Genomic DNA, 69,484 nt, shown 5'->3' with positions numbered 1-69,484 from the left:
CATAGTATCATTCTTCTTCTTTACCAATAAAGTGGTAGATACCAATGTGTAGCTACTTGGTTGAACTTGAGCTTTTCTAGGATATATTAGCTAGTTGTTTTTATACCTCACATTCTTGCATTTGAATAAGTCTATAAGGGGGTTTACAAATAGGGATAGATTTAGGAAATATATATATTTTATGATCTACTTCTCTCTCTAGGGGGCAAGTTAGATGAGGATCTTTGAATTGCTTCAGTTCTTGTTTCAAATGAATCATTGATTGAATCCAACTAAGTTTCATATTAAGAATATAGTTTTGTAGTTTTTGAATAAGGAATTCCATAATCACCATTATCTACTTCCTTCAAATCCATGGATTCCTCATGGGTATCTTCTTAATATGCTTTTCCTTTCCTCGCTCTTTTCTCACTTTTTGTAGTTGGCCTTTGAAATTCTCACTTCAGACTCTTACGTAATATGTTTTGGTAAAAAACATATAAAAAGGTTTATCTAAGAAGGAAAATGGAGTATCTACTTTGTATTATTTGTTCATGGTCTTATAATTTAAATTTGGACTCAAATTGACCTCTTTCCCTTTGATCCATCTCTGATAAGTCAATCCTGTTGATCTCAATCTTGATCTCTAAAGTCAATCTTCTAATCTCAATCTTGATCTCTGAAGTCAATCTTCTAGATCTAAAAATATCATGTCCTTGATCTTTAGTTTGGAATAGAATGAGATCAAGATACAAGACATATTTACTTTTTGCAAAGGAAAGAAATAAGGTGGAAATGATTTTATGGCATGGATTTAATTTTTTGGGGGAACAAGGTCTCAAATTTTGGTATGATGTGGCTTTCATTGCTTTTTTACTTTCTTTGTGTAGGTCGTCAACCAAAGTGGCTAGCACAACTTCAAGATTTTCCAATCCTTGTAAGTACTCATACAATTCTACTCATAGTGTTTCACCCATCGAAAGGTTTAAGCTCGGACATATCTACAATTAGACTAACATTCTTCGCATGGGCTATCGTGAGCTTTGTTCTGCGAATTAATTCCCTCTTTTCTCTAGGACAAAGTATTTATTGCAATTCAATGTTGTGCAGATGCTTCCCAAACATTACATCTGCTACTTTGCTTGGCTAATTTTGCATTATAGATTTGCTTTAGAGAGAGAAAAATGATGATGGTGTTCCTTTAACGAATCAGGTGCCTGAACAATCTACAAAATTTTGTTACATCCATTAAGCCACTGGATTGATCACCTGCCCAATCAATCAGAGGCATCTAGCATCCTTGTCAATTTGCTTCTAGCCCTATAATTTGCTTTAGCCAAATCTCGTGTGTGGCTTGAATGGTTGATGGTCGTCAGGCCACCCTTTTTCCAACTCTCACGGTGTGGCTAGACAAGCACTGCATTTGGTCCCCATGCAAGCAAGCCCTTAGAAGCCCCTCTTTGAGAGATATCCATGACTGGAGAAGTCTTATTTATCCAAACTAAGATTTGGAAGCATCTCTTGTGTGAGGTATTCATCACTAGAGATGCCTTCATAATTTAGACACACCCGTTCACTCTTACTTAGAACTCTTTGGAATCCTCCCTCATTGCTTTTAATTGCAATAGCAAGTCACTTAGAACTCTCTCCAATCCTTAGTCTTGTATCAAATCACTCTCAAATCTGTCTCTAATACTCTGTCGTTGCTCCCATATCAATAGGTATAGTTTCGATTGCAAACAATATGAAACAAAAGGCACCACCTAGCCTCGCGCGTTCCACATTTACCTCTATGTTGCTGGTCTTCTTCGCTATCTCATTGATTTTCTCCCGTAGTCCAACCTCTTTTGGAAGTATGTAGAACTCTTCCCCTGAAACTAGTGCTTGCTAATTGGGGCCATATTTGAGTGTCACATGTCCTTAATGGACCTATTAACTCTATTTGGCCTCAACATTGCACCCCATACTATTGCATGGGCCTTGGACTACCCCTAGACCCCAACTGTTTTAATAAAATGGCATTGTACCATTAAATGGTCAAGGCCATTAATGTCCCATTCATGCAAAACACTATAGAGTATCACGGTCTTGGTATTATAGTTGACATTAAAAATCATGATTGCTTTTTTTCTTTCAAGAGTAAAGATTGTAGAGAACAAAAAATGAAATAAAATGTTAAAGATAGATATTGTCTATGAGTTGAGAAGTATCAATTGCCATTGTCAAAGAAAGGTTTGAATGGGTCATTGATTTGGGTTGTAAGCACAATGTTCCATTAGTTGGTAGTGTGTCATATATACAGAGCAAATAATCTATAAGGAACCAAACACATGCATACATGCCATGTCATACACACATATACTCACCTTGAAATGAGGATTGGCTCATTGTACTTCAATTTTAGAACAAAATGAGGCTAACATAATTGATCTAACATCTAACAAATACTCGTTATTAGATGGGCACACAATGGCATATTTGGGGAGATTTAAACCACTCATATTGAGGATTAAAAATACATAAACAGACCAAAATGAGGCTAGCATAAGTGATCTAACAAATACTCGTTATTGTATGGGCACACAATAGTGTATTTGGGGTGATTTAAACCACTCATAGTGAGGATAAAAAATACATAAATAGAGTATAATTTTGTTGAAAGGGAGTTTTGTAGAGAAAGGGGGGTAACATCCATATAGAAAATGTTCATATTTTAGTAGAGTTCTATAGTAGCCAATGAAACTTCATGTATAGGTATATGGATGCTAACACATAGATTTAATCATGTTTGTCTTTCACCATTTCTCATGAATAATGTTTGGCTTTTGCCATTTTTAATGAAGTTTTATTTCATGAATAAGGTTATTTGTGTAGACTCTAATGGAGCTTCTATCCATGGTCATTGCATCTCCTAAAAAAAGTAGATGAAGATATTAGAGCAAACAGTGTTGTCCTTGACAAGCATCCTATAGAAGAGAGTATATTTAGGAACAATTTTGTAGGCAAAATTCTTTTGTATGTGAGGATTTTACATTAATTTATCAATTATTATGATGAGCCAAGATAGTCTCTATGTAGCATGTGTCAAGCAGAGGCCTACATAAGAAATCTATTGCCACCCTTTCCTTAGATATACTATTTTCTTCATGACACTATCACATAGGAAGAATTAAAGAGAACTTCAGCATACAATTCTTCCAATATTTGATCTCACATAAATTTATTGAAGCACGGAAGAGAGAGACAGAGACAGAGACAGAGACAGAGAGAGAGACAGAGAGAGAGAGAGAGAGCTCTTAATACCCGTGAAATAACTCACGGGTCTATGAGACAGAACACAAAAACAAAAAAGTAGCTTACTAACTCTGGATAGCCAAAGAATCAGGGGAGTGCAAAAGGCTCAGCTCCTCCCAAATTATTATAATAAGGAATAGCTACATTCTAATACTAGAATAAGGTGGCCTTTGCAACATCAATTTAAAATTAAGAGTCTTTGGACTTGGATTTGAAGTCCTGCTTGCCCATATCGATAAGCTACCCATTTTCCTGCCCTATGTACTGTCAAATAATGGAGTGTGTAATAGAGAGGAAATGCTCACAAGGGGTTAGGAGAGAGATGGAGGACCACAAGAGAGATAGAGTCAATACATGAACTCGTATTGACTATCAACCTCATCAACAAGGAGGCTAAAGTGATCCACACAATACAAGGGCATGTCCACCCACTAAATAGGACCAAGTCTCCATCCAAATCCCATCCAATTTCCACTTTCACCAAGCATGTGAAGGTGGAGTTTAAACCCCTCTAATAATCTTGATGTACTAATCTCAACAAACTAGGTAGAGTATTTCTCTAACATTAGGTGATAAAATGGGATAGCCTTTATCAGCACAGCTAGATTTCACAAGGTTTTGGATATAATGAAGACATGGTGTTAACTAGCAACACACTACATAATGCGGGTAGTGCATTGATTACAATATGACTCTATAGTGTTGCTTAATCTACCCAACATCCGTATGCATTGAACCTAGGTATTCTCACACAATGACCAACACGAGTCTCTCACCCTCACTGAAGTAATATGCACATGGATATGAACAACTACTGTGAATATGCACGAGATTTCTCTACATATAGAAGGAGGATCTTACCGCTTGCCTATTTGCAAAGGTCAAGGGCAATGTCTACTTCTTTAATAAAATGTAAGAAATAAAAAACCCATGTCGCATGAAGATACAAGCAAAAATAGAGTCAAAAAATTACACGTTACTATAAAAGTGACCTCTCCATATCCCATAAAAATTTGCTATTGAGATGTTGCCATAATGATGGGCAACACTATGAATAAAGGTGAAAATGTGAGCTTGAATTGCACTTTGTGGATCATTCTTCTCCCACGAAAGTATGGAAAAAATGCGCTCTTGACCAACAAGAGATAAATAAAAAATTTCCATCCTAAATATGCTTGCCCATGAAAAATTGAGCTATGGAGACCCAAAAGCGAAAGAAAGATACTACCAACGGAATGCACCCAAACAACCAGTTCCCTTTCACTATCTAGTTCCCAAAAAGTGTATGAAAAATAGCCAATCAACCATATAGTTGACCAACAAAGGGATCTTTGCAAAGGGGCAAAAATTTAACTCTTCCACATGTCATTCGTTGGCAACCTTAGCATTTGAACTTTGCAAAGGAAAAGGAAATAGAGGAGCAGGATTGTCAATGTAGTGTAGATGAGGAGCAAGATCATAGAGTAGGATCATTGCCACGATGTAGTAGGATCCCCATCCAAGCTGTCTTCGATGACAATTCCAACTCTCCATAGAAAAAAATGTCCAAAAACTACATAGAAGGGAGCTTCTACAAGCTCACAGTAGTGAAGGAGACAACATATTTTTTGAGAGAAGCCTCTAACACATAGTACAGCAAGAGGAGCAACTTGATTAACAGCAACAGAATGAAACAATCCTTTGATAAATATTCGAGCAATAGAGATCTCAGAAGCTAAATCCTCAAAAAATCAATTCTGAAGAATGACATCACTCTCAAAAGATCCATCGTAGAGTGTTACTTCACAAATTACTATTGTTTTAAGAAATATAGGGGCACTACAACCGAATCTTGTTGCTTCTTTGGTAGCCGGTGACAAATGAAACCTCTGAGAATCAGCATCAATGAACAACACGAACTGTTGCTTATGGCTTATATCTCTATAGTAACAACAATATAAGGCATATGTGATGAAGACCTTATATATATCCCTTGTAGTAATTCATAGATAGAAGCACCTTCTATAGCATTGCGACAACAAAAGAGGATTGATATGCCAAAATTGGTAGCCGATGATAAAGAAGTGAGAGTGCTCTCAACGGAAGCAAGAACGGAAGAAGGAGAGAGAGAGACAGAGAGCCACACGCGTTTGGTGGGTGCAGAACCACCCTAATCTTCTTTTTCATTCATTTATATATGTGTTTGAGTATTGTACATAACTGGGGTAAAGGCACAGTGACCTTTAACCCCCACAACCTCCCACTTAAAGGACAATGTGCCTTTAAGGGAGAACAACCAGTGAGCATACTATCCAATGCCCATCAATACACGACAATACTCAAACCGCTGACTAGGTAGACTCTTCGTCAGCATATCTGCAGGGTTATCATCTGTATGAACCTTGACAAGCTCTATGCGCTTGTCCTCAAGTACCTCCCTGATAAAATGGTACCTGACCTCAATGTGTTTGGTCTTTGCATGAAAGACCGGATTCCGTGCTAGCTGAATAGCACTCATGGAATCACTATGCAATGTCGGTACACCTGTATGAATCCCCAAATCTCCCACTAGCCGATCAAGCCATATAGCCTCCTTGCAACCCTCTGTGGCTGCAACACATGCTCAGCCTCTGTGGTAGACAAAGCAACGCACTTCTGTGCACGAGACATCCACGACACTGCACCACTTGCAAAGGTGAACACATAACCAGAAGTGGATCTCCTACTATCCACATGCCCTGCATAGTCTGAATCTGTGTACCCAAGTACACGCATGTCTCCTTTACCAAAGCAGATGCACATCTCCTTGGTACCCTTCATGTACCTCATGATGCACTTAACTGCCTCCCAATGCCTCTTTCCTGGATTAGCCATATACTTGCTAACAACTCCCACTGCAAATGCAATGTCTGGTCTAGTAGCTATCATAGCATACATAAGACTCCCAACCGCTGATGCATAAGGAACCTTAGCCATCATGGCCCTCTCCTCTTCTGATTTGGGACTATCTGTATGACTCAGTTTCACATATGGAGGCAATGGAGTACTCACTGCCTTCCCCCCCTCCATATTGAAACGCTGCAATACTTTTGTAACATACTCTTTTTGTGAAAGCCAAAGGAGTTTCCTACTCCGATCACGCGTGATGCGCATACCAAGAATATGACCTGCAAATCCCAAATCCTTCATATCAAAGGCCTCATGCAACTTGGCCTTTAATGCATCTAGCTCATAAGTATTCTTGCTAGCCAATAGCATATCATCCACATATAGTGCCAAGATTATCAGGCTATTATCCTTAGCCCTTTTAGTGTAGAGGCAGTGATCAATTTCACTCCTTCTAAAACCCTGGGACCGAATGAAAGCATCAAACTTCTGATACCATTCTCTAGGTGCTTGCTTAAGACCATAGAGACTCTTTTTCAGCTTGCAAACTAAATGCTCTTTGCCCTTTTCTTCAAAGCCTTCCGGTTGAACCATGTAAATTTCCCCATGCAAAGAAAGCTGTCTTGACATCCATCTGCATAAGCTCCATATCCTCTATTGCCACTAGTCTAAGCATGCATCTAAGTGTGGTCATCTTCACAACCGGAGAGAATATCTCATCAAAGTCCACACCCTTCTCTTGCTTGAACCCTTTAGCAACCAAACGGGCCTTGTACCTAGGCACATCATCACCTGTGACCTTCATTTTGTAGACCCATTTACATGGCAATGTTTTCGTTCCATGTGGCAAAGAAACCAAGTCCCAAGTCTTATTCTTCATAAGTGAACTCATCTCTGATTGCATAGCATACTCCCACTTGCGTTGATCCTCACGCATCATAGCCTCTCTATAGCAAGAAGGCTCCCTGCAATCAGTAAGCATCACATAGTCTACCCCTGGAACAAACCTATCAGGCAGTCTAGACACTCTAGATGATCTTCTCAAGGGCATTTCAGCTTGCTGTCCCACTTGCATATCAGCCACATTTGGCTCATCATTTCCACCAATAGATGATCCATCATCTACCCCTGATTGTATACCTGTGGGAGTACTTGGTGGTACCATTTCTTGCACATTTGGTGCATGGACAGCTTGCTGTCTATCAACATAGGTAGGTGGATTCACATCTTGGAAAGTGATTCTCCTCATTTCCACATCCCTCATGGGTGCCTTATGCATCTTCTTCTCATTGAAGACCACATCATGGCTGCGTATGATCTTCTTTGCTTCTGGATCCCAGAGACGATAGCCCATCTCTCCACTTTCACCATAACCCAGAAAGATGCATTTCCTAGACTTAGGATCTAGCTTCTTTCGAAGCTCTTTTGGCACATGTGCATATGCCTCACACCCAAATATATGCAAATGAGAGTAAGAGGGCTTCTTTCCACTCCATGCCTCTTCAGGAATACCACCATCCAAACTCTTACTAGGTGATCTATTGATCACATGCACTACAGTCTTCATTGCCTCAGCCCAAAAACCACCAGAAAGACTTGCATTGGAAAGCATGCATTGCAACCTTTCTTGAATGGTACGGTTCATCTTTTCTGCAACTGGATTTTGCTCTGGAGTACGAGGGGATGTAAGCTCCCTCTTAATCCCACGAGTATCACAGAAATGCTGAAAGTCATGAGAGAGATACTCTCCACCATTGTCAGTCCGTAGGCATTTAAGCGTTCTACCTGACTGATTCTCAACCAAGGCCAGCCACTTCTGAAATACCTGGAACACATCACTCTTTTGAGCTATAGCATAAGCCCACACTTTCCTAGTTGCATCATCAATGAATGTCACATAGTATTCAGCCCCGCCTAATGATCATGTAGGCATGGGACCGCATACATCTGAATGCACCAAATCAAGCTTTTCAAACTCTTTCTTTCCCCTTCTTTTATGGGCTGATTTAGTTTGCTTCCCATAGAGATAGTGCTCACAAAATTCAAAATCAGAGAAACTCAAATGCGGTACATAACCCAAACGGCATAAGAGTTTCATTCCATTCTGGCTCATGTGCCCCAACCTGCAATGCCACAAAGAAGTGCTTGGCTGCTCGGTTATTGCAACAACATGATCAAATACCCCTGATACATGTAAGGGATACAAAGTCCCACACTTGGCACCCCTGGCCAAAAGCATAGAGCCCTTCTGAATTTTCCAACTCTGAAAGCCAAAAGTGGTGTGAAAACCAGCATCATCTAGTTGACCCACTGAAATAAGACTCTTGGTCAACTTAGGCACATGTCTCACATGTTTCAAAATAAATGCAGACTCATTTGCAAAAGAAAACTTTATGTCACCTACTCCCACTATGTCACATGCATAGTCATTTCCAAGATGCACACAACCTGTCTTTCCACTATCATAAGTGGAGAACCATTCCCTATGGGGAGTAACATGGAATGAAGCACCAGAATCCAAAATCCAATCCTGGGAATATGCATCATCTGAAGTGGTAAGCAACTCTACAGATAAAGTAGACATGAAGAGAACATCATTGTCACTATCATGTGTGACTGCATTGATCTCCTCGATCTTCACTTTTCCTTTGTCCTCCCTTGGACTCTCTTCCTTTTGATTTGCACCCCAATTTGCATTCTTTTTCTTATACTTTTGCTCTCTTTTCAGCTTGTAGCAATCCTTTTTCATATGGCCCTTCTTGCCACAGTGGTAACACTCAATGTTTCATGCCCTGGATTTGCTACGAGACTTCCCTCTTTCTTGGGACTTCCCCCTGAACTGTGATCTGCCCCTTTGCACATTTAAGGCTGCATCCTGCTTGTTGCCATCCATAGACTTCCGTCTAATCTCCTCGGCCAACAAGCTACCCACAACATCATCAAATTTTAGTACTCCACTAGGTGCAGAGTTACTGACAGCTGTACGGAAGGTATCCCATGAGGATGGCAATGAACATAAAAGAAATATTGCCTTAGTCTCCACATCAAAATTCATTTTCTGAGCCTGAAGCTGGCTGAAAATAATATTGAATTCATTCAAGTGAGAAGCAATGGAGACCCCTTCCTTCATCTGTAGCTCAAACAACCTCTTCATGAGGTAAACTTTATTAGAGGCAGTTTCCTTCTCATAAGTGGCACACAGTTTCTTCCACAAATATTTCGTAGTCTGCTCATTTACTACTGTGAAATAAACTGACTCTGCAAGATGAAGTCTAATAGTAGACTTTGCTAATGCATCCAACTCATTCCAATCATGCCAATCGCGAAACTATTTTCGGAGCCATTTTGGGGCCGCGACGCGATGCGCTTTTAGGTGAATATTTAAACTTTGTGCGAACCTGTGCTCTCATTGAAAATTTTTCCCACATCATGAACGCACACTGGCGTAATAATGAGACACAATCTTATCATGGTCAATAGTGCAGAGTTTGACACATGGCACTATATGCATTTACTCATGAGCACAAAGACTTGCTCTGCCTCTGGCCTGACTACATCACACAAACTTTGCCTTGCCATGTTTGCTTGTGCAGCTTCGCCCTCTGTCACTGTGCAATACAATCTTTTGCTGCACTGACCACCGTGCTGGTTTCGAGCACAACCACGTTGGCCTGAATACAACACAAAACTTTTGCCTTGCCACCTGTTATTACACAACTTCGCCATCTATCACTGTGCAACACAATCTTTTGCTGTGCTGACCACCGTGCTGGTTCAAGCAATGATGGCATGGAGAGACTACCACATTGGCATGAAAACCACCGTGGCAAACCACCATGGCATGTTAATCTCTAACTGGACCCCTCAAGGTCCATATTCACAACCACCGTGCTGGATGTTGAAGCTGTTTTAGTTGTAAACTAAGGAAAATAGTGTTATTTAGAGATATTTTAGTCGTATTACTCCTTGTACAACAATTTCTCAACCACCGCACATGTTCTTGGAGCTATTTTAGTTCCAAGCTAAGGAAAATGTAGTCATTTGCAATTTAGTATAGTATCATAGTTCTAAAGAACCGTGCTGGTTATTGGAACCATTTTCACTATAGTAAGAATAATTTTTTCAACAATATCTTGTGCAACTATCCCTATGGTTGTAGTAAAACGTAAACGAGGGTAGAAATAGGCCATTTGTTCTTCTTTAGAGCCACTTTCACTACCGAAGTAACAACCAACAATAGTTTTGGCGATAATGGTACTACATTGAAATTGAAACAAAAGAAATTACATTAAGAAATTACATCCGATAGTTTTTGCAATAATAGTATTACATCAAAATTGAAACAAAATAAATTACATCCGAAGCAAACATTTAACAAAACAGATTACATACAAAGATGCTAGCACTTTGTTTTTGTGACACTTCTTTAAGCACTTATCAACACCACCACTGTGATAGGACTGGGTGTCACTTTTTGCTCTTGTTAGCACTTTCTTACACTTTTGACTTGGTGCCTTGTATGCAAGGGACAATACGAGCACCTTGTAGTGCTATCGTATAGGTAGGACTTTCTTACAATTTTGACCTAGAACTCCTCGTATGCAGGGGACAATACGAGCACCTCGTAATTGAAATAACCTTTTTCATAGTAACTTTAGAAGTCAAGGCACTGGAAGAGGGAACTCAACTTGGAGGTGAGGTCAAATCGAGCACAACATTCGACAGCAGACAGGGAACTCAATATGGTGGTGAGCTCCAGTACACTGACACATGCTCTCAGTGTGTTAGAGCTTATCACCAAGATGAGTTCCTTCCCCAGTGCGGAAGGGTGTGTGCAATTACGAGAGGCTTAACACCAAGTTGAGTTCTCTCCCAGTGCCTCATGGAACGATGACCTGTTTCCCTTGGCTCCCCATCCTGCAACATGGTTGGTCATGAGGTTTTTCTTTCAAGGAATTGCCTTCGTCATAGTAACTTCTTTCAAGGCACTAGCAGGGTTATCAAAGAATTGCTTCTTTCAAGGCACTGGTAGAGAGAACTCAACTTGGCAGTGAGCTCAATCGAGTAGAACATTCGACAGTCAGGAAACTCAATCTGGTGGTGAGCTCGTGCACACTAACGCATGCTCTCATTGTGTTACAACTTATCACCAAGTTGAGTTCTCCTTCCCCAGTGCAGAAGGTTGTGCTCAATTATGAGTCTCATCACCAAGGTGAGTTCTCTACTAGTGCCTGATGGAACAACGACGACCTGTTTCCCTTGGCTCCCCATCCTGCAACTCCCTTGGTCATGGCTATGGCTGGTGGAGTGTTATAGGATGGAGAGCCAAGGCAAACAATGGATCCCATGACTTGGGCAGCATTATAAAGGGGCATCGAGGTTGCAGCAGAAAATTCATCATAGGGGTAGAAGGGAGCTTGGAGAGAGTGTGAAAGGGGGTACGAGAGAAATTTTCCTGGGTGTGGTGAATTGTTTCTCTGTCCTTAAGGCCTTTATATAGCTAGACTTGCCGCCCTCCCACTCTTTCCCCCTTTGTTTCTTCTGTCAATTGTGCGACTCTGGGTGCCTATCACTACTAAGAGCACACAATCCACCAGCTAGATTTTACTGGTAGCCTAGCCTAGCGTAGGCAGTCATCTACATCATGGTGACGTGTGAATAGATGGTTGCCATGCTAGAATTTCTTGGTCATCGGAGCCAAGATCATGATAATTTAATAGGATAAGGGGGGAGGAGCGGTGGCACATAAATCCAGCTTTGCTGGTAGCCCAGCCTAGTGTAGGCGGTCATATACATCATCTTCTAGCCATGACATGCGATTAGATGGTTGCCATGGGAGAATTTCTCGGTCATCGGAGCCAAGATCATAATAATTCAATGGGATGATGAGGGAGGAGCGGTGGCACATACATCCAGCTTTGTTGTTGCTGGTAGCTCAGTCTAGCATAGGCGATCATATACATCATCATCTAGCCATGATGTGTGATTAGATGGTTGCCATGGGAGAATTTCTCGGTTATCGGAGCCAAGATCATAATAATTAAATAGGATGAGTGGGGAGGAGCAGTGGCACATACACCCGACTTTGCTGGTAGCCCAATCTAGCATAGGCAGTCATATACATCATCGTCTAGCCATGATGTGCGATTAGATGGTTGCCATGGGAGAATTTCTCGGTCATCAAAAAATTCTAACAGTCTGATATGTTCTTACACTCTACCTCCAGTAACCAACAAAAATGCATTTTGTTGCCAGTGTCTACCTCCAAACTAGTTCAAAAACGCGACAAGTCTCGAGTGAAGAAACAGTGGAGAAATAGAGATGGAAAGCCACTGAGGCAATGACATTTTTCCTGCCGCTTGTCCTGAGCTTGATGAAGCCATTTCGCAAGGGGTCCCTCGACAACCCAAAATTATCGTAGATGAGATTCATCGCTTGGAGAAGGAACATAGAGTTCCCAAGAGTGTCATTCACAATAGGTACTAGTAACGAAATGCATTTGTGTTGGTTTAGGATTACCTGTAACCTCCACAAAATATAGCCTTTAGTAAATCCCAAACAACCACCACGCTTGTTTCAGTAAATCCCAAACAAGGGAAAATGTAAATCCCAAACAGTATACTAATCCCAAACAACCACCGAGCTTGTTTTAGTGACAATGACAGTGCACGAGGAACCATCTAATTCCCGATGTTGGGGAGGGTCATTGTTTGCTTGGGTGTAGCCATTTTTGGTGAGGTTCAAGGACTTTTTTGTATATAGGTATCTTGCATGACCCATAACTTATGCATTGCTCAACGGAATTCGGTAAACTTTGAAAATATTGCATTTAGTTAGATTCGAAGGTTCTATTTTCTTATGACTGCTCCACTCATGACATGCGATTAGGTGGTAATTCTAACCTTGTAGTATATTCTAACCTCTTACACTATATCTCAGCTTAATGCTAGTTCTCATTCTAAACTATTGTTATTATAGCCTGATAAACCGACTGAATGCTAATCTAAGCTTATGAACTAGATGCAAAGTCATTATTATAACAGTCTAATCCCGGCTTAATGCTAATTTGAGCCTGTGAATTAGATGGTTCCTCATGCACAGTCATTGTTATTACAGTTTGATTCCGATTGAATGCCAATCTAAACCTATGAATTAGATGATCCCTCATGCACAATCATTGTCACTAAAACAAGCTCGATGGTTGTTTGGGATTAGTATACTGTTTGGGATTTACATTTTTTCTTGTTTGGGATGTATTTATTGGGATTTACTGAAACAAGCATTGTAGTTGTTTGGGATTTACTAAAGGTTATATTTTGTGAAAGTTGCAGGTAATCATAAACCAACACAAATGCATTTCGTTGCCAGTGCCTACCTCCTCTAGCCTTAACTGGTATTTGAGCTGACCTAATCACGATTGCATGATATTCCAACCACCAAGCTGGTTTAGGACAATCACATTAAGTCCAAGCTAGCCTAACTCTAGTATTTTAGCTCACACAGTTGCATGATATTCTAACCACCAAGCTGGTTTAGGACACAAGTAGACAATGCCCCGCCGCCCCCTCTCTCCTCCTCTATAGTCTCCAAGAGGTAGTTCGTCTTCTAATAAACACTACTGTCACTCTAGTGGTTTGTCTCCCTAAGTCAAATAGTACACGTATGCCAAGCTCACTGAAGCATCTAGACAAACTAAAAATCCGCTGAGGATCTTGAGGCTTAGTGATCCACACTCTCCATGACTAAGGGATGGCTCTCGTAATTTGGAGTATCGTGGTAGCAACATGTAGGAGAGGTCTTTTACAATGCATAATTGTCTCTATTTTGCTGAACGAGTCTTCAATACTAATAAAAAAACCCTGGGGGAAATGCCATCTTGCCAATCAACTCCCAAGAGAGGGTGTAGAAGCCCAAACAAAGGAGCCCTAAAGCAAGCTATCCTCACAAAGGCCCATGCAGGGTAGCTTAAGCCCAAACACAAGAGAGCCAAAGAAGAGAAGCAATAGAGTAACACATCAAGAAACTGTAATAGCTAAGTGATGTTCACGTGAACTCTATGGACAAAGGCAAGACATCGAAATGCTCATAAAGTACAAAAGGAAAACCTTTTCAATTTTCTTAATACCAATAAATAAATGTGATAGGACATCTTTAAAAGGAGGACAAGGAGAACACCAATAAATAAATATGATAGGACATCTTTTCAATTTTCTTAATACCAATAAATAAATGTGATAGGACATCTTTAAAAGGAGGACAAGGAGAACACGGTTGTGGTATGGTTTTACAAGAAAGCATTAGAATTAAGAAGTTGATTCAAATGTAAAAGTACATGCAAGTGTCAAATAAGAACTAGAAGTTGTTGATACATTTGTGTAAGAACCTACCTAGAATTGCAATTTTCTTAATACCAATAAATAAATGTGATAGGACATCTTTAAAAGGAGGACAAGGAGAACATGGTTGTGATAGGCACCTTTTCAATTTTCTTAATACCAATAAATAAATGTGATAGGACATCTTTAAAAGGAGGACAAGGAGAACACGGTTGTGGTATGGTTCTACAAGAAAGCATTAGAATTAAGAAGTTGAATGTAAAAGTACATGCAAGTGTCAAATAAGAACTAGAAGTTGTTGATACATTTGTGTAAGAACCTACCTAGACTTGCTCAAGTGGTAGGGATCAAAGAACTTTAACTCAACACGTGTCACTTTGGAGCAAGACAGGTCTCAATGGTGCCTTTGGTTGTGGGAAGGACGACCATTTATGAGATATAATGGACTCTGAGCGAGTGGTTTTTAGACCGTCCAGAGTAGGGCACTCCAAGAGAGATGTGGAGGTGTCCTCATACGTGACACACAATAGTTGCCTCCACTCCCAAACAACCGCCTAGATTGCGTCGAGGGAGAGATTGGATTGAGCAACAAGTGCTCCACGAGGTCATCTCTAGATTTGGGTTGCACGTCTGGACTAGATGTTTGGACAAAATGGTTCTCAATGGGGTTCTACCCATCAACCCTTGGTTGAAGCACATACACATTGATGGGAGATGCCACCAATGCACAAATAGTGACCTTAACATGATCGCATTGTCTGTGGATCTCCCCCATAGCATAAAGGTTTTGAAAGGAGGCCCTCCATGTAATGAGTAGGGCACAAACAATACAGTGGGACTTTGCTTGGGGTATGGCAACTTGGATGAAAGAGGGAGGTCACACCTTCTAGACTGACAAGGTCACCCCACCTTATAGAATCCAAGGACAGAGGGTCTCTCACAGCCAGGTACAAGATGTGACTCCCCCCTCTCAAAAAATTATGGTATCTTCCACATAGGGCAATATACGTCCAACATGATTGCTTAGACTATCCGGGTTGCCCGTTGCAATTTTGTAATGAGAGCACCTCAAATGTTGCCATTTGGCAAGACATCATCTACACCTTGTGCACCATATGGGAGAACGGGACACCAAGATCTCGAGCACCCGCTAGGACACAAAGCTAGGAATTCGTTGGCATGTAGGTGTCTTTTATGTCTTCACAAAGCGAGGAATTCGTTGGATGTACAGACCTACCTGCCCTAGTTATTGGCCCTTGTTTCAAAGATTCCCTAGGCGATGAGCTGGGTTCTTTGAAATCAGCCTAGTTGACAGCCACCCTTGTTGCCATTAGGCAAGACATCTACACCTTGCGCATCACATGAGAGCACGGGATGTCAAGATCGAAAAAACACTGAGGCGGATGCAATCCTACTCAGCTTGGCCTACCTGCGTCTTTTATGTGTCCCCAGCTTGGTTATTGGCCCATGTTTCAGACATTCCCAGGTAGTGAGCTAGGTTCTCTGAAAACAGGCTGGTTGACCGAGAGAACCTCTCCCTTTGATTCTCCCGCAATCAATGTCAGAAAAATTACTGATTTGCATGGTTGGTTTTTCAAGCATTAATAGAAGCTCCTTCTCAGGCGATTTGGGGGGGGGGCATCTTGAACATATTGACGTGTTCTAATTAAGACTTGTGCACTGTGTTCTAATTAAGGCTGGTGCACAACCCCCGTGGTTGCCTAATGTTGTCAATGCTTTGTACATATGACAGACATTATCTCAATGAGGTTTCACTCAGCTTATTAGCAGAACAGGGATCACATCAAAATTCAAGCCCCTGCACATGGGCTGGTAGCTTCATGCTGGTGGTGATGCCTCAATACATTAATTGGTCGAAACAAGGCACCTTGCAGTATCTACAAACTCCCTGTAAAATTGAGGTTGCTGAAATAGGCCTGCAAGGTGTAATCTCAACTTTGCCGCCAAAGTTAGCCAGGATCAGCCTAGATAATATGGACAAGGAGCTAGAGTGTCAATTACAGATAGTTGTGTCCATAAGCTGGATGTATATATCAACATCGGTCTTCCACAACCAGGGAGAAAAATGTTGCTACTGTAGCAGAGCCAGTAATATCCCTGTAAGAAATGCCTGTAGTCGGAGTCCTGCCAAAACTAACCCAGATGTGCAAAACAGGTAAAATTATCACTTTGATCAACCATGTACAATGTCCAATGCCACCCTCCATGAACTCTCCAACTGCAAAACAGAAGAAAGTATAGTTTTGAAAATTGAGAGGTAATAATGTATCACATAGCCACATATGGCCTTTATCACGGTAAGGATGAAGAGAACAATTTCAAGTGAACTTCAAGTAGAGATAGCACCACAAACCTTTCATATTCTGATTGATCTATAAAGTGGTGAGCTGGTCAGATCTTTAAGTTTCTCAGACTATCTGTACAACTGCAGCTACACGCAGGGACCCCCCTTGCAGGAGATCCGCCAACTCATCAAATAAGAAAGCTGTTCGCCAACCCCATCCTTTAGGGGATTTTGGGAGTAAAGTTCCTGCCTGCGTGAGACTCCCAAAAATCATGACTTCTCTCTTTGCTGGGCATATAAGCTGCACAGGCCATGAACAGTTCACATATCATTCCTCTGCAACAAAACCGTGCCTGGAATGATAGCAAAAAAGCAGGATACAGTTCCATTGACAATTTGCATCCTGAAATACCAGACGAAAAGAACTGCAGAGGCCTAGATAAAGATATAGCAGCACTAGCTCTTCTGCTTTCTATAGTTGCCCACAAGTTGAAACCATCTTGCTCTGATTCACAGTAGTCATCTTTGCTGAATTTTTGTACTTCTTATCTTTTAACTACTACAGCTTGCTTGTGAATGAAGTTGATACCATTCCTTTACACAAAGACCAAGCACATGACACCCCCTGCCTCCCACCCACCCACACACAAAATCCCACCAGACACACGTACGCTTTCTCTTCCTCCCTCCTTCCCTCCCTCTCTGTTGGAAGGGATGCAAGAACAAGATAGAAGGCCTATCAGACCACCAGTACTCTTCCTTTTCGATTTGAAATATGAATGGAGTCCCTTACACCATGCTAGGCAACTTCCACGAGATTTTCAGGGAAGGCACTTTGTGGTCTACACAGAGATGCATCAGAGCAGCTAGAGAGGGGTCTACCCGTAGTAATGGGTAACCTAATTGTCTTGCGCACAAATAGAGACACACATTGATGTACATACATGGGTGAGGTGGAGTGGCAGCCTTGTTCTGCTCCCACGAAACAAAGAAGAGTATGACCATTATCTATGGATCCACCGCGTAAGGCTTTCCAGCACAGATCTCTCACAGTCATGGAGGGTAAGCAGGGAGGAGCCTCTTTCGCAGAGATGCCAGCAGGTGAGAGTACTTGGGAGCAGTTCATTTTTGCAATCAATGGCAAGGATTCTTGGCGCGAGCCAGAGTTTACCAGGCTTCCAGGCAGCCTGTGATTTTCCTTTGGCCAAAGACGGCATGATGGGCTGCTAGAGCGTCTGGACAGATTCTATATTGGGGACTGGGCTTTACTCTGTGGCAGCTCGACCGGCATTCTAGCAGGCACAACAATGTCTGACCACTTGCCAACTGACCACGGTCAGCAGGGATCCAGCTACAACGTCTTAGAGACCCCAAGGGGCAGATGCACTCAGAACCCCAGGAGATCCTTGAGATGACTACAGCCTTTTATCGCCCGCTTTTTCAGTCAAAGGAGGCCTCGGCCACCACTCTTCTAGCTAGAGAGGCAGTTTGGGAGAAGGTACCTACAGTTGTTTCACAGAGCCTTAGCAGATGCCTAGAGGAGCCCTTCACGGATGAGGAATTGTGGGAGGCCCTACAGGCTCTTCCAGCCCAGAAGTGCCCAGGAGAGGATGGCTTGACCAATCTGGGAGCACATCTCCACCCCACTCCGGTAAGCCTGCCAATTGATCTTTGACTCAGGATCCCTTCCTCATTCCTTGAGCAGAGGTTGGATATGCCTGTTTCCGAAGGGCGGAGATAGAGCAGATACTCGATAGTGGAGGCCGATTACCCTTCTAGAGATAGCTTACAAGATCTTGGCTAATGTCTTGAGTTTGCGCTTGAGACCCTATCTTCTAGATATCATTCATGAGACACAAACCGACTTTGTCCGGAAGCGCAGCATCCTAGATAATATCTTCACCTTCTGGGAAGAAGATGACTGGGCCAAGGAGGAGGCACAACCTCTCGCTATCCTTCTTCTCGATTTCGAGAGGTCTTATGACAAAGTTGAGTGGTCCTTCCTGAGGGGACTATGCAAAGACGTCAGGACAGACTGGGGTACCGCTCCGGATACACTTCTTTGGGGAGTCTCTTGGCTTCCCCCAGTCTCGCTTCTATCAGGTAGGACCAGGAGGCTCACTGCAGGCAGAGTTGGGGACGACGGAGGAGACAAAGGTGGATTTAGAGGACCTGGAGTGAGAAGGGTCAGGATTGTGGGTCGCTTGGGTAGGACTTGGTACACCGATCCCTCCATAGTCTTATCGACCCCGTAGGGAGCAATGTGGCGCCTTTGGATCTGGGAGGGCAGACCCTTATGTGACATTCAATGGGATCCAGGGGAGTGGTTTTGGCCCTCCCGCATAGGACACTCGGACCAGGTGGAGGAGGTCTCTTTCTTCTCGTACTCTACTCGCATCAAGCGTTGTCTTCAGCTTGAGGCAGCAGCATGGTCCCCCAAGAGGGAGTGCCATTGGCTAGAGCAGGATGTCTCGAGAGAGATCATGGGCCGCTTTTGGCCTCGCCTTTGGACGAGTTTGCATCCGCGGAAGATTCCGTACTTCTTCTAGCTACTAGTGCATGGGGGCATGCCCATCGGCCCCTAGCTAGAGCATATGCAAATAGATGGCAAATGCACTGGTTGTGTGAATGCTGTTTTGGAGTAGATTCCGCACTGTCTACGGCGCTACTATGTCGCACAGTGGATCTGGCTGGCGTCCTTCAGGATTGTTACTAGCACTCTTAGGATGAGCAGGGATTTCAGAGTTCACCATGACACCACTACACACTGATGCCATCTTCCAGACAATGACTTTCATTCACAGAGTCTGGGACTTATCCCAGTAGAGACTACCGAGGTTGGCTCAGGAGTCATCTAGACAACTAGCTGAGAGCGGGGCGGACACATGGTATGCATGTATATCCACATGGTTTGCCAGACACGGGATTCAGATGGGCAAGCTCCCTCCCTTTCAATACAGTATGGATGCACCCCAGGATTCAGATGGGCAGGCTCCCTCTCTTTCAATACAGTATGGATGCACCCCCTGAGTCGATTCCACAAGATGAGATTAAATGTACCATGCGGTTAGACCTTCTCCATCTCCATACACCTCGGGCTTGGGGGGGAGATCAGGAGCTCCCCACCAAGACCCAGTTCTACCGCAACCGCTTCCTAAGAGTCTCGGAGGAGGGCTTCATCATTAGACCCCAGTATCTCGAGGACAGGGGAGTCTCACACGCACTGAGGATCGCCATTGTGCAGATGCGGGTTTCATCCCATCGGCTAAGGATTGAGACAGGGAGAGCAGCACGTATACCAAGAGAGCAGCGGATCTGCATGTTATGCACACTAGGAGAGATTGAGACAGAAGAGCATTTTCTATGCACCTACCCAGCCTACTACGAGATCCGGGGGCAATACCCCTGTCTTTATCAGGACGGAAGTGGGTTCGGCCCACTATCGTGATTGATCCACTTCCATGACCAAGTCTGCATTGGGCTCTATCTACTTGAGATGCACCACCATAGGGAGACCTTGCTACGACAGATCAGGGAGCAGCAGGAGGGGGCCAGACCACAGGATACAGAGACAGCGGCATGTCACAGATTTCGATGCTTTTGAGCCAGCTCCAGGACATAGTGGGGTGGAGGAGGAGGAGCTAGCTGATATGCGGGCGGTATGGATTGCTGAGAGAGGATTGCATAGGTTACCCATGACACGGAGAGCAACCAAAGCACACTTGATTGAGGTCCGACCTATCATAGCTTTCCTCAGAGGGGATCACCCGAGACGAGGGGTCACTCTGAACATAGCTCAGAGGTTCTAGATATTGAGCGTGGAGGAGACCACGCCCTCCTCTGCCACCATAGAGTGAGACGGCCAAACAGACGCAAATCCGATATATCTTCGCCGCTCATAGACGAGCCACCACAATGCCGGGTTTCGGATTCTGAGTTCCAGTTCCAGTTCCATCTCTCTTCTTCCCACTTCAGATAGCACATGATATGACATGACATGACATGATACGATACGACATGTTTTGTTTTCGATTTTTGCTTGAGCTATCGAACTCTTTTATTTCAGCATTGTATAGTACTCAACAAGGACCTTAGCCCTCCCTCCCTCCCCTCTCTCTCTCTCTCTCTCTCTCTCTCTCTCTCTCTCTCTCTCTCTCCCTCCCTCCCTCCAACAAACAACCAACTATGGACTACTGGCCTACCCTCTCCTCCAAGTCCCCCTCAACTCCCTCAACTCCTTCAACATCCATCAAGACTCGGTACTCTACAGTTGCAGCCATGACACCCTCTCCATATGTATGGAATTACCAACAAGAAGGCTCAAAACGACCCATCCTTAGGCAACAAGATCAGATCTTTTATCTGCAACAGGCAGTGAGAGAGCTACGATTGGAATGGGCAGAAGTAAAGGCTCGACTTCACATTATTCTAGAAGGGCCTGGTAAGCAAGCAGTAATTGATGAGGCTGTAAAATCTTGTAAGGATTCCTCCCCTACCCCGCAGCTAGTCTCTATAGTCAAAGATCTTGTTCACACTGAAGTACAAACTGCTAAGAAGGAAGTGATTGTGGAAGTGGACACCAAAGCATGTAAGTCAGATATTCAAGCAGAGATTAAAGAACACGAAGCTAGATGTGATAATGTGCTGAAGATAAGAATAGGGGGACTCCTAGAAGATTGGTACAAAGAGGAGGACACATATAGTGAAATATTGACAAAGATCAAAGCAAGCTTGCCCAACATTGAATGGGTGGATGATGATGAGCAGGATGATGACAACCCCACGCCAGCTTCTATTTCACAACTATAAAGGTCATGCTATCCTTACACTGAAGTCAAAAGATATGCGGATTAAGCTTCTTCGACAATCTTACAAGTTGAAGGGCACCAAAGTATGGATAGCAGAGGAGCTTACACAAGCTCAACTGAAGATTAAGGCAACTGAATTGGCTAAAGTCAGGGCTGCCAGAAAGGATGGAAAATGGGCAGTTTACACTGAAGGTGTGGCACTAATCAGAGAGTTCAAATCAAAACCAAAAGACTCTCAGTCTTAAACTGATGTATGGCTATTTACTCTTCTAGACTATCATGTAGGTATTCTAAATAATGTGGGTGGCTTTTTGCACTCCTTAGGAGCTGCCATGTGCCCTCCCTAAAGCAAATGTACTAGAGGGTTTCTTGCTGTCCCATAGACCTTTTGGTCTCCAGTGGACGTTAATAGACTCTCTCTCTCTCTCTCTCTCTCTCTCTCTCTCTCTCTCACGCGCGGAGTGGACAGCAAAGTAAAGGCGGGACCCACCTCGGCCTCAACTTCAACCGCAGCTTCAGCTTCAGTTTCAGCTTCAGTCTCAGCCTCGGTCTCAGCTGCATCCTCATCCTCAGCCTCAGCGCCAGCCTCAGCCTCAGCTTCAGCTCCAGTTCCAATTTCAGCTCCACTTACACTCATAGCCTCTATAGTTACAGCTACTGGCTCTGATATACCCCTACCCATGACATCGATTGCTCCACCCTCCTCTAGGATAGAGGGGTTGCCACTGACACAATCTCTCCCTTCCTCTCCCGCTACAGTTCTCTCTTCGATTATGACACCTACTCTGGAGGGGTCATACACTGTTCCGCACTACTCGACCTTCTTCTCCCCTCTGCCTCTCAATCAGCCCACGCTCCCATTCCCTGCTGGGATCGCCTCCTCCAGACCACTATCATCTCCATACCACACCCATCTCACCCAGTCATCACCCAGCCTCCAGTCTCATCCTCACACTTCCAAGCCACAATCCTTTCAGTTTCCGTTGGAGCACAGACGAGCTGATCCATCAGAGGCTTGGGAGTACTTGTTGATGGAGGTCCAGAGCATCCAACAGCGCGAGAGGGAGCTGTCACGCTTCGCACAGGAGCAAACACGCTTCACCCAGGAGCAGGCACGTCTCATACAAGAGCAGTCTCAGGCTATCCGAGACCAGGTTGACCTTATTCAGGGGCTCAGACACGAGATCTCATAGCTCCGACAGGAGGTCACTGCTATACGTACAGTCCCATGGAGCACCCCAGTTGTGGAGGCACAGATTGCGAGCATGCAATCTACCATCGAGGAGACGTCCAGATGGGTCGACGTAGCCAAACGGGAACCTACAAGGGTAACCGTTTCGGCTACCCTCCTGGAGCAGCAGCAGAGAGCCAGCAAGGCTCTCAACATCAGAGTACGTGGGATTCCTCGCACTAAGGCTACACCGATGGCAAATGCGCAGGCCTTCGTGACCACTACCGACTGGGCATAGGATTGAGAGAGCATGGCGGGTTGGGAGGGACGCCAACCGAGAGCAGCCCCTTATCATACGGTTCCATGACGCCCAGGCACGACTTTCGGCTTTACGTCATAGGTCAGCCTTACGAGACCAGCCAACAATCTCCATGGATGAGGACCTCACTCTACTACAGGTTGAGAAGAGGCGTTTTCTGTTGCAGTAGCAGGATTAGGCCCGCAAGGAGGGAAAGTGGGCAGTAGTACGAGATGGACGACTCCTTACAGGCCCCCGTCAGACACCCACCTCTCCTCCCGCATAGCGAGGCGAGGTCTATGAGACCCAAACATCCGAGACCCTATCATGTACCATCTGGAACTGTAATGGTACCTTATGGTCAGAACCAGGGAACTTCTCGGAATCCTATACAGGTCACGACATAGTCTTTTACACTGAGACACATCAGCTAAGCCCGCTCAGCTCAAAACGGCTCGAAACAGGTCGCCCTTCGTGGGGAGTTCTTGGACGACCCCTCCATGGTTCACGAACTCTACACAAGAGCCATTCATAGCAAGTTGAACCGTCGGGAGAGACATTTGAATGCATACTGGATCGCTAACAGCTTGGTTTCGGCATTGCTAAACTATTGATTCCATTCAAGTTCTCAAGACAACGTTGTAGACAAAGTCTGACAAAACTTGACGGAATCCTGCTCTGGTAACGGAATTGGACGCTGATCTTTTGACGAAACCACAGCTGAAACTCCGATATGGCCAAAACAGAAGTCAAGTCTTTTGCACAAGCCGTGAGTTCTTTTGCAGGGGGCTCTCCAATCGCAAACCGAGCAAGGTAGGGTGAACTCAAGCATACAATGAGTCTGCAAAATCGACAACCTTCAAAGGGAAAACTGTGAATTGAAAATGCAGATGGAGTGTACTCAAGCGCCCACCCGCACTAAAGACCCAACTGGAGAAGCAATCTAACCAAAAATGCATTCAAGAAGCTGTAAACCAGTGTGTGAGTGATCCTCCTTTGCATGTTATTTACAAGCTTGATCATTTGATTTCGCACGAGGTAAAATCAAACCTCGACAAACATGTGGATTTAGTGTTGAAGGAGCAGAAAGCTAGATAAAAACTTGCATTTAATGTACGGATTGGGGGTTTGCCGGAGCATTGGCGAAGCGAGGATTTCAAAGTTCTTTTACCTTTTGAGCAATGTCTTCAAAATATAGCGAACGCCATGCCCATGCTCACTTGGGATACTTCAGTAGTAGAGGCACTTCAACACACACCACAAAATCATGCCATCATCACATTCAAGACTCGAGAGGATAGGTTGGCAATTCTTTGCCAAACCAAAGCATTGAAAGGAACCAAGATATGGATAGCAGAAGATCTTACCCCTCAACAGCTAAAGATGAAGGCTAGTGAACTCCAAAAAGTACGAGAGGCTAGAAAGAATGGAAAATGGGCAGTATATCATGAAGGCAAAGCAATCATTAAAGAGTTTAAATCTAAGCCAAAAGACTCTTAGTCTTAAGCTGATGTATGCCCGTTCATGGTCTTTAGAATCTTATGTAGGTCCCCTAAATAATTGGAGCTGCTTTTTGCACTCCTTGGGAGTTGCCATGTGCCCTCCCTCACCAGATGTACTGAATGATTCTTTTGTTGTCCCATAGACCGGTTGGTCTCCTGTGGACATTAATAGACTCTCTCTCTCTCTCTCTCTCTCTCTCTCTCTAGCCTCTCCGCCTCTCTCTCTCCCTCCCACTAGCCTCCCTCTCTCCCTCTGCTCCGCTCACAACCTCTCCACCGCTCACCCTCCGCTCCAACCCGCTCCACCTCCGCTTTACCCCCGCTCTACCTCCGCTCCACCCCCGCTAGTCCTCCGCTCAACCCGCTCCAGCCCGCTCCACCTCCACTTTACCCCCGCTCTACCTTCACTCAACCCACTCCAAACTCGTTCCAACCCTCTACAACAGTAGCATTTCTTGGGAGAACCACCCCCAGGCCGAGTTGAGCCCTTGGCTCTGCCTCAGGGGGTTAATTCAAGCTAAAGGGCTCCTGCATTTAAAGAAGGTACCATGGAATTTCCAATGACGAAGATATTTGCAACAACGCCCCTCAGCAAGCCCTCCTATTCTGATGTAGCAGCGACACCCAGCCCTTATGCATTGCATTTCAAGCGAAGGCCTGGACCAGAACCGCAGGAGCAGATCTGCTACCTAACACAGGAAGTAAGAGAGCTCACGCTTATAGTAGCTGCTCTCCGGAAGAAAGTGACGCACTTGGATAACAATGAAGATAAGCAGGAAATCATTGCTGAAGTTTTAGAAAAATGCAGCTCATCTCCACCAGCACAAACACTTGTCTCCACGGTTGAAAAGATGATCACCACTCAGCTCAGCTCAGCCAAGAAAGAGATCGCTATTCTAGCCAACAACAAAATCAACAAAGCAGATTTATATACGGAGGTAAAAGAGCAGGAAGCCATAGCAAAAAACAAGAAGAGATTGCACATAGGGGGGCTACTAAAGGATTGTATGGGATGTCCTACACATAATTTTACGGAGGGATACACAGTAGAAGAGAAGATCACAAGTCTCAAGAAGGAGCTACCATAGATAGAATGGGATGAAACTAAAATCAGTTGGATCTCTCAGAAGGGAACACAAATACAAGTTAAGTTCACAGAGAGAGCAGGTAGAGTCAAGATTCTCCAACAGACAAACAAATTGAACGGCACACGGGTATGGATATCTGAGGAGCTTACCCCAAATCAGCTCAAACAAAGGAATGTTGAACTTACTAAAGTGAAGGATGCACGCAAACATGGAAAATGGGCAGTATATAGGGATGGACAAGCCTTGATCCGTGATTTCAAATCTAAACCCAAAGACTCTCAGTCTTGAACTAATGTTGCTCAAGCCGTTTTTTTCTAAGATAAAATTAGTAGCTAGTTATGCATGGAAATAAAATGGGGCTGAGCTGATATAGTCCCCCAAAGACTCTCAGTCTCTAACTGATGTTGATGATTTTGGTGATTTTTATCCCATAGACCCGCGAGGTCTCTTGTGGACCTCTCTCTCTCTCTCTCTCTCTCTCTCTCTCTCTCTCTGAGCAAGGCTTTTGATACATTGAGCTCGACTACTCACGCGATTACAAGATTTAGGATCGACTTGGTACATCATCTAGATAGTCATGACACTCTATAAGCGCATATTAGGCAAACTCAGCATAGTGACCGGGTGGACAGAGGATATCATGAGCACGATTGGAATCAAGCAGAGTTGCCCTTTATCACTGACCTTGTTTGGCCTATACTTCCTCAATCCTCCCATCATCGAGGACAGATTTGGGAAGATATGCAAAGGTATCCATCGAGGCAGTATGCTTTTCTTTGTGGTGACTTCAACAATGCTCCTCAGCCAGGGGATAATACATCTGGCCATACACATATGTTGGCTTTTGAGACACAGAGCTGATCTAAATTGTTGCTTGATTTCAATTTTGCTGATCTTTGGACAGCATCTTATCCATTGCTGCCTGGGTTTACTTTCCAACATAATGCTCATTCTACATACAAAGCTAAACTGGACAGGTGGTACAGAGTTGATCCTCAGCACTCTGATACTTTTACTACTACCTTGTGAGTTGATTATGCATTTGTGCATTCTGATCATGCACCCCTATGTTTGAGGATTTCTTTCCATGACAAGCCGAACGATCGGCTTCCACACAGAAGGCTCCTCATAGTTAACAATAGCTATTTGGATCATGATCATTTCAAGGCCATGGTGTATGATGCATGTCAACCTCTTTCACCTCAGAGTTTTATTGATACTGATTATGCCTAGGATGCATTTGTTACTCATATGCAATCAGTTATTCGAGATTATGGCAAAAATTATCTCAAAACATTGAGGGATATGGTTGCTCGGGCAAAATCTCTTTGTCTCTTGAAGAAAGCACATCTTTATGCCAAGCTAGACATTGTTTGCAAAGTAATGATCATAGAAAATTTGCCAAATGGGAGACAAGAGCTCATCAACGAGCTTTCTTGGATTAAGGTTGCTCGTCGAAGGGTTTTTTTAAAAGCTTACATCATAAGTGACAAGGTACCAATATTTGTCGTACTCTGCTTTCTGATGGACATTGGACTTCCTCTCGAGCTCAACTTGTTGCAGCTTGTGTTCATCATTTTTCCAGGCAGTTTGGACAGGCTGATCCTCTTTCTCCGGCAATATTGGCAGCCCGGACTCAATTACTGCAGCATGTTTTTCCTATTGTTTCTCATGCACAAGCTCTTAAGCTTGAATGCCCTTTCACTGAAACAGAATTGACCACTGCTGTCCGATCATGTGGTAAATGGAAATCTCCGGGATGGGATGGCCTTACAGTGGAATTTTTTCTTGCATACTGGGATCTTCTCAAGCCCATTTTGCTGCGTATGATCAACCATGCCTAGGAACAGCAACATATGCCAGTTTCTTCGAAAAAAGGGCTACTAAACCTTCTTCCCAAAAAGCAGATTTGTGAATCATTGGCTGATTGGACCCATTACTCTTATGCCTGTCATTTATAAAATCATCACCAAAATGGTGGTTGATCGTATTAAAGGACACTTGCATGATGGTTTACATCCTGCACAATATGGTTTTGTTCCTCGTAGGCATATCACTAATAATATCGCAAATGCTTATGTTGGAATTGAGCATGCCAAATACACAGAGCAGGATGTACTTTTACTGCAAGTTGATATTGCCAAGGCGTTTGATACTGTTCAATGGGACTTCATCTCTCAGACAATGCATGCTTTGGGATTTGGGCAGAAATTGCAGCATATCATATACTGGCTTTATAGTGACAGCCAAGCTGCTTGTATTCTTTCTGGGGATATCTCCGAAGCATGGATTCTTCGTTGCTCGGTGCGTCAAGGCTGTCCACTTAGTGTGCTCTTGTGTGCTATAGCCACGCACCCCTTGCTCAAGCTTATGCAGATGATTCTTTCTTCACTCTCTGCAATACATAGCAGGATCTTTCTGAGCTGATGCAAGCTCTTTCTTTATATGGTTTAGCTGCTGGGCTTCATGTCAATTTTTAGAAATCAAAATTGTTGCCTTTGCATTCCAAGGAATGGCACTCTCGTTTATGGCCCGGAGAAATCCTCCCACCAACTCAATTGGTTCGTCATCTTGGCTATCCTTTGAGTTGGACACTTTCTCCTCATCAACAATCTGATTGGATTCTCGTAGCTCTCAAGAAAAAGCTGGAGTACTGAAAATTGGCACCTTGGCCTCTGCATGTTTGTCTTCGAATTGTGCAATCCATTCTGATGGCATATATCCAATTCTACTTGCCTCTTATTATGTTCAGTAAGGCTGATCTTGCCTCTTTATGTCTGAGGTGCTGAAAATCTTCTCATATTCTCGCCATGGCAAAAAAAGCTTGCGTTTGCTTCCGGTACAGCAGCTTTGTTCTCCAAAGATGCATGGAGGTCTTAATATTCTTAATATCCATCTGCACATTCTTGCCCATAAGGGAAAACTCATGCTGCAGTTTTTGCAAGGTTCTCAACCATGGGCTGCCATGATTCGTCATTTACTCTTGCATGTTGAAACTCCAGCTTTTAGGCATTGGCAGCTTTTCCAGTGGGAGTTTCTTTTTGGTTCTGACAGGCAAAATCCCCAGCTGTCCTTTGGTTTCCCATTTGTTGATGGATCCTCTCTCACTTGGATTGGCATGGCAGTGATCCTTTGCAGGGCAACTCTTTCAGAGCTGAAAGTATACATTGGTCTAGAGTGTTTGCCCTTCCTTTGGCATTGCAAGAGCCTCGACGTTCGTATTTTCTGAGTCTCAAGGGGATTCGTTTGGTTCAAGATGTTGTTGATGATGCTGAAATTCCCCTTACTTTTCCTTTGGCCGCTGTCAAATTTGGCCTTGGAATGCATTATCATCCACTTTGGCATAAGATTACTTTGATGCTCCAGCCTTTTCAACCGGTTCCTCCATTGCATCTACAGGATCATCTTCAAGACTAGACACTTTCTCCTATAGGCTTATCATGCCGTCCTCTGCAGTTTGCACATATTACTGTCTCTTCTCTTTATAAAATTCTACTTCCTCCGCCATTTATCTCGCAAAAGGCAAATCAGCTTTGGCATCTTCATCGTCCTGTGAAGTGGCGGAAACGTTTGAGACAGATTTGGCATTCTAAGATTCCTCTACATCAGCAAGTTTTCTTGTGGAGAGCTTGTTGGGTGTTCTTCCTCATGGACAGCTCTTGGCACGACGACATATTGCTTCCTCTATTTGTCGCAGATGTCTGGCCCCGAGAGAAACTGTGGCTCATCTTTTTTGGCATTGTCCTTCCTCTCGTGCTTTCTTGGACTTCCTTGGGCAGATTTTGAGAGCTCGGTTTTCTCATATTGCTTTTGGCAAGTTCTTCTGGCTTTTTGGTGTACATCCACCCAGACAGGAGTTTGATTTCTTTTTTGTTTGAGTTCGGCACTAGGCACTATGGACTCTCTAGAAGGATCGTAATCATAGGGTCTTTGGTGATCCTATTTTTCCCACTTTCTCTTTCTTCAGACACTCTTTGCAGCAATCGCTTTTTGATTGCTTGCAATCTCGTGTTTTTGATCATGATGTATTCAAAGATTCCACACAAAAAAAAAAGTGTGTGTGTGTGTGTGTGTGTGTGTGCACATTCAGGTGTCTATTTTGTACCCAATGATTCAAAGATTGTGGAAAACGGTGAGGAGGCAGAAAGGCAACTTTATTATGTAGACACCTACATTCTTTTTGTACATAACATGGACCCTCTGCCCCATTTATAAACAGTATTATTTGCAATAAAAGGAAAGAGCCTCTTACTTGGTATCGAGCAGTAACTTTCTCCCTGTTGTCTGTGTACAGATAGACCTGTAAAAAAATTTCATCAACACGGACATAAGAACCATTTCAAACGTGTCCCTTCATAGAAACAAACATGACACATTTAAAGAACAGCACGCCTACTTCTTACTTGAATAATTACTTTAAAAAGGCATCCTCAACATATTGCAACAGTTAACCTTGTGCACATAGATTTAAGTACGATGTGTCCTGAGCTAGAGCTATACCTTTCGATGGGCATCCATGTTCTCAGCTCGACGACGATGCAGAAATAAACCTTGTAAGGCAGAAACAAGTATTCTGTCATATCAACAAATTGCACATACTCCCATTTTTGCATGAAACGGCAGGAAACAGAAATAGCATGCATGAGAAAGCCTTTTTTTTTTTGCAAAATATGAGACAACTATTTTGAGTATGCATGCCCCCGAAACAACCAGCTGAGCTATTCAACTGATGCAAATGCATTAGAGGCTGAAAGAGCCATGCTTGATTTGGCTTAATCGCTTGTGAAAAGTACAGATGTGGTAGCAACAACAAAAGTAGAAACTTTTAAGAGCTTTGCTAGCACCTGCAGGGTTTGCAAAGTGCACTAAGCCTGCAAACTCACTCAAATTGTGTTCATTTTAACAACCATCATTTTTAACTTATGAACTGCCTCAAGCACTACTTGAGACAGAATTGCAAGTTTGGATTAAGTCAGCTGCAGAAAACTTTTATACATGGAGCAAGCGAAAAGGCAGGAGCCGCATAGGCCAGCAATTTGCTAATTACTATTACTATACTCACATATGCAGATTTAGCGCACTGAAAATGTTTAATGAAGAGGTGCAAAGTCTGTTTGATAAGGCAGATACAGTAGACAAACCATTACAACTTCTGTAGTCCTTGACACTAGTCCAGTTACAAGACATTAAGAAATGTCCTAGGATTATTTCAAGTCCTACTAACTAAGAAATGGTCATGGTCAAAGAATATCAAATAGCTATTTTCCTATAAAAATGTTATTTTTAACCTCCCTACTTTCAATCCTTGCAATTACAGTGTCTATTTATCTGGCATAAACATTATGTATGATTGTTTTCCCCCCATGCCGACAATTTTTTCATAATCTTTGGATAATACACATTGAGTGTAAATAAGAAATTATCAAATAATCTCTGTCGTGAGAGATATGAATCTATTTCCATACAGATGAAAGGACTCTTTAATGTCCTATAGTGTTATCGAACTAGTGTTAAGCCTAAAAGGTGCTGACATGTCAATATGCTGAACTGGCAAGCTGACGACCAAATAACAAAGCATGCTCAACTGGCACACAGGTTATATGGGTAACCAAACAAAATCTCTTGCCAGGTTGAATCTAGCTGTGCATGTCAGGAATGAATCCAAATGCATACATAGGGAACTAATGGACCCTGTGGTGCATCCTCCGTTTTTCCTTTTTCCAAGTACTTTATTTAACCTAACACCAATCCAATATTGCAACTGAGGCCTAATGAGATATCCACCAACTAATCACAGTCCTCCAGAAGATCAAATCCTTTTATTACTAATTGTCGAGGTTTTGGTGTCCTGGTTCAGCCGTGTAGCTCCATCTTCCTCATGGCGCAGTTAGAGCAATAACTCAGCTCAGTTTTGTATGCCGTTTCAGCACCCATGTACAACAGTAGTCAGGGCATTTATGCCATCCGTATAAATAAAGCAGTGTACTATAGTTAAGAAGATATCCGGTGCATCTCATGCTTGAGTTCTTCCTGGTATGCTCATCTATTTTCCACACAGCTAATCCCAGCATGTTACAATTGAGGAAAGGGATTGGGAGTTTCACCTTGGATTTTCTACTTTGAATTCTGAATGGCCCTCCCAATTCCATGAAGGTTTTTCCCTGTGAGTCAAACTTCTGTGCATGCCCTACCCAACCCTTGCATTCTGGAACCTATATACAGAAACCTTGTCATATGATACAATCAAACTCTGGAGATGCAAATTACAAAGTAGAATAAGAATACATCCGATTGTAGGCATCTCCATATTTAGGACATATACCTTTGTAAGACTAGAATAAGTCCAATCATACAAATTTAGATTTTTTGTTGTTCTAAAGACCAAAAATCTCCATATGTAGGACACTCCATATTGAGGAGGGGGACTTTCCCTCAATCTCAGTTCCTATTGAAAAGCCCCATAGGAAAAATAACACATTGGATTAATTGGCTGGCAACACCCGCAGAATATTGATTCTCTAGTGGTCGTGACATAAATGAGGTTGCAAAGCATCTATCCAATTCAAATTTATCTAAGCTTGAATATTTAGAACTTGGATCAAAGGGCTCTAAAATTATAGTTAGACATTACAGAATACCGAAATAATGGAATCGTTTTGGAAGGGTTCAATCTCAGTTCCTATTGAAAAGCCCCATAGTAAAAATAACACATTGGCTGGCAACACCCGCAGCATATTGATTCTCTAGTGGTCGTGACATAAACGAGGTTGCAAAGCATTTACATAGAGAGCTATCCGATACAAATTTATCTAAGCTTGAATATTTAGAACTTGGATCAGAGGGCTCTAAAATTATAGTTAGACATTGCAGAATCCCGAAATAATGGAATCCTTTTGGAAGGGAAAGGACTCCAACAATTCAGGTGAAAACCTTCTCTCTCTCTCTCTCTCTCTCTCTCTCTCTCCAGCAAATCGAAGCAGCCAGTTACTAAAGGGAGATATCTGGTGTATCTCATGCTTGAGTTCTTCCTGGTATGCTCATCTATTTTCCACACAGCTAGTCCTCACATGTTACAATTGAGGAAAGGGATTGGGAGTTTCATCTTGGATTTTCCACTTTGAATTCTGAATGGCCCTCCCAATTCCATTAAGGTTTTTCCCTGTGAGTCAAACTTCTGCGCACACCCTGCCCAACCCTTGCATTCTTGAACCTATATACAATGAGTATCCCAGGGTCGAGCCACCTACCACATGGGAGTCTCTACTCACAGAGGTACATAGCATTCGAGCGCTTGCACAGGAGCAAGCCCAAGTCAAACAGGAACAGGCCACCCTCATCCGGGAGCTCAGGGCAAGACATCACACAGATCAGGGAGGAGGTGACCACCCTGAGGACAGCCCCTGGAGGTACCGCGTCGACGGCTGTAGAGGCTCAGATCACCACTATGCAGTCTGCCATCACAGAGACGACCAATTGGGTAGATGTGGCAAAACGAGGGCCTACAACGGCAACCATTTCAGCCACCCTCTTGGAGCAGCAGCAGAGCGCCAATAAGGCCCTCAACATCAGAGTTCGCGGTATTCCACGTACAGATACCATTCTTGTAGACGATGCGATTACCTTTGTGACCACCACCCTGGGGGTCTCAGAGCATGGGATCGAGAGGGCCTGGCGAGTAGGGAGAGATCCCAACCGAGAGCAGCCGCTTGTCATATGCTTCCGAGACACCTAGGCACGACTGGCAGCGCTCCAATGTAGACAGGCCCTGCGTGATCATGCTGCGATATCCATGGATGAGGACCTGACACCCCTGCAAATCGAGGAGAGGCATGTTCTCTTACAGCAGCAAGATGTGGCCCGCAAGGAGGGGAAGTGGGCTGTGGTCCGAGATGGCCGACTTCTGATACACCCACCCGCTCTTCCGCATAGGGAGACGGGGTCTATGAGACCCAGGATACCGAGTCCCTTTCATGCACCATTTGGAACTATAATGGTACCCTATGGTCTGATCCAAGGATCTTCTCAGAATCCTTTGCAGGACAAGACATAGTCTTTTACACAGAGACACACCAGAGCCTAGAGCGCCCACTAATGATCGTCAGTGGATACACATGGGAGTCAACATTCAGGGATGAGACGAGGGAGACAGGCGGAGTATGAGGATCTGGAGGAGTGGCGATCTTGTACAGATCTTCTCTTATTGGGGTCATCTTGATCGAGAGGAGGGATGCACACTCTACATTCATGTGGGTCCGGATCCAACGCACAAGAAGCTGTGATCTATTCATAGTAGTATGCTACTTCCCACCTGAGACATCTCACTTCGCCAGGGATACACGTGAGGAGGGTGATACGTCCCCATATGTAGCTCTCTTTCCAGACATTCTGGATCTCTCGAGCCGCAAAGTACTCCTTGTTGGGGACTTCAACGCAAGGACGAGAACGCGTCAAGTACCGCTTCAAGACTTTCGGGACGACTCCATACTGCTGCCAAACATTGACCTTGGTGAGGCAAGGATGACACGGGCATCTACAGACAGACGGGGGCCAGTCACATCATACAGGCATTCACTTCTGGACATGGGTAGGGTACACGACCTCATCATCTATAATGGACTTGAGCTATGGCCCTCTTCAGGTGGCTTCACTTGTTTCCCACATGAGGGGGGGCTCTAGCGTAGGTGACTACATCATGGGATCTCCTGCCTTCTCATCACACATCACTGACTTCTCTGTTTCACCTGGGGCAGACCAAGGGCTCAGGACCGAGGGCTAGGCAAGATTTCGACATGATGGATCACATACTTGCACTCAGGGGGATCATAGAGGAGGCCAAGTCGCGCAAACAGAGAGTATATTGTTGCTTTGTGGATTTCCGCAAAGCGTTCGACACAGTCCCACGAGCCCGCCTCATCAGACGCCTACAGACACTGGGGTATGACCAGGAGATCATATGGGCTATGGCACTCTATGAGAAAGTCTCAGGCAGAGTTCGAACAGGTGCTGGATGGACTAATGAGATTATGAGCACCATTGGGATCAAACAAGGTTAACACTGTCACCAACCTTGTTTGGCCTCTATATAGACGATCTCGAGACCTTCATGGGATTACTGGGAGGGGCTGGTTGCTTTCTCGCCAGCACGCTAATTCAGATACTCTTATATGCGGATGACGTGGTTCTGATGTCCTCATCTCTTGAGGGCCTCCAGCGACATTTGGATGCACTACAGGTTTTTTGTGAGTCACATGATCTAAAGGTCAACCTTGGCAAGGCCAAGGTAATGATCTCCAACACATCTCGAGCCGTCATGCGCAGTGAGCAGTTCACATTTGATGGATCACCGGTTGAGATCGTCTCCTCATATACCTACCTAGGCATCGTCTTCTCTGGCCTGATTTTCACAATGAGACAGCGATGCAGGCCCGTTTGAGCTGGGGATACAGTTAGTAGAGAGTGGGACTGAGGTAGGCCATCCCATGGGCTATCTTCTGGTGCCTTATGTTCCTTGGTATGCGCCTTGTAGGCCTAGATATAGGCAAGTAAGGACAGTGAGGACACTTATGGCATGTGCCACTTAGTACACTAGGTAGGGTGTCATTATATTGTGTGTACTTTGTACTTTTCATTCATTCAGGCAATTCATTCCAGGCGTACAATTTCAACTTGTTGCTTCCACCTTCTCCATTTCCATTCCTTCCATTTGCCTCTAGTATGATATGCACATGTATCCACATGGTTTGCCAGTCACGGTATCCAAAGGGACCAACTTCCCTCCTTCCAGTGCACCACCCGAGTCGATCCCTTGAGATGAGATTAACCATATCATACAGTTAGACCTCCTCCGGTTACATACATCTTGGGCTGGGGGGGCGCGCTAGGAGCTCCCTAACCAATGTCTAGTTCTATCACGAGAGTATCAGAGGATGGACTCATCATCAGACCCCATCACCTTGAGGATAGAGGGGTCTCACATGCATTGAGGATTGCCATCGAACATGATGCGGGTCTCATCACATCAGCTAGGGATTGAGACAGTTAGAGCTGCAAGTATACCTAGAGAGCAGTGGATCTGCAGGTTATGCACACTGGGGGGATTGAGACAGAGGAGCATTTCTTATGTGTCTGTCCAGCCTACTACCAAATCCGAGGGCAATACCATCGCCTCTTTCAGGAGGGACACGGATTTGGTCCAGATAGAGACGACATGATACTACCGAGCGAGGGACGCAGAGTCCACACACGACAAAGAGAGTGACCAAAGCACGAATGATCGAGGTCCGACCTGTCTCCGCCCTCCTCAGAGGCGACCGCTCAAGACAAGGAGTCACTCTTGACATAGCCCATCGCATACAGAGGTCAAGGAAACCACGCCCTCCACCACCGCGCGAGACAGCTCGACAGACACAAATCCGAAAGATCTTTGCAGCCCACCGGAGAGCTATTACAGCGCCGGGTTTCCATTTCTAATTCAGCTCCATACTCTCAGCTTCATTTTGTTAGAGCTTTTGATTTTTTGATATCTATAGCTATAGCTTAATTTAGCATAGCACTCAGCAAGGGCCCTAGCGCGCCCTTCGCTTCAGCCCTCTAAGGCTTGTATGAATTTCCATTCTTTTTGGTGTACTTTGTCCCATAGGCCCATGAGGCCTCCCACGGACATTGATATACCTTCCTCTATATTCTCTTTCTTTGTGCATGAATGCATGTATGTATGAGAGTTTGTGCATACATATGTGAATGTGTGTGTGCGCACATGTGCATCCATGTGCATGTGCGTGTGCATACACGCACATACATATTGTATGCTTATACATACATATGTATGGGTATGTATATCTGCTAGCTTTGCATGTGATGAAGGGAGAAGAAGAAGGTAAAAAATTAAAGATCTTTGACATCTCGGAAAGCCTACCAAGAGTTCGGCGACCTTGAGAATCCTCATCATGGAACGCCTGGACACTGATCTGAAATGTATTTCAAGTTCATAAGATAACTATGAGAAAGGAAACACTGCTTATACGAAAAACTCAATACTTTAACATGGGAAATTCAACTGACCTTCCAAAGAGATCCGGCATAAAATGACTCAGAAGAATGCTTTGACTGCCCATCAGCAAGTCGGTGGACATTATCAAACTCCACACTGATCAGATATGAAAGCAATTGTCTCAGATCATGAATCTGGATAATTGCTCTCAACTTGAAGATAGACAGTCGATTTCAATAAAAAAATTGCCAAATCACACAGAACATATATGTTCGACAAAGGTCACAAAACCACCCATTGCAATTTGCCAACCATTTTCAATATTCCAATATCTACTCACACATCTCCACGTCTCTCAATTCTTGTACTGGCACTAAATTTCGTTTGCTATTTTAAAATGCTGCCACTAATGCCCAAAGTTTCTCAATTTCGATGGCAGCCACAGTCTATCCAAACGTAAAGACAGCTTTTCTGTGATCCCCTGAACTTACAATATTTCGCAATTGGAGTTTGAGTTTGCCAAGATTTACAGCTAGACTTTGCAGCAGGACAAAATTGGAGGATAGAGCTCACACCCTTCACCGTGCAATATGAAATGGGAAGATAGAAGTCACAAATTTCACTACGCTATATGGAAAGATGTACTTGCACAAGAATCCCAAACTGTTTCCACAGCTATTACTTATTGATGTAGGAGCATACTCAACAAACCTACTCGATCAAAGAATAACTTCAACTTCTGAAATAATACACATCATTCCTTAAAATTGCCAACAGCATTTGGAAAATCACATTAAAAGTTCAAAAATTCACAGAACTAAAAAGCCATTGATCAGCAATAAAAACATTTCAAAACAGCAAAGGCCATGAAATGTGACCAAGTCTATGGGAGAATCTAAACATACCCAAACCGAAATGGAGGGAAAGTCCTCAAAGGCGTATCAAGATCTAGAGAAATTGCATCGTTTGTATCCCATTCTTCACCCCAACCATGCTCTGATTCTATATTTTGAGAAGCATGAGCCGAGCTTTCCAGCACCCGGCCTGATTCTCCGACCACCCTGCCAAAAATATGTTGCTCTTCTAAGTTTGCCACTTGGTTTGTGTGCATGGGAGAGGTACCGCTGCTCCCTTGACTGAGCCCGACTACTGCAGGTAAACCATCGGCAGAGTGAGCAGGCAATCCTATCCCGCTAATGTCTAGCCTTGCATCTGACTGATCATTTGCTGCATTTTGCTGACTAGTTCTATTCCCAAAGCCTGCAAAAGGAATCCTAGTGAACATAAAGCGTGATGGAGGCCACGTGCCTCCAGGTGGACCAAACGTTGATCCTCTTCCAATGCCTGCCAATCCATCAACAGGCCCCCTTACATGCACTCTCCCTTGTACTGGTGCTCCATTATTAACTCCTGTTTGTACATCCGTATGAAACCCACCAGTTGCAACCACACCTGCATTCCTATCCTGATCGTCCCTATAAAAGTTTTGAGGCACCCTACAATGGGGGTAGTTGTAAGACTGCTTGCAGGCGCAGGAAGTAGCAAAGAGGCTGCATGTCTTGCATGTATCGGCAGCAATGGTAAGAACATGTTGCTTGAGAAGTGTCTGCTCAATGAAACAAACATGTTTACATAAATTGAATAAAAAACTGTGCATATCAATGACGAATGGTAGTTCCAATTGTGAGCTTCTAAATTGCCTTGTCAACCTAAGTAGAAAATATGATACTTCTCATGCGTACCTGCAACCAAAGACCATCAGAAACAGCCTTACAAGGAAAACCCAATTCCTCCAGGCGGGCCCGAACGTGTAGCAATTCTTCAAATGCCATGTGACAATATAAAACACCACCACCTTCAAATACGCCCAGGAAAGCATCCCAGTCCTCACTATTTGCCCAACCACTTTGATTTGGATATGTTTTCATTCGCCTCCTTCCAACTACTCTTCCACCCCATGCAAGGGCAGGGTATGTTGAACCATCCCTCGACCACTGGGTTGGTGAGCACCTTCCTACCAAGGGGATTGAAAGTTGGCTAGTGGAACAGTTCTGTGGTTCATCTCTAAAGCTTACCATGCCATAGGAAGTCATATGATTGCCAAAATACTCATTTTCTTGCCCCTCATGGCTTGAGCAAGCCTCTCTACCACTGCTTGCTTCCATACTCTTCCTGATTTCTATCAGAGGTCTACATATGTTTCCTATCTCTACCTCAATTTGAGATTTATTAAGAGATCCTGGCTTTTCACTTCTATACACATACATAGCTCCTGAAATCTGTTGAGAATAGCATCCTTGCTCTTTTTTCAAGGTTGGCTGGCTAGAATTCTCATTACAAAATTCTACCACTGCATCTGCCAGCTCGAATACAATTTTTTGGGCAACCTGTAGCCCTTTCAAATCCCCTTCATTCTGCAAAGTCATTTTTCTTTGCAGCTTCAAACTTGATTTTATATTCTCTTCTATTGATTCATCAATCCCATCCTTTAGTTGCTTGCCATATGATGAAGATGCGTCTTCTGCAATTGATGCTGCAACTGAATCGGCCAATTGGGAATTTTCAATCTCAAGTAAAGCACCTCTGGAGATAAGAACACTGAGAGCCAATTCAAATCTGTACCATCACATGCAGCAGATGTCAGTTATACACAGATCTTTTTAGTGAATCTTTAGTCCTCATCCAGAAAGTTCAAACTATTATTTGTGTCTCGTTTGGGAGGAAAGGGGGGGAGGGAGGGGAACCTTTTTTCTTCGCTGAGAACCCACAGCTCATCAGAAGTTAACAAGGTTCGCAAAGTCTGTGTTGATAACTTTGGAAGAACCTGAAAGCCAAATCAGGATAGGTGTCCAATCAGCGTGCATCTTGCTGGATTAGAAATACTGTGATGAAAAGACTTCGATTTCTGAGTGCCAGCTGGTCAGATGTTTATTTGGAACTTTTTCAAGGAAGCCCAGCAACCATGATTTACAAACAGAAAATTATACACCATCAGATTCTTAGATAAATCCATTTTACAGAAGGGCCACATATCCCAGCTTCATCACAAATCAAAGGCGCTGAAAAGGGGAGCAAAAGAGTAGGGAACAAATGTGACTATGACACCCAAAGGGACATTTATTATTTATGAAGCTTAAAAGCGTACATTATGAGATTCATATTTCATTCAGATAGTATCTGGAAGCTGCCAACCAGAATACTAGCTTCCTACTAAGACCAGTTCCCTTAGTGAGGGTTTTCTTTATGCATGGAAGTATCATAACCACTTCCATAACCATGACAGCATGCAAGAGTCAACCCTTGAGACACTGAGATCTGAAGCAAGTCCAAAGAGAGACAGTCATTTATATTGAACTAATTGCCTTTTAACATCCAGGGTTGCCAATACATGGACAAAGCAGCTACACAAGATTCGAAATTAAATTAGGCATTGGAAAGGAGATCAAATAGGCATTACTGTTAAGGTTCTTTGATAGGTTGTGTACTCACTCAACTATCCTACGGCCCAAAATAGGTAGGTCGGCACCTTTGACCACTGAAACTCACAGTTGTTTGCTTCCAAGCTGTCCATTTCTATTTAAGCATTAGATTGCCAAGACAAGGAGAAGGAATATTTATTAGGAACACAAATATGTTGACATAGTGAGCATGTCATATGAAGGTGTTAGAATTATAATTATATTCTAGGCAGTGGCCAATGTATTGTAGTAATAAGTAGGTTAGGGGCACTTTTCCCTCATTGAGGGTTTTCCCCCTAACCACACTCCAATCCCTAACTACGGTTAGTGGATAGGATAGGGTTTTGTCACTTAGACAAAACCCCTCACTCTTTCTTTGTACTTACACTCATTCTATTCAGTACACTTACGTTTGCTCTCACTCTTGCTCATTGCTCACCTTGCTCTCACATTTGGCATTAGAGCAGATTCACCATGCCCGTCTTCCAGCCTCCATCTTGCTCCGTCCTCCAGCTCCAGCTCGCGACCTGCAGCCTCCATTCCATAGAGTCCGTACAGTCGTACGGACTCCGTACCAGCTGCCCCCCGTACGGTTCTGCGCCATTCGTCCGTACAACAGTACGATCAACCGTACTGTTTGCCGCCCGCATTCCGTACACCTTTAACTAGAGCGTTGTACGATTCCGTACCAGACTACACCGTATTGCACGTCGCATTCCGTAGCTACATGCCATCCGTACAGCATGTACATGCATTCCGTACTGTCAGTGTATCTACATTCCATACTCTCAGTGCCGCCATCCGTACAAACGTACCGATTCTGTACAGCAATTGACAGGTCGTCCACTGCTGACAGATTCCGTACATGCTGTATTGTACGGACTGTTGCAGGTCTCTAGAGCTAGGTACTTTTGCAGGGTACTCCAACAGGGTGGCCATTTGCATTTGCAGAGCATTGTGGTGCATTTCAAGCCTTTGATAGGCTGTGACAGTAATTGTCACTGTGAACAGATTTTCTTTGGCAGACTCTGGTTGTGCATTTTACATCCCAGTAAGGGATTTTACTTGTCTAGTTTGCTGTGTTTTCTGAGTTTATCTCGGAAAAATGGCTCAGAACAACCCCAATGAGGTGTTTGGAGTCCTCACATAGGAGGATAAGTTGGATGGCACCAACTACTCCTTGTGGAGTTTCATGGTTTGCAACATCTTGGTTGGCAGACATCTTTGGGATTATGTCAATGGAGATGAGGCAAGGCCAGATTATGTGGCTACACCTGTCACTCCTACAGCTGGAGGCAGGGGTAAAGGTCAAAATGCAGCACAAGTAATTGGAGCAACTACTGCTCCAATGGCTCCCACAGCAGAGCAGAAAAGATGGGATTCTAGGGATGCACAAGCTCTTTCTGTGATTTCTCTTTCTATCAAGAGGTTCATTATTCCTCACATTCGGTCATGCAAGACCTCAAAGGCAGCTTGGGAAATTTTAGAGAGTTTCTGTGATTTCTCTTTCTGTCAAGAGGTTCATTATTCCTCACATTCGGTCATGCAAGACCTCAAAGGCAGCTTGGGAAATTTTAGAGAGTATGTTTACAGCAAGAAATGATTCCAGAGTTTCCTTCCTGAAGAGAGAGTATCTCATAAGCATATGGATGAGGGAGATTCCATGAATGCTCACCTCACAAAGCTTCAGGATTTGAGGGAACAATTGCTGAATATAGATGAAGTTATTCCGGATTCAGAGATGATTACCACCACTCTAAATTTCCTTCCTGAGTCCTATCTTGCTATAAACACCTCGCTGAATTTGTCATTGAGGGAACGCAGCAATCCTCTCTCTTTTCACAAGTTGGTAGGACTTCTGTTGCAAGAAGAGCAGACATGGCAACACGGGCTGGCAAGCATGCCATGCTTTCTAAGTTTAAGCCCAAGGGAAAAGGGCAGCAGAAGCAACATGCCAATCAGCCCGCACATCAACATAAAGCTAATTCAGGACAGCCCTCTTATAAGGCTAAGAGTGATGCAGATAAGCCTAAAAAGAAGGACATTTGTCACCACTGCAACAAGCCAGGTCATTATATTGGTGAATGCAAGAAGCGCATAGCTAAAGAAAAGAAAAGGGATTCAGGTATGGTTGTCTCACATGCATCAGCTCCTAATGCACATGATGGAGGAGATGTTATAGCCAACTTTGTAGAAGAGCACTATGCCTTTTTGTCTTGAATTTCAGATTTTTCAATGGATAGTTCAGATACTACAACCACTATTGAGGATGATCCATATGCTTTCTTGACTTACAGTTATGATCCTTCAAAGGATGCATGCTCTCTCAGTGTCAATGAGACACTGAATACTTGGTATTTTGATAGTGGTGCTTCTAAGCACATCACTTCTAAGAAGAGCCTTTTTGCATCTCTGCATCCTCGACCTACTAAAAAGAAGGTGACTTGTGCAAATAATTCTTCTTATTCAGTGTGTGGAGTAGGGGACATCATCCTCAATCACTCCCTATGAGGCATGGCATGGAAGAAAGCCTTCAGTGGATCACTTCAGAGTTTTTGGTTGTGTTGCATATGCCCACACACCAGTGGAGTTTCGACATAAGTTGTCAGATAAGGCACTTCAATGCATTTTTGTTGGGTATAGTGCACAAAGCAAAGGCTATTGTCTCTACAATCCTGCTTCTCGCAAGATTTTTGTGAGTAGAGATGTTATATTCAACACATACACATGCTGAATTTACTATTCCAGCTTCTTTAGATGATGTTTTGAGGGGATGCTTCCTATAGCATTTGGTTCCCTAACTGAGGCTCATGCTGAAATTCAGAATTTACAGCAACCTCCTCCCGATCCACATGCCCCGATTCAGCCACAGGCTGATTTTGTACCTCCACAAGGTGTGGATAAGTTGTCAAGCAAGAGATTCAAGAGATACATGCAGCCAAAACAGTTCCGAATTGGTTGCTACGGACTCTCAGGGAGAGTAGGCTTGAGGCACCTTTGCTTGGCAGGACTCATAGTGCAGTAATGTCATGTGCACGGATCGGTATCTGACGTGTACTAGGTACACAGAACTAGCTCAGGTTAGCCTGGGGAGGCTTAGAGCTAGGCAGGCTTGATTCTCGGGTTGAGTGGCAAGGGTACGAACTATTTATAGGTCTTCGCTATTTTTGGCGCCGGGGCCCGAGTCTATAAAAGAGGCCCAGGGGGTTCAGTTCTCAGTGTGCAGGTGGGAGCAAGTCTCGTTCCCAGGTGCTAGGTCTGATCCTGGATTGTGTCGCGGACGCGCGCCTGCATCTTAGCGTAGCCCAAGGCCCAGTGGCAGATCCAGGGCTTCACAGCGCCACCTGGTGGTATGGGACACCAGGCTGGTTTGCATCTGATTGGGAGTTCGTGCCAATAGCTCAGCTCGTGGCTCGGGGGGACATCTTCTGATTCGGGATCACATCCCGTAGATGTCACGGTTGGGTGGTGAGCAGCCTGCTCAGTTCTGATGTTGTGTGTGGTTGTTTTGCAGATCAGGGGTTTCAGGAGTGCTGGGATGTGTCAGTTGGTATCAGAGCCAGCTCCTGAGTAGGAACTTCTGATGCGAGAAATTTGACGGATTTCTCTTCCAGGTATGCCCTAAAATTCGAGATTTCCTGCTGCGTTTTTGCTGTCTACCTGGGTAGAAGGGGTGAAGAGATATCTGGAAAAGGCAGGAAGAAGGAGAGACTTGATTTCGAAATTGCTGAAGGGTCTAAGTGAGAGAGGGAGTGAAGTTTTAGCTAGGAGAGTGTGGAGAGAATTGGAAGAGAGGCGAAACAGGGCTGTTAGGTAGGAGATGGAATCGGGATGCTGGTCAGGGCTGCACAGAGGTAGGTGTCGCTGGTAGGTGAGGCCGAGGAGTGCGCCATCAGTTGGTGCAGGATTCGGCCCAGGCAGGGGGTGCGCCAGGCTGAACAAGGTACGGCCAGTAGCTGCTAGGGGTGGCTGAGGTAAGAAAAAAGCACCACCTTCCAAGTTTGGAAGGTGGGGCAGAAAAAGCATCGACCCTCCAAGACTGGAGGGTGTGCATGCTAAATTTAGCCTCAAACCTCCAATTTTGGGAGGCAAGCTTTTCTGGAAAGCGTGGCTAGGCTTTCCTAGAAAGCATAGCCTCCAGAATAGCTGCGCTACCTTCTATAAAGCCTGGCGAGATCTCAAGTCCAGCCATAGTCTCAAGCTAGACAGCGCAAGAAAGGCCTGCCCCTACCAGAGTTCCGCCATCTAGATACGGCTGCAATAGCAGCAGCTCTGCGTCCTGCCTCTGCCTGAGATTCGCCTCCAAGAAACGGCTGCAACAGCAGCAGATTTTCCGTACTGTACGGCCTGCAGCGGACCAGCAGAAGGAAACCATCACCTACGCAAGCTGATCGTCAGTTTACGGCATCTCTTTTCCAGCCAGCTTCTCTGATTTCGTCACATCTTCGAGGGACGGTTTCTTTCCTCTACTCTTCTCCTTCCAGCTTCGATTCTCCCAGTTATTTCTCTCAGTTTGCAATCAAATCAGATTTCAGCCATGTCTGATGCTCCGAATCCCGAGTTCGCTATGGGAGAGCAGGACTTAGATTACACTCCAGTGGGAGAGGATGATCAGGGTCTCTATGACGACCTGATCACTAAGAAAGCCTTCAGTGAGTTCACGACTGCTCTGGATGGTAAATTTGAGCAGGTCAACGCTAATCAATCGGGGTTGACACAGCAACTCCAAGGGATACAAGCCACTTTAACTCTTCTGGCTAGCACGGTTCAGGCACTCACGCATGTGGATGCCATGGCCTCCGTGCTAGGCCCGAATATCACTCCGGATCCCTTTTCAGGTGACCAGAAATCAAGAACAAAGGAGGTGGTTGACACTTGGTTGCACAAGTGGCAAGTACACTTCCAATTTCACCCCTATCCAGACGAGAAAAAGATTCAGCTAGCAGCAGGGTTTATGTCAGGTAAAGCCTTGCTTTGGTGGAAAGAACTTCAGCCTAAGCCTGATACTTGGACAGAATTTGAGGGTATCTTCAGGAAGGAGTTCCTGAAGAAGGAAGATGACTACAATATCGTCGGCAAGCTCAAGGCCCTCGATATGTCAAAATTAAATTTAACTTTTGAAGTTTATCTTCAAAGATTTAGGGATCTGCAAACCAGGGCCACTAAAATGGATCGTGTAACCTTGTTAGGTTTTTTCGTGGATGGTTTGCCAGACTCCTATAAGTTACAGATTAAGAATAACAAGTGCACAACATTGCAGGAGGCCATGACATATGCGCGCATATATGATGATACCATGGCCGGTACAAAGGCAACCACAATTACCGAGACCAGCGGAAAGAACAAACGCAAGTTCTTTCAGCATGCAACTGGTATTGGGGAGACGAAGTCTACGGACAACGCCTCCAGGAAAAGCTTAACTCCTGCAAAGAATGGTAAGGCCCGTTTCCTTCGCACTCTCAGGCTCAAGAAAGAGGGCCGGTGTTTTTATTGCGAGGAGCGGGGCCACACGAAGAATGAGTGTCCTAAGCGGAAGAACCAGAAATTGGTGCTAGGACCCAAGCTCCAGGCAGGTCCACGTACCGCAGCCAAGGGAGCCAACCAAGTTACGATGACAGGTATTTCAGTAAATGTCATTACCTGCCCCCTTTCTTGTAATTGTACCTTTAATACTTCGTTGTTTGGTTCCCATGATCTTTTCCGAGTTTATGGAGAAGTTAGGGACCAACAGGTTCACATTCTCTTTGATCCGGGCAGCTCTCACAATTTTGTTAATTACAAATTTGTGCAGAAGATGGGGCTGTCCACAGTACCTAACGACCACACCTACGAGGTGCAGCTTCCAGCCGGGAAGCAGTTTTGGGATCGCAAGGTTGAAGCGCTTCCCATCCGGATTCAAGCCTACACGGGAGCTCTCACATGTTATGTTATGCATTTAGAGCATGTAGACTTGCTGATCGGGATAGAGTGGTTTAAAACCCACAATATCCAGATTGGATGGACGGAGCATACACTTTCTTTTGTAGACAAAGGCACCCAATTTTGTATTCAGTGTGATAAGATTATCCCTTCTCAGGGGCCTATTGTATCTGCGATGCAGCTTCGGAATATATTGAACACTTCTCATTATGATGTCTATCAGTGTGTTTTGATTCCACTTTCTTCATTTATTGTTTCGGTAATTAACAAAAATGAAGTAAGTGTGTTTGAACACCGAGAATTGAGAACGTTGTTAGATAATTTTAAGGACGTATTCCCAGCTCAACTGCCGGTAGGGTTACCTCCAGAAAGGGCAGTAGATCATCGCATAGACTTAGTCCCAGGGGCTCAACCTATCAGTGTACCACCGTATAGGATGAGCCAGGTAGAGGAGGATGAGTTAGCTACCCAGCTTCAGGATTACCTGAATATGGGCTATATCCGCCCAAGTAAATCTCCTTGGGGTGCACCTGTCCTATTAAGAAAGAAGAAGGATTCTTCCTAGAGAATGTGTATAGATTATAAACGACTAAATAAAGTTACAATTAAGAACCGCTATCCTTTACCTCGTTCTGATGATTTGATAGACCGTTTGGCCGGAGCGAAGTATTTCACTAAGATTGATTTGCGTACGGGTTATCATCAAATCCGTATCTATGCTAAACACATAGATAGGACCGCATTCCGGACTAGGTATGGTCATTACGAGTTCCTCGTATTACCTTTTGGTTTGACCAATGCTCCTGCTACTTTTCAGCAGATGATGAACGATTTGTTCAGAGATTATCTGGGCAAATTTGTTGTAGTGTTCTTAGATGATATCTTGGTATATAGTAAAACGCTTGAGGATCATATAGGACACCTTCGGGTTGTCTTACTTGTTCTAAGACAACATAAGCTTTATGCCAAGATGAGTAAATGTGACTTCTTTATGAAGGAGATCATTTACTTAGGACACAAGATTTCTTCTGAAGGTATTAGCATTGATCTGGATCGTATCCAGAAGGTTTTAGAATGGCCTATCCCTCAGACTGTGAAACAACTTCGCTCTTTCCTAGGATTTACGGTATTTCTTCGAAAATCAGTCCGTGATTATTCACAAATCACGCTACCCTTGACCAACATATTGAAAGGTCGTGGACGCAGGTCTACTCAACCGATCCCTTGGAATGATGCAATGAACAAGGCTTTTGAAACCTTGAAGTTATCTATCAAGGAAGCACCCGTTCTTGCATTACCCGATACTACCCGGCCTTATGTTTTAGAGGCCGATGCGAGTGATTATGCGATTGGGGCAGCTCTATTCCAAGAAGGCAGACCTGTAGCTTTTGAGAGTAAGAAGCTAGACGACACTCAGTATCGTTGGCCCACACTTGAGAAGGAACTTTATGCAGTAGTGTATGCTCTCAAGGTTTGGAGACACTACTTGTATGGTTCAAAGTTCCTTGTATTGACTGATCACCAGTCAATTAAGTATGTGTGTGATGGATCAGACTTGAGAGAAAGGAAAGCCAGATGGGCAGAGTTAATGCAGGATTTTGATTTCGAAATACGTTATCGTAAGGGTTCGTTGAATAGTGTGGCGGATGCCTTAAGTCGAGTTAAGTTTGTAAATCCTTTGTCATTTACGGAAATATCCTCAGACCTATTTCAATCCTTGAGAGGGCTATACGCAACTGATAGTCATTTCAGTTCTTATTGGCAGAGAGTCCAGGATGGAAATTCCATGGTTGACCAGGACTCAGGGATTGTGCCACCTAGGATACAGGCGGCGGGAGGTCAATGGATGATTAGGAACGGCTTGCTGTTCCGGAATGAAAAGATTTGTGTGCCTGATGTTCTGGACCTTAAATCCAAGATTCTCTGGGAGTGTCATGATGCTCCTAGTGCGGGACATCCAGGTATACATAGGACTCTGTCTCTTGTGAAGCATACCTTTTATTGGCCTAAGATGCGTGCATTTGTACAGAACTATGTGGTAGGTTGCCGAGTTTGTCAGGTTACTAAGGCTGAACGCCTTAGAAGAACGGGCTTATTACAGCCATTACAGATTCCAGGTAATAAATGGGAGAGTATTTCCATGGATTTTATTACTGGTTTGCCTCGTACGCGCAAGGGTCATGACTCTATTTGGGTCATAGTCGACCGTTTGACAAAAATGGCTAGATTCTTACCTACAAGAACAACTATTTCAGCTATTCAGTTGGCTCACGAGTTTGTGGACCACTTGTTTAAGCTGTATGGTTTGCCATCTGACATAGTCAGTGACAGGGACTCAAAGTTTACAAGTAACTTCTGGACACTTGTATTTGAGAAGTTGGAAACTACTCTAAGTATGAGTTCCTCGGATCATGCACAATCCGATGGCAGTACAGAAAAGGTCAACCAGTTGGTTGAAGACATGCTTCGGGCATATGTATCTAAGAGACAGTCTTCATGGGAAGATTATCTACCCATGATTGAATTTGCTTGCAACAGTGCAAAGCATTCTAGTACAGGTTATAGTCCTTTTATGCTTATGTACGGGTTTCAACCTAAGTCACCAGTTATGGTAGGATTAAAAGGGATTCAAAATGATGCTGCTAACAACTTCTTGCAAGACATGCAGGAAATGTTGCAGTTTGCCAAGGAGTCTATTAGAAGTGCCCAAGATCGGGACAGATTTTATGCTAATAGACATCGTTCACCTAGAGAATTCTCTGAAGGAACGATGGTATATTTGAGAATTCCTAAGGAATCCAAGAGCCTAAGTACTGGTTTGGTTCCGAAATTATCCCCCAGATACTGTGGCCCATTCAAGGTCATTAAAAGAATTGGACCAGTTGCATATCGACTAGAATTGCCTCCTGATGTTAAAGACTGGTTTGGTTCTGAAATTATCCCCCAGATACTGTGGCCCATTCAAGGTCATTAAAAGAATTGGACCAGTTGCATATCGACTAGAATTGCCTCCTGATGTTAAAGTACATCCAGTCTTTCATGTCAGTAGACTGAAAGAAGTATTGGGTGCAGATGATCAAATTGTTTCTCCTCATGAGATTATAGAAGTTACAGATTTAACTTTTATTCCTCACGAACCTGAATCTATTCTTGAATTTCGTGAAAGACAGATTCGAAATCGTACTATCACGGAATACAAGATTAAGTGGAAGGATCGTGTTGAGGAGGATGCAACATGGGAGACATTACAAAACCTCCAAAGAACATTTCCGGATTTCTTAGCGAACTCAGGAGTGAGTTCTTAGAGGAGGGGGAGTATGTCATGTGCACGGATCGGTATCTGACGTGTACTAGGTACACAGAACTAGCTCAGGTTAGCCTGGGGAGGCTTAGAGCTAGGCAGGCTTGATTCTCGGGTTGAGTGGCAAGGGTACGAACTATTTATAGGTCTTCGCTATTTTTGGCGCCGGGGCCCGAGTCTATAAAAGAGGCCCAGGGGGTTCAGTTCTCAGTGTGCAGTTGGGAGCAAGTCTCGTTCCCAGGTGCTAGGTCTGATCCTGGATTGTGTCGCGGACGCGCGCCTGCATCTTAGCGTAGCCCAAGGCCCAGTGGCAGATCCAGGGCTTCACAGCGCCACCTGGTGGTATGGGACACCAGGCTGGTTTGGATCTGATTGGGAGTTCGTGCCAGTAGCTCAGCTCGTGGCTCGGGGGGACATCTTCTGATTCGGGATCACATCCCGTAGATGTCACGGTTGGGTGGTGAGCAGCCTGCTCAGTTCTGATGTTGTGTGTGGTTATTTTGCAAATCAGGGGTTTAAGGAGTGCTGGGACGTGTCAAGTAAGGCACGTAGGGGGGGCTCTTTCTGTTGAGACAGCTTATGCGTTCATCTTCAAATAGTGGAATCAATTCTCATAACATATGTGCAGCTTCATTTGCCTTATTCCTTGGTCTTTCTCGGACATTCAAAAACCTATAACCCAGGTTATGGAATGCCTCTGGCACACTAAAGCAAACCATAAGGCACTTCAGCTACTCAAATACAATTATGTTTGTTTGCCAGAGACGCAAGGGGGTTTGAATATTTTAAACATACATACTCATGTGTTAGCTCGTAAGGCCACGCCTTTGCTCACCTTTTTGGAGCAAAGTCAACCATGGGCAGTTATGCTTTCTTCTCTAATTGGTTCTCTCAAGGCAGATGCCTTTGGCCATTGGATTCCTGCTATTTCAAATGGTATACTTGGGCATTTTCACGGTCCTATTCCTGGCTGTCCCTTTTCTCCTCGCCTGATACAAGATTGGTAGCAGCTCTTGGCTCATTTGCATTGGTCAAACCATCCTCAAGATCCTGGGAACTCCCTCAAATTGCAGATTAGTCATTGGAACCGTGTCCTTGCTTCCCCTTTAGCACATCTTCAGCCTAGAAGGGCATATTTCTTGCATCGTTTGGACATTTCTACAGTGGATGATGTAGCTGATGTCCGAGGCTCCGCACTTTGTTTTCCTCACGCCAAAAGGTAGTTTTGTTTGGGTTTGCATAACAGGCCTGTTTGGTGCATTCTCACTACTATGTTGCAACCTTTTCAGCCTGTCTCCACTTCTCTTTCTCTGATAAATTGGAAGTCTTTTACTGATAAATTGGAAGTTTGACACTCTTCTTTCTCGTTTGCTGATCTTTTTGCTAAGAAAGCTTATCATATATTACTTCCTCAGCCGTGGATACAGAGGCATGGGAATAAATTATGGCATCTTGACAAGTCTCTTGCTTGGTGGAAAGTTTGTCTTCGACGCATTTGGAGCAGTAAACTGCCTCTCCAACAGAGGGTTTTCTTGTGGCAATGTTTGGTTGGTGGACTAACGGTCGGTCCTTTGTTGGCTGCTTGGAGTATAGCCTCTTCGGCTTGCTCTACCTATTCGCATCCGAGGGAGATTATCTTGCATCTTCTTTGGACTGCTTGAGATCTTTTTTCCTAGACTGGGGGCTTATCTTTGTGCTCGTTTCCCCAAGATTTCTTTTGGCAGGCAATTTAGGCTATTTGGTAGATATGTCTCCACACCATACTTTGTTCAATTCTTTTCCTGGTGTTGCAACTAGGCTTTGTACTCCTTATATCAAGCTCGTAGCATTTGACTGTACGGCGGTGGATGTTTATCATTTCCTTCGTTCCTCCCTACATCAATCTCTCCAAGATGCGCATTCACTCGGAGATCTTCCTCTGGCTCAGCTGAAAGTGTTTTTAGTTTTGAGTAGTAGCTGCTCCATTTTGTGGTAGCTATGAATGTTCACTTTTATAAATGAAATACTGTTTTTTTTTTTAAAGCAAGCGTGCGTGCGTGCATGCCTGCGTGGTGCTGACGTCATTCATGATGATGGGACTCTTTTATCATTTCCATTGGCTGCTGAAAAATATGGCTTGGGGATGCCTTATCGCCATGTATGGCACGCTATTACTCGTGTGCTTCACTCTTTTCAGCCGGTTCCAACTCTAGAAATTCAAGACAGGCTTCAAGATTGGACTCTTCTACCATTAAATTCATCCATTCGTCCTTTGAAGCTATCTCACATTACAATGTCTTCTTTATATTAAGTTCTATTACCTCCACCTTGGGTGTCAACTCGAGCAAATCAAATGTGGGGATTGACTCGTCCACTTAAATGGTGGCGACAACGCATGAGGCAGATTTGGCATTCCAGGCTTCCTCTTCGACAACGAATATTTTTCAGGCGTATTCTATTGGGGGTTTTTCCTTCTAGCCTTTTGCTCTCATGCCGGCGTATTGCTCCAGCTATTTGTCATCGTTGCTTGGCACCCAGAGAGTCTGTTTCTCATATTTTCTGGCGTTGCCTTGACATATGTGACTTCATTGGTATACTTCAGCAGAGATTGCAGTTACGCTTTCCTCATACTACTTTTGGCAGGTTCTTCTGGCTTTTTGGGATTTATCCTCGCCGACCAGAGTTTGACTTGTTCTTTCCTGGGTTCGGTATTGGGCACTTTGGACTCTCTGGAAAGATAGGAACCATAGAGTCTATGGTGACCCTAGTTTTTCCAAATTTGCTTTCTTTCGTCGTTCTTTACAGCAATCTCTTTTTGATTGCCTGAAAACTCACTATATAGAGCATGATGTATATTTGTCCTACACTGAGATTTTCTCTTGATGTATCTTCCAGCTATGTATCTTTTAGCTTCCCAGTTTTGGGCTAGCTACCTTGTAATATAAAGCATTCAAATTTTTCACCCCCAAAAAAATGTGTGTGTGTGTGTGTGTGTGTGTGTGTGTGTGTGAGTAAAGTCTTTAGTGATCCCAATTTTTCTTTGTTTGCTTTCTTTAAGTGTTCTCTGCAGCAATATTGCTTGTAGACTCGCCAAATAGATCAGGATGTATATTTGGCTTATACTGAGATCTTCAGTTGATGTATTTTCTAGCGCCTCTTTTTTGAGGTGACTATTCTTGTAATATAATCAATCAAAGCTTTCACTAAAAAATGTGTGTGTGTGTGTGTGTGTGTGTGTGTGTGTGTGTGTGTGAGAGAGAGAGAGAGAGAGAGATAACTTCATAGTAGCACCTCAACATGATAGAGGGCTGGAAAGCACGACTATAAAGAAGCTGGCAAGACTACAAGTCTATAAGGCCAGAAGGTCAGGTTCCCTCAATAAAAATAAGTCAGCTGCCATACTCTATTGAGAAATCTCAAAAATTGAAAATGTAACCGCCTCAAATCAAGTCAAACTAAACAAAAACGCTATAAGCATCAAAATAATTAAAGATACACCTTTGTAAGACTAGAATGTATCCAATTATACAAATTCAGTTTTTGCTGTTCTAAATTCCAAAATTCTACAATGGAATTGTTAGCTAAGATGCATGAATGCTTGATCATCTTACTGAACAGATATGTAATCCCATAAGTCAAGCATACCTCTTTTAATTCAACAGCACCTCCTCGACATAGATAGCCCCAACAAGCCTTCCGGACCCGTTCTCCATATATTCCATAATCTTGACTTTCTGCAAATGCCTGTCATGGTAAAAGAGATGCCTGAGATTCAACGGCACAGATAAACTTCGGCATATTTAACTTGACAAGAAGTTACTTGTCAAGGAAGCTAAATCAGACCAAACTCTATACAATGGAAGTTAAATTTCACAACCAAATACTTGCCCAAACTGTTCTATCCAATTTCCTATCATAGTCTAGACTTTCTACTATCTGCATTCGAGAACTAACCAGATTGGAAAGTACCTGATAAGCCAGAAAATTATCTGTCCATATCTCTGAGATGATAAATTCAGTACAAATTGCACAGAGATCCTGCAAATATATGTTTGATTAATCCCAACATGAATGTAGGCATATTAATATATAGCTTTGTAAGACTAGAATATATCCAATGGTACCAATTCAGATTTTGTTGATCTAAAGTCCAAATTCTACAAAGAAAATAAAAGTAAAAACGAAATAGAAGAAAATGAGCTAACAAAATTTTTGGCCTGCCTGAAGATAAGACACATTTGGCAAGCAAAGCAAATATTAATGTTGTCATCAGTGCCTGAGCATAAGCAGCTATATTAAAATCGAATAAATAAGGTGTCTGTTCATGTGCATGCATGTATGTCCTTGTGCATGTGTGTGTGAAGGGGCATATTAAAAGTGAATAAATAAGGTGTCTGTTCATGTGCAAGCATGTATGTGCGAGTGCATGTGTGCGTGCAGGGGCACATCGAAGCATGATCTAACATCGGAAAGGTACTTTTTTTAGCGTTTTGGAATTCATCACATGATCTGCATGGGGCCTATTGGAAAAGCCAAAGTATATTAATCAAACTTATAAGGCACTGCCTGCTATTCTTCACATAAAACCTTTTAATCTGATCTGTGAATTGGGGGGGACGGGCATTGAGCATGATCTAACATCAGGAAGGTGCTTTTACAATTGGAAAAGCCAGAGTATTATAGAGTACCTGTTGGAAAGGTCACCTCCCCATCTGTAAGCCCCCAAATGAGGAGAGCGTGGGGGAGGGAGACCTAGGGCAACATGCGCCCAGAAAAGAAGACTGCCATGAGGGCAGGGATCAGAAAGAGAAAAGGCGCCAGAGTGGAAAGGCATGTGGGCAGGTTGTTGGCCTGCAAAAAGGCCTTGATCAGGGCGCAATGGATGGCGGGTGGACAGCAGAGGAGAAGGCCTGGTCGGAGGGCTGGACCAAGGCTGGAACCTGCACAAAGAGAAGGTGCACCCAGGTGACCGGGAGCAGCAGCAAGTAGGGCTGCAAAGGACTGGCCCTGGGGGCATACTTATAGCCCACTGGGCCAGCCAGTAGGGCAGGCAAGTCGGCCAATATAGGGCATGGACGAGAGGGCCATAAAGGCCTAGTTTTGTGGGCCAAGGGCCCAAGTTTTGAGCCCCAAAGGGGCGCATTTAATGGATCTGAGGGGGCAGGGGGCAGAGTTGACCGACCAGCAAGTCGGCGATTATGGCCTGCTGGGTCGGTAGGTTTTCCAGCCTTTGGGGCCTATAAAAGGGAGGCTTAGTGCCTCATTCAGCTATCCAGCAGTCTAGCAAGTTGTGGAGCAGCAGGAGCAGCTACTCACACACCCTCAGGCCAATTCCAGGAGGCAGAGAAGTCCAGAGAGTGGCTGCAGACTGAGCTTTACTACGGGCTCAAGTTCTAGAGATATCCGGCAGATAGTAGAATCATGTGGTGGTAAGATCACAGAACCACGCTCTAGTGGGACTTTGGACCTAGCTCTTTTGTATTGTGTCCATACCTTTGGACAGAAATATATTCTTTTGGTAGCTTCTATATCTGGCTGGATCATTGTCTATTTATGAGTCTAACATCTATTTGAAGCACGTAAGTTAAGAAGTTTGTGATTCTGCTCCCAACACACACTGTGTGAGCTCCTGGGCTATTCTATCCGTCTTCCGCTGTGCGTACCTCTGTTGGTCAATTTCTAACAGTACTACCTGCTGTTGTATACACAAAACCTGCTAATCTGATCTGCAAATTCATCATGAACTGTGTGCTCACCCATTGCAGAAGCGTGTAAAGCTGCCACAATAGATGATCAAGAAGAGGACGTGCGTGCATAAAAGAGAGTACAGATGGAGCTCAAACAGACACCCTGTAGACAGCTCACCAAGTAGATGGCTTCAACAATAAAGCCCAGCATATTGCCACATCTCCAAGTTGCTCCCTCCCTTGAGCTTCAGTGGCTTCAAAGAACTGGGGGATGAGTCCTTTTAAATCCCAAGTGGCTGCTCTTGAGCAGTCCAAATAAGCTGCCTAACTGGATGACAAATCAGTTGGCATGGCTGACCTGGTGGTCGTCCCAGATGGCCCACTAGGGGTCGGCCTAGCTGACCTGACGCGTGCTTCACCATGGTCATGCTACCCAACTCAAACTCGCAAGGCCAACTGGGGGATGAGTCCTTTTAAATCCCAAGTGGCTGCTCTTGAGCAGTCCAAATAAGCTGCCTAACTGGATGACAAATCAGTCGACATGGCTGACCTGGTGGTCGTCCCAAATGGCCCACTAGGGGTCGGCCTAGCTGACCTGACGCATGCTTCACCATGGTCACGCTACCCAACTCAAACTCGCAAGGCCAACAATCCCCACCTTGCCCATTTGGCAGGCCAACAGCTCACCAGAGGCTGCCAATATGTGTCGCCATGTGGCCTGGGATGGTCAAAAATGAAGAGGGACAGGTCTACAAAAGGGCAATCTGTAAGGATGCAAAGTTCAGCAAAAAGGGAATGGTCATGGGGCAGGTCGGCAAATTGAAGGGGCAGAAGGTAAATTCGGGAGAGAGACAAGGCAAAGAGGGGTGTGTGTGTGTGTGTGTGTTGGGGGGTGATTCTTGCAATAAGAGGGGAGAAGGCATAGCAGGGGCTAGATCATTGATCAGCCTAGAGGACTAGGTACCAGACAACAGATACATAATACCTTTCAAGGTTCTGATGCTTGTGTCCGACTTCATCTTTTTTCTTTGGGATCCTGCTGTTGCAGCTGTCATTTTTCATGGTAAATAAGCCTCCTCTGTTTCCTCCTCACACCCTTTGTCGTCCTCCTCTGATTCACATCCAAAAAAGGAATCTTGGAGCAATTCTTCCTGTAAGATATGAAACCCCTCTTTCACTCAATGAATATCTCTGCTCGATTGGGATTCTACTGCCACCTATCCTATGCTGACAATAAGACTGAAGTAATAAAACAGCAGTGACTGCCGTAAATTTAAGTATGAGAGATTAACCAAGTCCTCAGATGCTCAGCTCTCCCCCTCTCTCTTCCACCCCTTTCCTCCTCATCCCCTGACCTTCCAGATGGGCTGCACCACGCAGCCAGGTCACCCACCCTTCCAGGCCTGATCACACTATGTCTTACAGACTCACCTTCTTTTCAATCTTTCCATAATCCATACTTTTCAGATAATAGTCAAGGTTGAAGTAAAGCTAATCAGAATATCAGGGCCACTGACTGGCTCCATGTCAGAAAATATACAAGACGACAGGCAAAACCTCTATTCGTGAACTTTTCACCAAGCTCCAAAAAGATAAGCAAAGACCCAATACACTAATTCAGGCAACACTCAGTATTACCTGCATGCAAAAAAGGCTCAAATATGAGAGCCTATCTGAAACCCTTACTTTCCAAACAAGAGCGCCATCCAAACAATTGAACATCCTCGTACATGGTAGATTAGAAAACCTTATAAATACATGGTCTGATGCAGCTTTGTTAAACCCTAACAAAATGTGTCGTATGCCAGATCCACAGATTCAGTAGCCACAGGGATGGAAAGAAATACAAGGTTTTGAAAGCCATCACCAAAGTTCCAAACATTATCAGTATCTACCTTGTTGATAATAGACTTGGCTAGTTTTACACAATGTACATTATTTTCGCTCACCAAAATTTCTTTTATCAATCATTCCATGTTCAGGACCCAATATTGCTAAAGAGAGAGAGTCATGACCTGTACGCCGCCCCCCCCAACCCCCCCCCCTTCTGCCAAACAAAAGAAGCACTCCACGAAACCAATCAAAACATCATGAAATCTGCAAAAAAAGCTATGCAAAATGAAACGATATACCTGCAAATCAAGAAAAGAAGCAGCTGCCAACACACGGAATGCATTGCCATCGTTCAATTTAGGATGATGGCCATACAGGTAGGCCAATGCTATAGCCACTGCCTCTCCATTTACATTTTCATCATCAATCTGAAGCGTAACCTCTGGTGCCCCAGCTTCCTTCCATGGACCCTGAAGCATGTGCCTGGCTCTCAACAATAGGGTAGTTAGAATTTAAACTCCTCACAAGAAAAGACTGGAACAATGGCAATAAGTTTGTGGCATGGCTTACCCTTGAACAAGAAGAAATCTATATATGATAGTATCTTGTATGGACCTGTGTAAAGCAACTACTTGAACAACTATTCAAAATCCATACTCTCTTAAAATGTCAAGCAGAACCATGCACGGCAATGGTAGAAGGACTGTGAACCTGTCATTATTGTATGGCTCTGAAGATCCAAGCAGACACAGAAAATTCTGTCATTCATGTTATTCGATCTCATGCATGCACGCACACATACACATTATTAATATTAAAAGGACACACATGCATACATACATACATACATGTATATGCATATGTGCATTGTGTATACCACACACCCATATGCAAATGAGCATCAAAGAAGACTAATCAAAAGCATCTATATAACCAAGGCTAGCTAAGATGCCATGCGTAGTCTTGAATGAAGGAGAACGATTCAAGTGCCAGCCTATATACACTTGCATTTGTAGGGATTTTTCTCATATGTTGCACATGTAACCTTTGCATTCTAGAATGATATGTCTTCATTCAAAGTGATCTCTCTTTAACATGACTTTGGTGCTGTTGCAAGGTCACTGCTAGCACGTGTGAAACAGCTAGCACACTTCACAAGGAAAAAGTTCTGGGGTTTGATGAAATTGGTTATTAAACAAAACCTAGAGACCAAATACTCAAAGAATGGCAATAAGATCTGCAATAGAAGGCATGCATTTGTCTTGGCGACACAATTTGAACCGCAAAAGGTAGATGGCACATCTATTCAGTCACTGCTATCCTAAAGAGGTAAAATAAGCATCTTCATTGTTAAGCCATTTTCTACAATTCCTCAAAATGTTTTTGCATTTTTGCATACAGCTAAAGCAACAGCGAGATCGAACGTGATGCAAAATCTTGGAAAGTCAGAAACAAAACCAATTCCAAAACCAAAATTGGCGTGTTTTTCAAACATTAAGCTTCCAATTGCAGGAACAATCTCACATGTGTAAGTATTCAGCATCTGGAAGTGATTTCCAGCAGCTACTTTCACACGTCAGAAATTAGAAAAAGAAAGATTTTACACCTTCATGGAATTTCTAGCATTTATAGCAACAATTATTTGGGCATATGGAACAGTCAATGAAAGTTTTAGGCTGGTACAGCTTTTGGATGGTGGGACAGTACAGAATGTGCAAATTTTGCAATGCGGTGTTGAAATTTCTACAAAAACCAAGCTAACAATGCCGATTTAGCATGCCTTATAATGTGTCAAAAAAATAGAAGGTGTACATAGCGACAAATTGTTTTGCAGGCTAGCTGACTGCTAAAACAGGTTTGGGATAGTTTGGACAGCCCTGCATCAAAACGCATGAAACCGCAAAATTTGGTCAAATACGCAAAAACTTACTGTCAAAATTTGGGACATTTGCATTTGCGCAAGGTATTGCACTTCCCTTGTGCTTGTAGGTCACCCAATTAATGTCAGGCTGCTAATAAAAATGATTCATTGTAATATATAAGAGTATATCAATTTGGAAGGAAATTGTTGACCAAAGGATGTTATTTGCCTTCCTAGGCATTTGATAGCCAAAAGGCCTCAGCTTTCCCTCTCATAAAGTCGCTCACATATTTATGAGGGGTAGAGGTATCCTCCCCCCCTTACCCTCTCGAATGCTTACTTAATCTCAGCAAAAGATTGGTACATCACGCGATAACTTGTGGGATTCATCATCCCAGACCGAGGTAATCTTCTCTCTCAGTGGTTCTATTGTTCCCTCCTCTAAGCGAACAGAGATGTCATATTCATGTTCTTGCGACTTACAACTACTTATTCTGCTTAGAAGTGAGGATTGTGACCTAACCTCTTGTAATTGGATACACAGAAATCAAATAAACCTGTTTATGCTAAGAAACTTCAAAAGATGAACACCGAAAAATAATATATTCCAAGAGTCCATATTCACTAGATCAAATGCAAGCTGCCCATGAATCAGTTTTGTCCATTCACAACAGTCACCAGTGTTTCATACAAATATCACAGTGATCTCTTACTTACCCAAACTAAAACCTTTCAGACTTCTGAAAGAAATATCTAAATCTGTTGTGGTCATACTGTTTGGTAGAAATAGTTGAAATTAATTTTCTTTCCCAAAACATCTACCTAAATGCTCAAAAGACACAAAAAATGTTAAGGAGAGGAGAATACCAGGCTTCTCATTTCCTTAGCTATAATTGGGGTTTTCAACAGCACTTGTCACAGGTATGCAACCAGCCTGCGGATATCTAACTGTTTCAGCTAGGTCAGAACAGCAGCAGCACTAGTAGCAGCCATACAGATCCACGTGCAGTGGATTCATCTAGACAACATGATGATGTGAAATACTATTGAAGAACATCCTGAATTTACACTATGGCAGAGAGAGTATCATCATTCCGTAAGTTGAACATAAAATGATTTTGGCTTTGAAATAGCATGAGAGTGAAAGTGTTTTGGAACTTGAGATATTTTGTCGTGAGGACTGAAAACACTGAAGCGATTCATGAGCTTTGACAGAAAATTTCCAATATTGATGCTGGTGGTGTTGCAATTGCGATGACAATATTTGGTGGAAAGTGCCTAATAATGCTTTAAAACGTCCACTGATGGAATTATATCATGTTGTAGATGTGCCCAAATGTAGTGCAAGATTTCCTCTTCGATCTGGTTGAAAATGTTCTGGATTTGAATATAACCCAGAAAGTTATGCACATTTGAAAATTGGCACTTTTCTAGGCACTTGAAAGGGCTCATAGGGACTTGGTTTTTCAACATTTGGCCAAATAGAAAATTCAAAAAATTGCCAAAGCATTGAGAATATCCAAGGGTGACTCAGAGCTGGGACAGAGCCCAGCAAAAAGGTGCCTGGCTGTTTTAGGTCGGCCTGTAGGGCAGCCTTTGGTAGGCAGACTAGCAGTTCTGTGTGGCCGAAGGTGTCAGTCATATTGGTATCTGGTAAGGCCTGGTTGGCAGCTTCATAGGGCATTACGTCCTTATATAAAGGGCCCCCTGGGGGGGGTGTGTAACTTCAGTCCATCCCTTTAAGAGTATTGGGCACTACAAGGAGAACACTTTGACAGTTGCAGGGTGCATCAAAGGTATCAGCATTGAGCAGATCCAGTAGACTTAAGCTTGTGTAGAGCTCAATCAAGTAACACCAGCAGCAGCAAGGAAAGTGAAGAGGCATTTTGGGTAGACCTCATTGGGAAACAATTGGGGGCTCAGGTCTAGCAGAAGTATTGGGCAACATGCGGAGGCTCAGATCTAGTACAAGGAGAGAGCAAGAGTATTGGTCAACATTCGGAGGCTCAGATCTAGCACCAGTGGATCAGTGCACTGATGTCCACTCGGTGTAGGTTGTGAGCTCCCTTTTGTATTGCGGTAGTTTGTTCCTATTTGTGGATGTATCTATTCATATTTTGGCATACATGGAATGGGTCTAGATCAGGGTTTATGGGTCCATATATTTTTGTTGCTCCACATAGTGGTTTGGGCTTGGCCTAGAAATCAAGTCCCATTGACTGTTCAGTGTTAATTTCTAACACCAGTTTTTTTTTCTCGCTCTTGATTCAAATAGAAATCCCTAATTGTTGTAATCTTCATAAGTAAGCATTTCTCTGTAGATTCCTAGATAGAAACAGAACTCTAAAAATTGTTAGCCTAAATGATTTTGAACGTTTCCACACAAATAGGTATTGACGTTTAGCAACCTTATATAAGCAATAAAAGACTAGAGACAACAGAAAGTCAATGCACACTTGCTTTGTGAAATAATACACAGAGCTTTAAAATCGTAGCAAAAAGCCTAACAAGAGCAGAGACCTCAAAAGGATGACCAAGGCACAAATTTTTTTAATTCAAGTCTTCATGGGTCAATTGATCTGTGACTGCTCTAGGATGGCAATCTGCCATCGCTCAAATCAAGCAGCCGGAATAACGGTATACAAACCTATTTCCGAAGGCAAAAAGACTAACAGGAGAAAGTGAAAGTAGAATGTACCTGAACACGGAACTGCGGGATAGAATAAGACGATGTAGATAGTATGTGGAGCCCATGGCATGCACAATAATATCCGAAAAGGCCCCTGCATTCCAACCTTCAACTTGTACATGTTCACAAAGGGCCGCCAGATTGCAATCTAGAGATCGTATCTCTTCACTGCTTCCCGCTTCAGAAACAGCTGAGGACGTTGGAGTGGAGGTGAGCGTCATGACGTTGCTTAGTCTTGCGGCGAGGGGTAGGGAAGGGCGTTGTTGCTTGCCTGCACCACTCAGGCCGCCTGGCATTGTCCTTTCCAGCCTTCCCTACCCTGTGCCCCTGCCTCGCGCCGGCTTTCCGTCTCCCTGCGCCTCTGCTAACCGAATCAATTGGCAATCAAAGCTATGGGAGAGAGCAAGCAAAGAGGGCAAAAACCCAAATTGGCAGAAGGAGGCAGCACCGATTGTGGGTCTGTGTGACTTGCTGTGCGGCAAAATCAGAGCAATTAAAGCCGGCCAAGGCAGGTTTCCAGTGCAGAGGGTGCCTGGAATTTGCAAGAGATGGCGATGGGCAGAGGATTTAGAGCTGAGGGAGGAGGATTATGTACCCAATTTTTTGTGGGTTTTGGAGCTGGGCGATCATCATCTTCATCTTTTTGAACCTGTCATATTTAAAGAGAGGTAGTTCTTTGTTTCTTTTGCTTTGGACATCCATAATTGCATATGTACATCTCTCACATCGTCTAATATCCAAGCTCGTGGGAATACTAATGGACACTAACCACCTTCACATAAGTAAACCTCCCCCCCCTCCCACGACGGCTTTGTCTAGGCCCCAACCAAGAGGCTCGACCTCCCATTGTCTAACATGTCGGTTTGACCAAAATCCCCGATTGGAAAGTGCAAAATCTCGTCTCTAGTGGAACAGTGCAATGCTCGAAGTGGCAGGCAAGAGGCATTTCGTGGGAACAGCACTAGGGTCGGCATTCTGTGGCTATCATACTCAATTAGCCATGAACAAGAACAAGCTCTAACATGGTAAAGAGTGGCTTTCTTGCCAATCTGCATGTCTCTTGCCTCGCAATTCTTCTGACACGTGCTACCCTCCTCGCCTTTCTCTTAACTCCTAGCATGTCCTTCCACACTTGCACATGGGTCTCCCTCATTCGATAACTCTCTTCTTGTGCTCGCTCCACCCGTCCCCCTATGCATGCAAAGAGGCTATGCTCCTCCAAGTCGTCCCCCCCCCCCTCCACGAACTCACCAACATCTAAACCATTCTTTCTCTACACCGAATCTTTAATGGTGTAAGATGGGGCCTGTTTCATGCCAATGCAAGTCAAATGTTTGCCGCTCACTCAAAAATAGACCCAAACTATGTCACAAAGTCTATGTGTGGTTTTCTTCGCTTGTTCACTTCAAGTAATGTATTACTTGCTTCTTTGCTTTAGACACGCATAAACGCTCTTGTGGGGAATTGCATACATTTTCTATGGTATTTCCCGTGCGTGCATTGAAGTCACCAAAGAGGAGCACCTCTCCATGTCTGGAAAACTCCACAATGTCCTCATACGTCATCTCATACAACTTGTGATCCTTTGTAGTGACCTCATGTGCATAGGATGATGTGTCTGGGGGGAAATAGCATACTACAATAAAGAACAGTCGTGTGTCAGGTGGATAGAATCATATCCACATATGTCGTGCATGCTCCTCCTTCCGCATTACAGAGACAAGTGCTGATCTAAATAGGATTGCTACCCATCCAGAACCTCAGTATCCCGCTATCCCTCCTCATCTCCTTTCTAAAGGCTGACTTCCAAGTGTATCCCATGACTCCCCGCTCAGGGCCCTCATGCATCTCAGTGTAGAATATCATCTCTCTGTTGGTGTAAGTCTTTGAGAAGTCCCTTGGGTTTTTGTCCATAGGGTGGCACAAATTGAACTTTTTTCCAAGATTTTTCCCATTGCCTGCTTACATGCATAAGTCAAGTTTCATTGTTGATTGCATCCGTGTGTGTGTGTGTGTGTGCGTGCGTGTGTGTGCATGTGCGCATGTGTGCATGTGTGCGAGAGAGCGAGAGGGGGGGGGAGTGGGGGGTGGGGGGGAGCGTGCAGTTCTCAAAACAATGTAGGAGCTCAACAAGAGGATTTAAGAGAAGTTAGACATTGAACCCCAAGTTCAAATCATGGAGATTTGGATCATCACAAGACACGAGTTGTACTCTTTTGTGAAGTGATAGAGTGGATACAATTAGATCTCTCTCACTATGCCAGGCACAGCTTAGCTTTTGAAGCATGTACCAAAACTTTCATGTGATGACCTTTGTAAGCCCAAAACCAGAAGAATAAACTTACTCAAGAATACACAATATTATAGTTTATGGTGTCTTTGAGAAAGTTAGAGACTCTCTCTCTCTCTCTCTCTCTCTCTCTCTCTCTCTCAAGAATACACAATATTATAGTTTATGGTGTCTTTGAGAAAGTTAGAGACGAGCTCTCTCTCTCTCTCTCTCTCTCTCTCTCTCTCTCTCTCTCTCTCACACACACACACACACACAAAGGAAAGCTCCCCCACCTATGCTTTCCTAAATTACGCAACATAGCAATGCATAAGCTCATGGTCTACACCTTATCTCCTATGAACAGTTTATCAAAGGCTTGCTTATGGACTAAAGTGGTGTGTGCCTCGTTACACTTGCAATCAAAGTCGAGGTTGCAATATGCTATAATAAATTAAACGATGTACAAAAATTGTGCAATGACAACAAGGTCCCACCTACCAAAACCTTCAAAGCTTTAGTAATTGCAAGTAAAATCACCGATTTCACTCAAAGATAATTGCAAGTAAAATACAAACCAAGAGAGACGCCAAAACCTTCAAAGCTTTAGTAATTACAAGTAAAATACAAACCAAGAGAGATGCCTATGATGTAAGCATGACCATACCCTAGTTGAAAAAGGCATCCATATGATCAAGGCACCTTATAGCCATGCATTCGCAATGTGTTAGCCCATTAAGTGTCATGCTCCTTATTACCTTTTAAGATAGCCCAATAGCATTGCTAATCTTTGTTTTTTTGTAATCCAAAGGTTTTGAAGAATGGCAATTCAAGGCAAGTAATCAATATGGTGATGGATAAATCCAACCTCTGAACTCATGCCAAATCCACGAAGTGTCTTGATCAATATATCATAGCTTCTAGTGTAAACCTTGTAGCTATTACTAAAATCAACTCCTCTTCAACTTTCGGCATTGTATATGTAGGTATCATCCTCTTCAATGTTCAAAATTATATTGTATGGATGTTAAAGCTATCTATATCCTTATCTTACATCATTATAGGAGCATAACTATTGTATTCTTGTGGCTGAATTTATTAGCAAACCATATCAAATTAATCTACTCATCTAATGAATAAAGAAATAATAGCTATAAGACCCAAAAGACACATGTAATGTGACTAGTGGGTACTTGCTTGTTTTAAGTCCAAAAATCTACATTTAATATTACCTTGAGATAGACAAACTATATCAAGTTAAAGAAGACCATACTCCAAACCATAGCTATTAAGTATGGATAACCACATCATCTTTAAGGAGAATCCTAGATGAGACATTGTCATGTTCAACAAAGGATAAAGCATTTAATTTAAAAGAAAGTAACTAATAATATCAGGTCTCCCTTCAACGAAAGGTATGCTCAATTATTTCAATTCAAGACTCAAAATTCAATATTCTCAAAACTACTTATGGAAGTAGGTGACCAAAGACTAGTAGTTTCAAGATCTCCAAACACATTCAATAGAAAATAACTAATGGGACTTCAAAATTTTTAATGGTATCATCTACTAAAGAGGAAAAATGCATTTGCTCCATAGATACAATAAGAAAATCTCTCTCTCTCTCTCTCTCTCTCTCTCTCTCTCTCTCACACACACACACACACACACACACAAAAGAAGTGGTTGCTTCGAGTACATTGACGAGATCAAGGCATACATCCAAACCCCTCCCAGAGCACGATGACTTTTTCCAGCTTGATAGAACCGACCAACATGATTCGCAAAGTCGGCAGACATGAGGATGCGAGCCAGCGATACTACAGACTTGCTGGTAGACCGAGGCATAGACCATATTAGGGTACTTGTTAACCCTATGGCAACAAAGGCCAGAAGCACAGTCTAAAAGCAATGAAAAATGAGATCATTGTGTGTATAGAGTGGCAGCAAAGCTCTGCTTGTAATATCTTGAGCTTGAAAGATGGCATGATCAATGTAAAAGGATGAGGATAGACAAAATCCTATCTAGAAAAGATCCAACCATAGTTGCAAAATCGGGATCTAGAGAGAGAAATACTAAAACGAGAGAGAGAGTGAGAGACTAAAAGCCGACACTCTTTGAGGTCCCCCCAAAAAGTGTAGAGACCCAAGAGGTTCCCCCAAAAAGTGTAGAGACCCGAGAGGTCCCCCCAAAAAGTGATGAGCCCCAAGAGGTCCATCCAAAAGTGTAGAGACTCTTATTCAAGAGGTCTCCTACAAAAGAGGTCCCACCCTTGAGGTTCCTACGAATTGTGTAGAGACCAACATGTTCATATTCTCTCAATGGAATGAAGCTCCTACACTTTGTTCAAGTTCACTTGAGTGTTCGTGTGATTGATCTCCATTGCATCCATGCTGCCATACACTACCGTGTTCTTGCATGCCCTTACCTTTGCACTCCCTACCCTTGTACTCCTCCTCCTCCTCCTCCTTACTCTACCTCCTCCCCCCTCCTCCTCCTTCCTCTTCCCCCTCCCCCCTCCTCCTTTTCTCCTCCTCCTCCTTCTCCTCCCTTTACCTTCACCTCTCTCTACCTCCTCCTTCCTCCTTTGACCCTCCTCCTCAACCCTTTACCCCTTAAAGTTGCAAAGGAGACTAGCTCTCCACTACTCAAGCTTGAACTCCTCCTAAACACTACAATGCTCTTTGATCCCTGGGACTCCTAGCTAGTTCTCTCAACCTTATCCCGCTTTCGAACGTTGCAACCCCCTTCTAAACCCTTGAACTCTCGTGGAGGCGAGAGCCTCTATCCATCATTGTGATCAAGCCATCTTTCTCACCTAAGCGCATAGAAAATTTGCTTTCCATGCTTTAGCCTCTCACCAGAATATGACCCAAGGACCTATGCAACAATGAACAATGACATGATTGTAGGTGACCAACACCCTCAAAACTTGGACTTGGGAGAGACAATGACAACATTTTGGCACCGTTGCCTGGGAGGTTAGCGCTTAGTGAAAGCGGAGCATTATATGTGTGAAAAAGAACCCCCTTCTCAAAAAACCATCCAAGACACATTCCTCAAGGAAAAGGAGTGCAAAAATGCTTCCAAAATAATGTTTACTTACATAACCACATTAATCTGCTAATCACAAAATCAACCTTTAAACCTAACACATCCTATAAATGCAACACCCTCCCCCCCCCTCATTTCTTTCGCCTCACTTTTGCAAGCCACTTCCATCTCCCCTCCATCTCCAAGTTCTGTCAAGCCTCCAACTTTTCTGTCCACCTCCATTTTCGCTCTTGCTCCTTCCTTCCACCATCTCCACCGCCTCCACCACTTTCTGTCAAGCTCCTCCCCTACATCCTCCACTTTTTGTCAAGCTCCTCCCCTATAACCTCCACTTTCTGTCCACCTTCTCCATCCACTCCACCACCATTTTTTTCTGTCCATCTCCCCCCTTCACCACCATCACTTTTTTAGTCATCCATCCCGTCGACATTCCACTCACCTTCTCCATCCCCTCCACCACCACTTTTTCCGTCAAAGCTCCCCCAACCCCCCCATTTCCACCACCTCCACCACCACTCCTTTTTCCATCCATCTCCACCACCCACTTCCTGCCCACCATCTCCACTACTCAAGATATAACTTTTTCCTCCACTGTTCCACACATCCCATCCTCTCTCCCCCATTCCCATTCCCTTCCTCCCTCCACAACCACCACCTTCTTTCTCTCTCTACCACCTCCTTTCTCTCTCTGTATCACCCCCTTCCTCTCTCCACAACCACCACCCCCTTTCTCTCTCTACCACCCCCTTTCCTCTCTCAACACCCCCCTTCCTCACTCCACCACCCCTTATCCGTTGCCCCCCCTCCATCCTCTCTCCTCCCCACTATGTCTCTTCTCCCTACCCCTCTCTCTAATCCTCTCTCTACCCTCTCTCTCTCTCTCTCTCTCTCTCTCTCTCTCTCTCTCTCTCTCTCTCTCTCTCTCTCCCCTCTCTCTCTCTGGCTCGCTCAACAATGGCGTGCACCAACCAATTGCAGCAGCAGTGTCGCGAACAATGCGACATTGTGGCCCACACGTGACACAATGCCCAAGGGCATCTTCTCCCAATCCTACCTACTTGACAACCCGCCCTCACCCGTCATCACATAGAACCAATTGTCCGCCATCGCCTTAATATCCGTTGCCGCCGCATTGGCACTTGTACCCAAAGTGTGACACCCGAGGTTGCCTCCACCTGTCACCGTGGTCAAAGTCCATCATCGCCCCACTAACACAGAGAGAGAGAGAGAGAGAGAGAGAGAGAATTAGCTATAGTTTAGACTTAGGATAGCACTAACTAACCATAGTTAGGTAAAACTTGCAAAATAACCATTAGATTAATATAAACTAACTATAGTACATTAGGTTAGGTTAGGTCTCCCCAAAAATAAAGTGAAGAAGGGCCTTTGTACCCTTTTTTCGAGGGCCTATATCTTGGTCATTTGGAGGCCAAATCGCACAGCGATCGAATCCAAATTTGATGCATGCAAAGATTTACATTAAAATAACTTTTTTGGATCTTTTTGCAATCATTTTGGTTGCTAGTAGTTGCTGCCATGTAGGCAATAATTTTTGCCCACCGATTGCATATATTTTGCCTTTTTCGAGCTACAAATGTCGAAATCAATTATGGACTTTGTAGTCATATGCACCCACTTGAAAGCCATAATTAAGCATTATGCACATGAGATCAGGAAGAAGGCTAGCACCTGTGCCTACTTAGGTGAACATTCTCCTATCCCTGCCCTTGACGCTCTCTAAAAATTCAACCTCTCCCCGTGGGCAGGCAACAAGGAGAATCGAATGCACGACGACGAAGAAGTACTAAATGATGATCGAATCTTTATGATTTCTTCAATCAACAATGTAACAACCTAAGCAGAAAAATTCAAATTCATGACTCAAAAAATTTGGGAATTCGGGCAGAATGATAAGGATGAAAAAATTGAGCTAAAAATTGTAGCCACACACGTTTTATTGGTGATTCGCCATGTCATCCATTTATATTCATATGAATAAACTTATTCGAATGAATAACTTATTTATATGAATAGTTTAAGTTAAGCTAACAAATGACCCTCATATGTTGCAAGTCCAAGAGCAGACTAGACAAGTTAAAGCTACGAGGATGCTGCACAAGGAACCTTGGAAAGGACATTTTGGTGATCCAAGTTTGGCTAAGGAAATCTTCTAGACCAAGAATAAATTGGGAAAATATAGATTCCAAGTGAAGAGCAAATGTGGATGAAGGAATGGGCAAAGTAGGGGCAACAAGGACATTGTTGAAGGCTATGCATGAATGATTATTTTGGTAGCCCAAACTAATACAAATGTATGGCATGTCCACTTCTAACAACAGAGGATCACACCATTTAAATGTGTTTGGTAGTATCAACTATGGATGTTAGTTAGGAGTCTAGTATATAAGGTTCTAGAGTCTAAGAAGTTAGGGTCGTTCCTACAACTAGGCACACTCATGTGTGTGGAGTGCAGCCTGGAGATGCTTGTTTACAAGCCATTTTGGCTAAGTAATAGAAAGTCTTCTTGAAATATAATGATTGAAAACTCTCCTATCTCTCTTCTAGGTTTTGCTTCAATTTGAGTTGTTCATTTCCCCTTGCACCCATGTCGTGCCTACGTTTAATGACTGGCATTTGCTTAATGCTCCCTTGGTCATTTGCAAAAGGTGATTTCACTGCATAATCACAGGAACAAGTGCCATGGAGTTTCCTCACTATGACTTCAATGGATAAGTGTCCACCGACAAACTCTTGATGGGCTTCTTCCATGACAAGCATTCTTTCATGCAAAAAGACT

The 69,484-nt window shown here is 43.7% G+C and overlaps 1 protein-coding gene across 2 annotated transcripts; it reads right to left on the bottom strand.

Annotated features, from left to right (window-relative positions):
* Positions 1–16,373: 16,373 nt before the first annotated feature.
* Positions 16,374–62,099, bottom strand: LOC147891269 (BTB/POZ domain-containing protein). 2 transcript variants are annotated; one of them, XM_087389480.1, is made up of 13 exons: positions 61,373–62,099; positions 57,113–57,296; positions 53,263–53,331; positions 52,939–53,037; positions 39,381–39,460; positions 38,379–39,252; positions 37,542–38,242; positions 36,708–36,792; positions 36,562–36,613; positions 30,147–30,196; positions 29,899–29,946; positions 16,845–17,080; positions 16,374–16,707 (listed from the first exon to the last, which is right to left on the bottom strand). In XM_087389480.1, the coding sequence occupies exons 1-12, from the start codon at positions 61,657–61,659 to the stop codon at positions 16,904–16,906; spliced, it is 2,706 nt and encodes a 901-aa protein (XP_087245606.1). In that variant the 5' UTR covers positions 61,660–62,099; the 3' UTR covers positions 16,374–16,707; positions 16,845–16,903. The 2 variants fall into 2 exon arrangements, with proteins under 2 accessions (XP_087245606.1, XP_087245605.1); XM_087389479.1 differs by having other exon boundaries at positions 16,374–16,713; positions 16,849–17,080.
* Between the last annotated feature and the right edge of the window lie 7,385 nt (positions 62,100–69,484).

The sequence above is a fragment of the Dipteris shenzhenensis genome, chromosome 18, assembly GCF_047967505.1.
Source record: "Dipteris shenzhenensis isolate YYH24624 ecotype China chromosome 18, Dip_SZ_1.0, whole genome shotgun sequence".
Lineage (NCBI taxonomy): Eukaryota > Viridiplantae > Streptophyta > Polypodiopsida > Gleicheniales > Dipteridaceae > Dipteris > Dipteris shenzhenensis.
The sequence above is the reverse complement of the archived record's forward strand: the minus strand, read 5'-3'. Positions and strand labels throughout refer to the sequence as shown.

Coding starts and splice junctions, on each gene's coding strand:
- LOC147891269 (XM_087389480.1), bottom strand. CDS start 61,659: ATGCCAGGCGGCCTGAGTGGTGCAGGCAAGCAACAACGCCCTTCCCTA. Junction 53,038..53,262: donor ATAATTTTCTGGCTTATCAG/GTACTTTCCAAT, acceptor TTACCATGACAG/GCATTTGCAGAAAGTCAAGA. Junction 36,614..36,707: donor ATGCCGGATCTCTTTGGAAG/GTCAGTTGAATT, acceptor AATACATTTCAG/ATCAGTGTCCAGGCGTTCCA.